This window comes from Pelobates fuscus, chromosome 5 (genome assembly GCF_036172605.1).
Source record: "Pelobates fuscus isolate aPelFus1 chromosome 5, aPelFus1.pri, whole genome shotgun sequence".
Taxonomy (NCBI): Eukaryota; Metazoa; Chordata; class Amphibia; order Anura; family Pelobatidae; genus Pelobates; species Pelobates fuscus.
This window is the reverse complement of record NC_086321.1, coordinates 350,715,379-350,787,467: the sequence shown is the minus strand read 5'-3', so window position 1 is coordinate 350,787,467 and position 72,089 is coordinate 350,715,379. Positions and strand designations below refer to the sequence as shown.

The following is a 72,089-nucleotide window of genomic DNA, read 5'->3' as shown; positions in this document are numbered from 1 at the left end:
AATTCTCATTTTTATTTTGTTGCAATATCTCTGAGCATTGACCTTAGGGTAAATTTGCTGGGACGTCCACTCATGGGAAGATTGTCAACTGTCTTGAATGTTTTACGCTTTTGAAGATTTCTCACTGTAGAATTATGGACTTTAAATTGTTTAGAAATGGCCTTCTAACCCTTTCCAGGTTGATGGGCAGCAACAATTACTACTCTGAGATACTAGCTGATGTCTCTCCTCCTTGGCATTGTGTTAATACCTAAATGCTCCAGACCAGCAAACTGCTAAAACTGCTTTTGTAGAGGTGGTCACACTTGTTGATGGTCGTTTAATCAACGGCCTTTGATTAGCAGCACCTGTCTGTACTTTGCCTCTTAATTTATTTCCCGTTTGAGCGTATGGGGCTGCTAATGGAGAATACAATATTCTTGTCTTAATGCATAACACTTTTTTTCCTTTTTCTTTCAAATTGTATTTTGTTATGCGTCATTTTTAATAATTAGAATAAATGGGATCAGTTTAACAGGCGATCTAGATTACTATAGTGATCAGACGCGTTTTATATTTTAAAATTACATTTTATCTTCCTTTTCTTCTATTATTGGTCTCAATTTTACATTTTTAGTAAAAGCTTTTCAAATGAAAATATACCGGTATACGATAGGGTGTGAATCAAGGCGCTCTTAAAATAAATACCTAGTAATGAATTAATGAATTAAATAGCAGCTATAACACTCGGTGATAACTCTTTAAAATGTCACGGAAATAGAAAAAAAAAAAAATACACCAACTATTAACTTAATGAATATAGATGATAAACTTCACCAAACAAAAATTAAATAAATAAAGTGAGAGTGAAGGGCTGATAGATCAAACAGCACTTACCCCTTACTGCGGTATCATGCATATATAAAAAGGAAAACAGGACAAAACATATAATTATTACTGGAGGGATGGGGCCTTTTCTAGCCTATTCATAAGTTGCCCAGTCTTTAGTTTTCAACATTTAGCAGATATGCTGACACCTGGTGCACGGCTGGTGGGGGCATGTGGAGGTACGATACCTCCATTATAGTATTATGGGGGTCGTAATGACCCCCGTAAGCTCTTTATTTATTGAATTTTATTTCTTTTTTTTAACGTGGTCGCTGGCCGGATGCATTCGATTAATATTCAGTCGCCATGCGGTCGTTGATGTCCAATTCCTATGGTTTTAATTGGTTCGCATTTGCGGATATTATTGTTTTTTCGGAATGCTTTTGAACTAATGATACAGATTCGATCGGCCTGACCGAATTCTGACCACATTTGACTTTAGTAAATAAGCAAATTGACAATGCAGTCAGAATTCAGTTGTTCAAAATACAGCATTTAATAATAACGCTGATAGTAACGCTGTTATTGTCCTTATATATACACGGCTGTATTTAAACAGTGATTACTTTTTGCCTCTAGAGGGCGCAACACATTTAGAGAGATTCGATTGTGAAGCAGCAAGTTGCATTGTCACTATTATATATGGATGTTCCAAAAGATGTTATTTTTTAAAATCATTCATTTAGTCATTTATTTATTTAAAAATATATATATATTTTCAGAGAATGTCTTATTTTTCTCTCTTCCCTAGCCCCCCCAGACCCTCCATATGTCTCTCTCTCCCAACCACCCCCAGACACTCCATGTGTCTCTCTCCCCAAGCCATCCCTAGCTCCTCCATGTGTGTCTCTCTCCCAACCACCTTCAGCTGCTCCATGTGTCTCTCTCCCCTAGCCTCCTCAGCCCCTCCATGTGTCTCTCTCGCCTACCCCCCACCCCCTCCATGTGTCTCTCTCCCCTAGCCTCCTCAGCCCCTCCATGTGTCTCTCTCCCCTAGCCTCCTCAGCCCCTCCATGTGTCTCTCTCCCCTAGCCTCCTCAGCCCCTCCATGTGTCTCTCTCCCCTAGCCATCCCTAGCTCCTCCATGTGTCTCTCTCCCCTAGCCTCCTCAGCCCCTCCATGTGTCTCTCTCCCCTAGCCTCCTCAGCCCCTCCATGTGTCTCTCTCCCCTAGCCTCCTCAGCCCCTCCATGTGTCTCTCTCCCCTAGCCGCCTCAGCCCCTCCATGTGTCTCTCTCTCCCCTAGCCATCCCTTGCTCCTCCATGTGTGTCTCTCTCCCAACCACCTTCAGCTGCTCCATGCGTCTCTCTCCCCTATCCCCTCCAGCTCTCCATGTGTCTCTCTCCCCTAGCCTCCTCAGCCCCTCCATGTGTCTCTCTCGTCTACCCCCCACCCCCTCCATGTGTCTCTCTCCCATAGCCCCTCCAGCTCTCCATGTGTCTTTCTCGCCTACCCCCCACCCCCTCCATGTGTCTCTCTCCCCTAGCTCCCCCCCCATTAGTCCCATTACCTCCCTTTCCTCCTGTACCTGTTTGTGACTGCCGTAATACCCGTCTAACAGGAAGTGCTCTCTCAGTAAGCACTTCCTGTCAGCCACGGCGATCGCCAGGAAGGGAGCATCACAGCATAGTGCTCCTCTCCTGACGGTCACCAGGCATATGCAGGCCGTGGGATGGAGCGGCTGTGCATCGGCACTAAAGTTAAGCCGGCAGGGGTCGGCAGAGTGACTGGGCCCCCTGGAGCGACGGGCCCAGTTGCAGCTGCAACCCCTGCGACCGCAGTAGGTACACCACTGAGTAATAATATTGTGTGTTATGAAAATTTGATGTTCTGCAGTGGTGAAATCTGAATAGATCATCTGATGTGTTTTGTATATGCTTCATCCAGACACCAAAAGTATTTCCTTTATTACACACTGATCGGCCACACCATTAAAACCACCTGCCTAATATTGTGTAGGTCCTCCTTGTGCTGACAAAACAGATCTGATGCGTCGAGGCATGTACTCCACAAGCATAGGCGTGCGCACGGGGTGTGCCGGTTGTGCCTGGGCACACCCTACCTTTGGGCAGACTAACATGTCGGGTCCGAGGACACAGGAGGGGGCCTGGCGGCTTGCCCACAATGCCGCCGGGTGAGAGACCCCTCCTGTCCGTCTGCCCTGACGGAGATACAGCCTCAGTCTGCAGCTCCGCTGGGTGACTGAGGTGTCTCGCGATCTCCAGCCTGTCAGAGCGTTGCCACGGCAATGCTCTGCCTTGAGATCACGAGACTCACCATGTGGTCTGCAGCTCACTCCCGGCGGAGCTGCAGACTGAAGAGAGAGGGCGTCCACTGGACCACCAGGGCAGGTATTTAAACCCCCCTCTGCCCCCTGTCACTCACTGTCCCCCCACCCTGCCTCTGCCCCCCTAACCCCTGTCACTACCCCCTAACCCCTGTCACTACCCCTCTAACCCCTGTCACTACCCCCTAACCGCCTGTCCCTACCCCCCTATCCCCTGTCACTACCCCTCTGATCCCTGTCACTACCCCTCTACCCCCTGTCCCTACCCCTCTACCCCCTGTCCCTACCCCTCTAACCCCTGTCACTACCCCCTAACCCCTGTCACTACCCCCTAACCCCTGTCCCTACCCCTCTAACCCCTGTCACTACCCCCTAACCCCTGTCCCTACCCCTCTAACCCCTGTCACTACCCCTCTACCCCCCTAACCCCTGTCACTACCCCTCTGACCCCTGTCACTACCCTTCTACCCCCCTAACCCCTGTCACTACCCCCCTAAAGCCTGTCACTGCCCCTCTACCTCCCTAACCCATGTCACTGCCTCTCCACCCCCTTAACCCCTGTTACTGCCCATCCACTCCCCCACCCCCTGTCACTGCCCCTCTACCCCAACCCCTGTCACTACCCCTCTATCCCCCTAACCCCTGTCACTACCCCTCTACCACCCCTAACCCCTTTACTACCCCTCTACCTCCTAACCCCTGTCACTAACCGTCTACCCCCGCTACCTCCTGTCACTGCCCCTCCTCCCCCTACCTCCTGTCCCTCTAACCCCCAACCCCTGTCGCTGCCCCACCACCCTGCCTCTGCCCCCTAACCCCTGTCACTACCCCCTAACCCCTGTCACTACCCCTCTAACCCCTGTCACTACCCCCTAACCGCCTGTCCCTACCCCCCTAACCCCTGTCACTACCCCTCTGATCCCTGTCACTACCCCTCTACCCCCTGTCCCTACCCCTCTACCCCCTATCCCTACCCCTCTAACCCCTGTCACTACCCCCCTAACCCCTGTCCCTACCCCTCTAACCCCTGTCCCTACCCCTCTAACCCCTGTCACTACCCCCTAACCCCTGTCCCTACCCCTCTAACCCCTGTCACTACCCCTCTACCCCCCTAACCCCTGTCACTACCCCTCTGACCCCGGTCACTACCCTTCTACCCCCCTAACCCCTGTCACTACCCCCCTAAAGCCTGTCACTGCCCCTCTACCTCCCTAACCCATGTCACTGCCTCTCCACCCCCTTAACCCCTGTTACTGCCCATCCACTCCCCCACCCCCTGTCACTGCCCCTCTACCCCAACCCCTGTCGCTACCCCTCTATCCCCCTAACCCCTGTCACTACCCCTCTACCACCCCTAACCCCTTTACTACCCCTCTACCTCCTAACCCCGGTCACTAACCGTCTACCCCCACTACCTCCTGTCACTGCCCCTCCTCCCCCTACCTCCTGTCCCTCTAACCCCCCAACCCCTGTCGCTGCCCCACCACCCTGCCTCTGCCCCCTCCTAACCCCTGTCGCCCACACAGTGCACCCCTCACAATCATACACACTGTACCCCACACACACTGAATCCCTCACAATTACACAAACTGTACCCCTTACAATTACATACACTGTACCCTTCACAATTACACCACACCGTACCCCTCGCAATCACACACACTGCACCCCTTACACGCTGCACCGCTCACAATCACACACACACTGCACCGCTCACAATCACACACACACTGCACCTACGTATATTTGTATTTGTATATATATATATATGTATATATATGTGTGTGTATGTGTATATAAAAATACATATACACGCGGCGTGTGTGTTTTTGCTTTAGGGTGCACACCCTAATGCAACAGGTTGCGCATGCCTATGTCCGCAAGACATTGTGTCCTGTGGTATCTGGCACCAAAACATTGGCAGCAGATCCTTTTAGTCCTGCAAGTTGCAAGGTTGGGCCTCCATGGATCAGATTTGCTCCTCCAGCACATCCCACAGATTCTCAATTGGATCCTAACACTGCTTCTGCTGGCTATTGCGCAGACTTCGTCAGGCTGCAGACTTACTGAAATACCTCTGAGGAAGTCCGCCCAACAGCGGAGAAAACGCTTAGGGCTGATTATATATTGATTTGGATTTGTTTTTATATTGTTATGCTGCATGCTGGGATTCCTCAAGTAGCTTAATCATCTGGAAAACCGCTTAGGAGACGTTCCCCTTGCTGTGGATCCTGTAACAAGTATATCTTGTAGATGTGCCTTTGACCATTTGAAAATTTGTGAGTGGAATATTATTAAAGTTCTTGTTTTTAATACTGTACAGTTTTGCAATATATTTGTCACTTTATCCCCATATATGTACTACTGAGAATATTGGGAGCTGGAACACAAATGGATCCCTGACACAGTGATTATTTGTCCTGCCTGTTAACTACCTGCGTTTGTGAGTGCAATAATCCACTTTTTATTTTATGGTATTTACATTATATTACACTATATGTGATATTTATATTGTGGATTTTTGTAGTTTATATGATCATAAAGAAAACCTGATTCATCAGACTTCCATTATTCCATGGTCACGGTCTGATGCACATTTCCCCATTGGAGGCACTTTTGGCGTTGGACAGAAGTCATCATGGGCACCCTGACTGGTCTGTGGCTATGCAGCAAACTGTGATATTCTGTTTCCTTTCATTCATGGCCAGCATTAAGATTTTCAGCAATTTGAGCTACACTAACTCCTATAAGTAATTGGACCACACAGGTTAGCCGTACGCTCCCAATGTACATCAATGAGCCTTGCTTGCCCATGACCCTGACGCTGTTTTTTTGTTTGAGCTGTTTTTAAATTCAATCCCCCCAGCCTCCTTACCTTTGGGAATGCTGGGGTGGATTCTCGTTTCCCTGGGGTCCAGTGGGGCTGCTGGGCGGCCGGCCAGCCGGTCGGCCTGTGACTGCAGGCGGCGAGTGAGCACTGATCCTCCTGTTCAGTTCCCTCGCGTGCCGCAGAGTGATGCCGGGAGCCGGAATATGACGCCATATTCCGGCTCCTGGCATCACTCTGCGGCACGCGAGGGAGCTGAGCACAGTGCTCACTAATCAGTGACCCCTCGCCAGCACTGCCGCCCACCTGGATTGTCAGTTAGCTGCCAGGCTAAGAAGACATTTGCCTGGGCATTTGGGGGCTTTTTTTTGCTGCCCCCTGGAAAGTGCCACCCAAGGCAAATGCCTTGTTTGCCTCGCGGCTAATACATCTCTGGTCAATCCCCTTCACAAACTCCGGTGTGGTATACAAGGATAGTAAAGATGATTTTTGTTAATGTTCACAACTTTAAGTTGAAAATGAAAGTTGCTCACCTGGTTTTGGAGCCCATAACTGACTGGCTCCAAGTTTGTACACCTACTTGCCAATGTTAGGAGTGGCAAGGAGCCCCCTTTAGATGTAGATAGATATGGAACAGATGGTCCAAGAGGACTTAGTAGTAAATAAAACTTTTATTATTTTACAAAGAAAATAAAAAGTACTCCACTAGGGAGATAAAAACAAAACAGTTTAAAAAGTATATAAATATACAATTTATCAGTCCTCCTGGTGTCCGAGGCACGTTTCGCCTGCTATGCAGGCTTTTTCAATGCCGACTTACTTTATATTGTATATACAAGTTTATTTTTTTTTTGTAAATCCGTTTTTATTGAAGATGTTGACAGTAGAAACACATTACAGTAGGGTATATCAGGTGGGACACGCAGGTCACCGACATAACAAGATTATGAGCATTACGTTTGTGTGACATGCGTTCTCGTGGTGTTCCCATGGGAGGCTTATGTATCTCTCTCATTGTTTGAGCCTAAGGCCTCTGCATGTAGGTTCCCGTGTGATCTCTGTCCACTTCCGCAGGTGTTATGCAGTTCATCCCTTTTCACTGGGCTTAGTTCATGCAGTTGCCTATGTTTTGGGCCTAAGGTTTCTCCCATGTATATTTGGAGCTGCGTCAACCCCGGTAGGGTGTGGTCCTGTTCTGTCTTGTCGGTTGTGTCTTTCCGTAGGTTCTAATTGGGGTATGGTTGTCGTCTTCATTTTAGGTAAGGTGATGTGTATTGGTGTGTGAGTGGTGTTGAGTGTGATCAGTAGTGTTGTGGCTGCATTTATGGCATTGACCTTTCCATGTTCAGTGTGTTATGGGTTACAGCCATATGTATTGTGTGGCTTGTGGTGTGCCTTTGAGCCTATTGAGTGGCAGATGTCCGAGTTTGTGTATCCTATTTCTCTTGTGAGCGTTGTGATGGTTGAGTGTTGGCAGAGTGTCGTCTGTCTCTGTTCCTGATTAGTGGTTGTGTTGGGCGGGGGGCGGAGGAAGGGGAAAGGAAAGGAAAGGATAGGTAGGAGGGGGGGGTTGTTAGTGGGAGTTCCGTGCTATGGAGGGGCCGGTCGGTCCGCGCATCTACCCCGATTCTGCGGGCATCCTCGTCCTGTGAGTGTTGGGCAATATATATAAACCTCTGCCTGTTAGGGAGGCATGAAGTGCATCCGTGCTCTGTATATCTCCAACTCGTCGAATCCATTCCTTTTTCGTTGGGATGTTGGTTGTCTTCCAGTAGGTATATACAAGTTTATACCAACGATACTGTACCATTATGTTTTCTTTGCAATTTGTATTTTCAGTCACATATGAGAAACGCCCCATGTTGTATGGGTAAGCTTGTTTAGCGCTGCACTATACTCTACTGTGTGTGTGTTAAGGATATTATCATCTAAACCTGGTTCCCACACAGTGTGTTTCCTTTTTTGCACTAATGTTTTTCTGGGTAAAGAGGAGTAACCCAAAGAGTGCTATAGCTGCTAACGCATATATACTTTACCTTTGACTAGTGATGTCCCGAACGGTTCGCTTGCGAATAGTTCCTGGCGAACATCGCTTGTTCGCGTTCACCACGGACGGCGAACATATGCGCTGTTCGGTCCACACCCCAATTCGTCATCATTGAGTAAACTTTGACCCTGTACCTCACAGTCAGCAGACACATTCCAGTCAATCAGCAGCAGGCCCTCCCTCCCAGACCCTCCCACCTCCTGGACAGCATCCATTTTACATTCATTGTGAAGCTGCATTCTTAGTGAGAGGAGGGACAGTGTAGCTGCTGCTGATTTGATAGGGAAATTGATAGCTAGGCTAGTGTATTCAATGTCCACTACAGTCCCAAAGGAATCTGATCTCTGCTGTAAGGACAGCACCCCAAAAAGCCCTTTTTAGGGCTAGAACATCAGTCTGCTTTTTTTCTTCTTCTGTGTAATGTAATTGCAGTTGCCTGCCTGCCAGCCTGTGTGTCAGGCTCACAGCATATACTGTGCCCACTTGCCCAGTGCCACCATTCACTCACTGGTGTCACAATAGCTTGCATTTAAAAAAAAAAAACTCTTTTGACTGTAATATAATAGCAGTCAGTTTCCTTCACTAGTGTGCGTTTCAGGGCCTGCCCAGTGCCACCACTCACTCACTGGTGTCACAATAGCTTGCATTTAAAAAAAAACCAAAAACTTTTTTGACTGTAATATTATAGCAGTCAGTTTCCTTCACGCGCGTGCATTTCAGGGCCTGCCAGGGCACAGTGTCACACCAGTGCAACTCATATCTGGTGTAACAGTAGTGTACATTTAAAAAAAAAAATACAATTTTGACTGTAATATATTGAATAGCAGTTAGTTGTCTGCCAGTGTGTGTGTCAGGCTCACAGCGTATACTGTGCCCACTTGCCCAGTGCCACCACTCATATCGGGTGTCACAATAGCTTGCATTTAACAAAAAAAAAACTTTTTGGACTGTAATATAATAGCAGTCAGTTTCCTTCACGAGTGTGTGTTTCAGGGCCACCACTCACTCACTGGTGTCCCAATAGCTTGCATTTAAAAAAAACTAAACTTTTTGGACTGTAATATAATAGCAGTCAGTTTCTTTCACAAGTGTGCGTTTCAGGGCCTGCCCATTGCCACCACTCACTCACTGGTGTCCCAATAGCTTGCATTTAAAACAAAAAAAACCTTTTTTGACTGTAATATAATAGCAGTCAGTTTCCTTCACGCGTGTGCGTTTCAGGGCCTGCCAGGGCACAGTGTCACACCAGTGCAACTCATATCTGGTGTAACAGTAGTGTACATTTAAAAAAAAAAAAAAAAATTTGACTGTAATAGATTGAATAGCAGTTAGTTGTCTGCAAGCGTGTGTGTCAGGCCTACAGCGTCTACTCTGCCAACTTCTGCCACTGCACAGTGCCACTCATATCTGTTGTCACAGTAGCCTGCACGCATAGTACCACTAATCAAAAAAAAAATGACAGGCAGAGGCAGGCCACCCTGCAGGGGCCGTCGTGGTCATGGTGCTGTGATTCCCTTTGGCCCTAGAATAATGCCCAGTGTTCAGAGGCCACGTACCCTGAAGTTCTGAGGACATAGTTGATTGGCTAACACAGGACACCCAATCTTCTACAGTTTCCGCTCGGAACCTTGACGCACCATCCTCCTCCAGCTTAGCTTCGGGCACCTCTCAAGTTACCACTCGCCCGCCCTGCCGCCACCACCAACACTAGCACCACAGCCGCTTCACTTGGTATGTAAGAGGAGTTATTTACACATCAGTTGGAAGAAATGAGTGATGCGCAAGCATGATTGCCAGAGGATGTAGATAACAGGGATATGTCTCAGTCAGGCAGCATTACACACATGGACGTACGGTGTGATGATGATGTTGTACCCGCTGCTGCTTCCTTTGCTGAGTTGTCAGTTACAAGTGAAGCGGTTGATGATGACGATGCGTCCGTGGATGTCACGTGGATGCCCGCTAGAAGAGAAGAAGAACAGGGGGAAAGTTCAGATGGGGAGACAGAGGAGGAGGAGACAAGTCGTCACAAGGAGCTAGTGGCACAGTCAGACAGCATGCATCGGCACCCGGGGTCAGCCAGACAGCACGCCAATCAACGCATGCTGTGTCCACCACCATACTGCCGTCATTGCAGAGCTCAGCAGTGTGGCATTTTTTGTGTGTCTGCCTCTGACAACAGCGATGCCATTTGCAACCTGTGCCAAAAGAAACTGAGTCGTGGGAAGTCCAACACCCACCTATGTACAACTACTTTGCGAAGGCACATGATCACACATCACAAACGCCTATGGGATCAACACATGAGTACAAGCAGCACACAAACTCAAAGCCGCCATCCTCCTCCTGGTCCAGCAACTTCAGCCACGTTAACCACTGCTGTCCTCCTTGCCCCCTCTCAACCATCCGCCCCTCCGTCTCTCGCCTTGAGCAGTTCCTGCTCATCTTCCCACAGTCAGGTGTCTGTCAAGGACATGTTTGAGCGTAAGAAGCCAATGTCACAAAGTCACCCCCTTGCCCAGCGTCTGACAGCTGGCTTGACTGAACTCTTAGCCTGCCAGCTTTTACCATACAAGCTGGTGGAGTCTGAGGCATTCAAAAAATTTGTAGCTATTGGGACACCGCAGTGGAAGGTACCCGGCCGAAATTTCTTTCCACAAAAGGCAATCCCCAACCTGTACTCGATTGTGCAAAAGGAAATAATGGCATGTCTGGCACACAGTGTTGGGGCAAGGGTTAATCTGACCACTGATACCTGGTCTGCAAAGCATGGTCAGGGCAGGTATATCACCTACACTGTGCATTGGGTAAACCTGCTGACGACTGCCAAGCATGGAATGCGTGGCTCTGCAGAGGAGTTGGTGACACCGCCACGATTGCAGGCAGGCCTGCTGCCACCTCCTCTACTCCTCCTACTCCATAACCTCCTCGGCTGAGTCCTCTTCTGCTGCTGCGTCTTGCTCCACATCAATGGCAGCTCCCCAGGTACTATTCCACATCCCGGATATGGCAGTGTCACGCCGTCTTGGGGTTGACTTGCCTGAAAGCAGAGAGTCACACTGGACCAGCACTCCTGTCCGCCCTGAACGCACAGGTGGATCAGTGTCTTACTCCGCACCAACTGGAGATCGACAAAGTGGTTTATGACAACGGAAGAAATTTGTTGGCGGCATTGCATTTGGGCAAGTTGACACATGGAAGTGCCTGAAATGTTACCGAATTACGGCAAGTCGGAAAGGATGCAGCAGTTCCAAAATCAATTAAAAAGTATGCTTTACACAGCGTATAAGGGTGATCTAACAGGGGAAGAGGTGAAAGTAATCCTCCTCCTCCCACGACCACAGCCCTTCGGGGTCCACCCTCAGAGAACGACTCGACCGACAGGTAGCAGACTACCTCGCCTTAACTGCAGATATCGACACTCTGAGGAGCGATGAACCCCTTGACTACTGGGTGTGCAGGCTTGACCTGTGGCCTGAGCTATCCCAATTTGCGATAGAACTTCTGGCCTGCCCTGCTTCAAGTGTCCTGTCAGAAAGGACCTTCAGTGCAGCAGGAGGTATTGTCACTGAGAAGAGAAGTTGCCTAGGTCAAAAAGGTCTAGATTACCTTTACCTTTATTAAGATGAATGAGGGATGGATCCCGAAGTGACTGACAGTGGGCGATACATTCGACTAAAAGGCCTGATGAGGGGGACGTAACAGGGTGTCGCGGCTGCAGGCCCGCCGCGTGATATTTAAATCCCTAGCTCACCCCAGTACCTTGCCCTGTCGTGGTTTCCTGTTCCTGGTTTCCTGAGAGTGCTTTATCATTGTGAATCTGATTTTCTGGTATCCTGATCTTGGCTTTTCCCTAGTTATTCTGAATTCTATTTTCCCTGACTTGGCTTGTGTAAACGGTATTGTGTATTTTCTGGCTTCCTTGACCTCGGCTTTCCCTTTGACCATTCTCTGTCTCTAGCGTATTAGTCCGGCCATTCTAAGGTCCGGTTTACGCTCTGTCCTTTTATTTTCCTTTTCTTGCCTATGCATATGTTTACATAGTTTCTGCGTGCTGGACCACACTAGTAGTCGTGACATTGGGATTAAACTAATAAGAATAGTACTACTTAACACACCACTCCTATCTGGTGGCACATTAGATTGCACGTGCAGTGCCCCAAATTTGAAGAAGGAGGACCGACCAAGCATCTTTTTCCATCTCCCGGTTCCTAAAATCGATGCCATATACACGTCCCCTGATAGGGGACGTCTCAGGGATTAAACTGATAAGAATAATTCAATATAATTTATAGTGGCTCTCTCACCTCAAATTTACCTTTCCCGGCCATATCTATGGAAGCACTTATTCATCAGTTTAGATCCCCTCAGCTTCTTTTGGACAGGTTAAGCCCTCTTCTCGAATTCCCCAGTCCTTTTCCTGTCCACAATCTTACTATTCAGTCATTTTAAGATTTACTTCTAACTCACTAGGACCTGTTTAGGTTATTTGCCCAGGTGAAGTTCTGGCGTCTCTCTAGAGCTACTGCATACAATACTTCATCTAGGGCGACCTCCTACAGAATCCCTTTAGCGATCGGGGAATGTTTAAGTTTTCTCCTCCATATCTTACCCCAACTGCCCAGGCCCGGCCATCCCCTATTGTGTCTCCTGCTTCCTGCAAGATATGGCAGTAGATCGCACTCTAGAGGACAAAGGTGAGTCTATTTTTTTCCCCCTCATTTATAATTTATAGAAAAGAGTTTGAAGTGATGATGTATTTATAATCATATCACTTCAGTTTATCTCACAGGTCCCCTAGAAGGTCACCAGAAAACAAGATAAATTATGTGCGGCATGCAGAAAATCTGCTTTACCAGAAAAGAGGTTGTTTGGAAAATGTATTCAGTAGGCAGCAGGTACTTCTACCTGATCTCCTGATATGTTGGCTTTTGTAAAGCAGGCAATAGTCAAAGGTCTCGAGGAGGTGTCACAAACTTGTAAAAGAAGATCTACACACAAAAAATGGCCAGAGATTTAATCAGACGAAGCAGACAGAGCCATTAATGGATAATCATTAGAGGAGGAAGAAGGTCAAATACGTAACGTTAGAAGTACGTAGATTCCCTTATACCCATGTAAGGAATACGCTTAATATGGAGGATTCATTAAGGAATCTGCTACTAATATACACTTTGCCATGTTACGTAAAGGAACCTCTGCATTTTTTTCTTCACAATACAATTAAATAACTTATTGCTGAAGTGTCTCAACAAGTGTTAACTTACAAAGCAGAGTTTTTAGAATATATCCTTTATTTAAAATGGAAGATGCAGCAAACTGTATTACAAATCCAAAAGTTAACGGTGCAGTGGTTCACCTAGCCAAAATAAACCACTTTTCAGGTGGATGACGCAATTAATTAAATAGATCCTATGGAAAGGAGAATAGACTATATCCACTGTAAAGCCTATCTAGATTCCGGGGCAGCGGCACTCAAATCAGTGTCCAAAGCCATAAAACAATGGTTGCTCGATTTCGTAAAAGACATCAAGGAAGGTGTTCCATGGATTCCATTCAGAATATACTTTTAGCAACTGAATTCATTACTATATCTTCAGTAGATTTAGTATGGACATCAGCAAGATCCATGGTCCTACCAGTTGCTGCTAGGAGACCTCTATGGCTCAAGGGCTGGGAAACAGATACGACATCTAAAACCATGTGCATTTCCTTTCGTGAGTCATGTTATTCAAACAAAATCTAGACAAATATATCAAAAAGGCATCAGAAGGGTAAAAAACAGCAATGCAATATCTATCAAATAAGACGTTCCTTTTGGGATGCAAAACAATATAAACCAGGAAAATAATTACTCAGATACCAACCAAGTGCAACCAATCAGCTGGCAGAGGGGGAAGATCCAGCACTAATCCTTCCAAGCAGAACAAGAAATTATGACGTACTCAAGACCAAACCTTGAATAGTATGAGCCAGACTAGATTTAGAAGTTTGGGTGTCACAGATTCACGACTCCTGGGTGATTAGAACTATTTTATATATATTTTCTCTCAGACCATGAGTAGGCCCAGATACAAATCAGTACTGCGTTTTCTGCACTTCAATGATAATTCGAAGTGCCACCCCAAAGATCATCCGCAGTATGACAAACTTTATGAAATCCGCCCCCTAATTAACCATTTTAATAAAGAATTTGGCATAATTTATACTCCCCAAAAGAATATATGTATTGACGAGTCCCTAATGAAATACAAGGGTAGACTGGGGTTCAAGCAATACATCCCAGCCAAAAGATCCCGGTATGGCATCAAGCTATACAAGTTATGTGAAAGTAGCAGTGGGTATGTTTATACCTTCAGAGTATATGAAGGTAAAGATAGCCACCGGGATCCCCCAGGTTGCCCTGATGTAGTTGGGACTAGCAGAAAAAAATAGTTTGGGATCTAATGAACCCGCTACTGAACAAGGGGTACCACCTCTACCTTGGTAATTATTACAATAGCATACCCCTCGAAAAAATGCTATATTGTTTTGAGAGTGTGGTCTGCGGCACTACCCGCAAGACACGCACTGGCTTCCCCAAGGCTCTGGCAGAGAAAAAAAAAAAAAAAGGGGGAAACGGCTGCTCTCTGCCAGGACGAACTGCTGGCTCTGAAATACAGAGACAAAAAGGAGGTGTTCATACTGACTACCATGCACAGTGAACACAGACGCAGGGTCGCAGTCCGTGGCAGACAGGAAACAAGGCTGCCTGTCTGCATTAAGCAATACAATAAACACATGGGGGGGGGGGAGTTGACCTGTCTGATCAACTGCTGCAGCCATATCTGATAATGAGAAAGACCAGGGCCTGGTATAAGAAAGTGGGCATTTATTTAATGCAAATGGCTACTCACAATGCATTCATCCTTTTCAAAAAGTCAAATCCTCAGCTGAAATGTACTTTTCTTACATTTCAGTTCCAGCTAATTTCGGTGCTGCTCACTGAGTGCCACAGTGGGGAGCCATCAGCCGGGCCTAGCAGCAGAGATATTCAGACAGGTCACTTCTGCTTTCGGATACCACCAACCCCCCCCCCAAAAAGACCCCCCAGAAAAGGTGCAGGCTGTGTTACCAGAGAGGCATTCGAACGGAGACCAGTTTCTACTGCCCTGATTGTCCCTCTCAGCCTGGCCTTTGTATTGGGAACTAGACAAAGAAAACTGTGTATAAAAGGCACTTATAGAATATTGAAACAGTGGGAACTGTTTTAAATTATTTCATACTCAGGGCCAATAAATTCTCAATACAAATAATATTCTTGTTGTAGTTCTTCTGTTAATTGACCACTGACTATATCTATCTCTATCTCTATCTAACTTTTATTTAGTTAATTTGGGTGGATGATAGTTCCTGGGAAATTGGGGAGTTTAGTGCGTATGCTAGGGGTAAAAATAGAAATAAAAAAAATCCACAACAAAATAAAACATTATTATAACATTGTTTTGTTAAAGTTCTTGTGTAAAAAGTTCAAAATGCTTAGGAAGTACAGTTAGAGAATTCTGACAGCGGATTCAGAGGTGACAGACAGTGCCTTAGAGTTTTACCCAAAATGGGACATGGACCCAGCGTAAAAATTCAAAGTTTGAAACAGACCTGAAATGGCAGAGTCTCAAATTTGCCCCTCCAACATCCACATATACCTGGGAGAGGTACACACGGGGGTATTGCTGTACTCAGACGACATAGCTGAGTGACATATGAAGCGTTATACTGACATAGCACACCTAAGGATTGTAAACTATGCAGTAAAATCTCAAAGTGTGTGTCAAAAAGGCAGAGAAAATGCTTACTACTACTAGACTTGGTACTCACTAGCAAAAAAATGATCCCAACCTAAGGTTCAAAATGGGCCTTTTGAAATACCCCGGGGTGTCTTCTTTAAAAAATGGTAGGCCTTTGTGGGGAAAGTTTGAATAAGCAACCTATTAGACCCGAAAATGAGTCACAAACCTATAAAATTCTGTAAAAACTGAAATGGTCAGGTCTCCTATATGGCAGTGTAGCTTCAGGAAATACGGCCAAAGGCATACATTGGGGGTATCGTTTTACTCACAGGAGATAGCTTAGCAGAATTTGGGTTGTTTGATCATATTGGAACATATCAAATATACAAAATGCCCAGCACAAATGTAACGCATAAGTTAAAAATGTGAAAAATATTTTTTTACCACAAATTTTGACATATAATGGTGGGAAAATGGCGACATGTTAAGGCAGTGATGTCTACTTTATATAAATATACTTTTGTGTAGCAATTTTGTTTTCTGTGACGGCTGTTAAACTTACAAGTCAAACATACCAACTTCTACATTTTTTTTCACATTTAAATTTTATATTATGCACTTTGAAAAACAAGACACCTAAATGAATTTATTTTTAATTACTTTTCCTAAGCTGGACATATTATGCACACACTATTATTGCCAAAACTGTGAAATATATATATATATATATATATTTTCAATAATAAATTAGATTTTATATATGTATAAGTCACATCAAAGTAAAGCCCATGTTGTCCTTTAAAAAATTATATACAATGTGTTGATTCAATAAATGAGAGTGATGCAAATTGCAGTTGAACACACAGAGCAAAAAATGCAAAAATAGCTGGAGTCGTTAAAGGGACAATCCAGACACCCAGACCACTTCTGCTCATTGGAGTGGTCTGGGTGCCAACTCCCACTACTCAACCCTGCAAGTGTAATTATTGCAGTTTTTTTATAAACTGCAATAATTACCTTGCAGGGTTAACTCCACCTCTAGTGGCTGTCTACTAGACAGCCACTAGAGGTCACTTCCTCCTTCATAGCACAGATTATCTGTGCTAGAGCGTCGCTGGACATCCTCACGCTGTGTGAGGACCTCCAGCGTCGCTCATTTCCTCATAGGAAAGCATTGCTTTCCTATGGGTAGCGCTAATGCTAACCATAGCATTGTTTTCCTGGCACTTGAGTTTTCCTTTAAGGGTATGTCCAGCTTCTGAAGTCCCTAAGGGGTTAAGACAGGGATATTTGATGGAAATGTTTGTACACAATTGTGCATCACTACCTCCAATAAAACTTAACACTTTTACATCGTTTTGTTTTTTTAATTCCTAGGAAAGTGACTTAATAGACAGTTCCCCCTTTAACATAGAAGAGAAGTGTCACTTGATTAAAGACTAAACAAATGGAAGTCAAAGAAATATTTTAGGTCATTGTAAGAATGTTTAATATTTACAAAAAAAAATAAAAAATAAATGACAAACCAAATGAGCAGTGCAGCCTGCATTGCTCTACATAAATGTCCCCCATGGAGGGTTAACAGAAAATGCATTTTAATGAATACAACATAATATGACATACCTAAACCACTGTTAAATTACAGAGATACTAATCCACTTCAACTACTGGAAGAAAGAAAACTTTTTTTTTTAAAAAAAAACCTCATCAATATATCAATAATACTTAATCTGTGACCAATTTCAAGGAAACGGAAAAGTTTCAGAGGCACTGTTGCAAATGAATTATGACTGAGTGGCATGTTGCATATTGGTTTAAAAGGAGTTAAATATTTAGAGATCTAAATATTAAAAACCTTTTTTTGGCTGTGTTTAGAAACAAAGTATATAAAGACTTATTCTTCATTCCATAAAAAAGACAAAACAATTTGTTGTTCAGGAGCATAATTTTAAATACAAATTTAGTACACTCCTGTATTAAACACAATCAGAGCATTTTCAGATTACACTTCTATGTGTAATGGAACATTTTTCATATTAAGTTAAATACATTTAAGATATGATCCAAATCATGACCGCTTCATCCAAAAAGAACAAATCACTTGAAATGATATTCAATACATAACCTTCCAAAACAAGGCAACTCCTTTATAATAATAACTTCAGTTAACACATCCCAATCCTTCCATTTTTGGTTTTCTGTATGTGTTGCTCCTTCCATATTCCTTGAGCGCCATTTGATAATGTGCTCCTTTTGACCTTTCGACGTTCAATACAGTATTCAGATTTGATTTTGGGAAATCCGAATTAAGTCGTAAACCAACTAATTTATCAAGAGAAAAGCAAATGTACAAAAAACAAAAAGCCGAGCAACTCAAGGCTCAATTAATTTTTATTGTCCTGTATCCAGAATTAATTGGTCGGGATTGAAGAGAAGGTGGTCACCTCTGGTCCTGGTATTGTATCAACATTGTGTTTTGGGAGTAAGGTCTGTAACAAAGTAGCTAAAATATGAGAAAAAGAAAGATAATGTAAGAAATTAAAATTCAGATGTTTTGCAACAAATACAGCAGAATTCAAAAGGCCAGGCAGGATAGAAAATAAAAGTAAATCAGAGACAGAGACAAAACAATCTGCATTGTCTACGTACCAATCTTATACATCCTCTGTCTCAGTTTCTTTTATATCTTCCTCATCCTCCTCATCTTCAATATCTTTATCCACTGGAGCACCTCCATCCTTGGAGATTTCTTCTACATGTGCAAGCATGTCCGCCATAAGAGCTTCTTCCAGTTTTTTCCTCACTTGCTGCACAAGTTCTTCTTGTTTTCTGAAAGAATCATCATGGTTGTGGTAAGCATAAGCTACAACATCCATAGCATATTTGTGGACACTCACAGCTCCAAAACATTGAATTTGTTATGGTGCCATGGGGTCCTGGATGCAGTCGCACCTTGAGGGGTTTAACAGTTTATCCTGAAAGTTCTCAAGACATCACCCTGCTCCAGATCCCTGTGTCTACTCTCCCATCCCCAACTTCAATGTGGAAGTCTTGGACTGTGCACCGGTGATAGGCTGTTAGCATCAGTCCAAAAAAGACATGCATTTAATAGGTTATGACCTCATTAACACACTGTAATTCCCCTTAGCCTGGTCCACTCATACCAGAAAGACACACATTAATTTTTCAATAAGACCAGAAGCAATCTGTGTATGTACCTACTAAAGTTGTGTTGGTGCCGGAATGTCCCCTTAAATTGATTCGATGTAAAGCCAGTAAGGAACTGTAATCTTTTTAACATTGGGGGCAATTAAAGGGTTACTCTAAGCAGGGGCAGATCTAGAGCCTAATCTCGGGAAAGGGCACTCAGATTATTTAAAGGAACAAACACTACAGCTCTCTGTACTGGTTATGGTGCCAGGAGTGCCATGGTGCCCTCCCAGAGCAAGTAGTCAAGCCATTAAGAACATTTTGTCAATTTACCTGGGGTCTGCCAGGATAGGGCCTATAGTAGTGTGTGTGAGACGACAGTGTGTGAGGGGTGTAGTGTGTGTGTAGTTGGAGGGGGCTGATTAAAACAAATGTGTTTTGTTTTTTTAATTGCCCAGGGAGGGGGATATCGATTGTGAATCCATGGTGGTCCTGTGGAGAATCCGCGGCGGTCCTAGTGGGTAGTGAAGTCTAGCCGGCAGCTCCTATGGCTCGAGTTCACTTTTGCAAGAATGGAGCGTTGCCATGGTAACCGCAGCAACGCTCCGAGCTCGCGAGAGGAAACCCGGCAGAGCTGGGGGGGGCCATTGCCCCCCCCCCCCCCCCCCCCGGATCCGCCATTGACTAAGGATTACGGCCACTACATTGGTTTGAAGTGGTCATGGTGCTTAGAGACTGTTTGCAGCATTTCAATTTGGTACACAGATTAACCCCTTAGCTGCTGTATACAATGTGTCACACTGAGGGGAGGGGATGTATGGGAGGTAATTATTGTACCATTGGCTATTGTACCAATTACTGTAAATCCCTCCCTTGCATGGGAGAAACCTTTATAAGGAATCTGTGTGATTAAAAGTTCAGTTCTGCTCCTGATGCTGTGTGTCGTCCAGTCATTGGGATTGATGTTGGGATATTGTTGGATTGTTTTGCCTGCTGGAATTATTGCCTTATGGATTTCTAATACTTGTTCCTGAGCCTTACTGGGATCTTAAGTGGAGATAACCTGTGGAATAGCAGCTCTCTGCTACAAGAATGTAAGTATGTGCATGCGCAAGAATACTTCAGTGACTCTGGCCCCTAGAATATGAAGTCACCAGAAGGGAAAATAGTCGCACAGTAAAGAAAGAAGCCTCTATCATGCTGCTAGATTTTCCCTTTGGCCACAGAGAATCCTGGGAAGTCCAAGCAAATTAAATTCAGCTACAGGGGAACACAGTCTCCTGAAAACAATGAATGAACAGTGCTGTAATATCTTAAGTGATCCATACCTGATGTCCTCGTCTGTCACCATAAAGGCTTTGCAGAGTGGCTGGGAGGTGTTGAGCCAAACTCCAGGGTTTTTCTCCACAGCTGCAGAGAGCTGGCCAGTAATTGGCATAGTACTTGTGTGTAATGCACTGGCTATTGCAGAGAGTAGAGTCTCATCTGTGCATCCAGGCCCAACACCTACGGAGGAGAGGGTAGATTAACATTGTAGCATAAAAATGAAATGAATAAAAATTGAGCGCAATTTGTTTAGCAAATGTAATAACTAGGTAAAATAGAGGCTGACCAGACGTGCTTTCATTTCCTAAGCCTACCGCAGTAAGGATCTGTAATCTATTAAAAAGACACTATAGTCGCCAGAACAACTACAGCTTATTGCCTTTGTTCTGGTGAGTAGAATCATTACCTTCAGGCTTTTTGCTGTAAACACTGTCTTTTCAGAGAAAATGCAGTGTTTACATTACAACCTATGGATAACTGCACTGGCCACTGCTCAGATGGCTGCTAGACTTTCCTCATAGATATGCATTGATTCAATTCATCTCTCTGAGGAGATGCTGATTGGCCAGGGCTGTGTTTGAAGTGTGCTGGCTCTGCCCTTGATCTGCCTCCTTGTTAGTCTCAGCCAATCCTACGTGAAAGCATTGTGATTGGCTCAGACCACCACTTCTGATGTCAGCAGACAGAGACAGTTAACAGGCAGAGGCAGCAGCTTCAGACTTGAATACAATATTTTACTATATTTAAGGAGGCAAAAGGGGGCTACATGTTTGTGTTCCTGACCCTACAGTGCTCCATTAATCATTTCACCTGTTGTAACAAGGGCCGTAGAGTCCGTATTAAAAAAACAAATAAATAAAAAAAAACTTTCGACTCCTTTTTATTTTATGGTACCTCCGACTCCAGTAACCCAAAATTGCTTCTGACTCCACAGCCCGGGTTGTGACATTGTTAATCTCAACCACCACAAACATGAACACCTAAATCAAGTTATCTTTCTCCATATTAAATACTATGCATTTTTTTTTCCTCTCTCCTTTATATTTTCAAGGAACAAAAAAAAATAATTCACAAATAAAATCAAGATGTATTTTCCCAACATGAAATACAACAGAAAATGAATAAATATCCCTACAATACTACAGTCAATAGACATATTGTCATCAAGGAGTCTCTTTCTCACCAGTATAAATCTGCAGAATCATTCATTATCCCACCCTTTTGATTGCAAAACAAATGCTATTTTTCTAGACAATAAACCTGGTCCTCTTATTTTGTAACGTGTCTGCATAATCTTCAGTATATAATGTCCCTTTGGAGAACTGTTGATAGGCTGAGCCAATCAGCTCATGTTCTAAGCCTATCGATGCTGTCTAAAAATGACTGAATCCGATACTGCTAAGGCAGAAGTGTCAAACTGCTCTAAATCAGTCTGACCATGAACTGGAGGATGGTGTCCACACTCCACTAGTACCATAAACTCAACAGATGTATGTACAGGTTATAGTACTAAGAATGCTCCTTTATAAGGGGAACATTCACCGCTCCGGAAATTGGACCACTGAATAAAAGGATTTTACACTTAAAACACTTGTTAACAGAGCAACACACGAGAAGAGGAAAGGGCTGATGTCTGATACTAGGCCAAGGATGTGAACGACTGGTCACCTTAGGGCACCTCCAGAGCGGACACTTATTCCCTCAGGCAGAGTAGGCACCTGTTTACCTGGACAGCAGGTGCATACTATGCCAAAGTATACTGGGGGAGCAGGCAGGATAGGGTGGCGCAGGAGCACTGATCTTCCAGGTCCTCACACTACTCCCTCGTGCGCCCTCTGGGTGATGCCAGGAGCCAAAATATGACATCACTCTGGCTGTGGCCTCACTAAACAGTGCGAGAGGGAGCAGTGTGAGACCTGTGAGAATGCAGGAGCTCCCCTGGATCCCAAGGAGATCTAAAAGGAAGGGAAGGCTGGATGGGCCTTAAAAAAAAATAAAAATAAATTGTGAGTGTGCGTTCAAGAATGTGTGAGTAGAAGGGTGGCCGAGCTGAGCATGCAGCAGGACGTGTAGGGACCGAGCTCCTCACCCCCTGGCTAACAAATAGCAAATAAATAGCGGCCCAAACGATCCAAAATAATCCAAAATGGTCCGAAACAAAAAATCCCAGGCCCAGGGTGGCTCCCCACGCCGCCACACGGGCACGATGGACAGCTTCATCTGCACACCGAGCACACAGGGCAGCTCCGGACCGCCGGACAAAATGGCGCCCGGATCCCCGAGCCAAGATAGCATGGGGGATTCCCTCCCAGACGACACGCTGACCCAGATCAGGCAGGAGCTGTCCAGGATCTCAACCCAAATGCTTACCAAAGCTGACTCGGGCGGCCTCCTGAAGGAACTCCGGACGGCTATCAGGGAGGAGATCACGGCCTTGCGGACTGATTTGACGGCGGTTGAGGTGAGAGTGGAGGCCCTGGAGACTGAGGCGCAGGCCAGCCGCACGCAACACCGGGCCGCGGAACTGGCGACCACGAGACAAGGGAACATGCTGCTATCCCTCCGACGCCAGGTTGAAGACCTGGAAAACAGGAGTCGGCGGCAGAATATTCGGATCCGGGGACTCCCAGAGCCCGATACAGCTCCTCTGCCTGACACCCTGCGGGCCCTCTTCCAACAGATCCTGGGCCAGGAGTGCCCCAGGGAGATCCAGTTTGACCGCGTGCACAGGGCACTGGGGCCCCAGCGCCCAGACAGCAGGCCTCGCGATGTCCTTTGCTGCCTCCACGCGTACAGTCTTAAGGAGAAACTAATGGCAGCTGCCAGGGACACAGAGAGCATCCAGTTCCGAGGCTCAGAAGTAACCCTCTATCAGGACCTCTCCAGCCTCACATTGGATGCCAGACGTGCCCTCCGACCCCTCACGACCACCCTGCGAGATAGGGGGATCCCTTACCGATGGGGCTTCCCCTTCAGCCTTCAAATCAAGCACGGCAACACGTGGATCCAGGTGCGCTGGCCCGACGATATCCCCAGGGCACTGAGGACCCTCAGACTGCCGAGCATCCGGGTCCGCAATTGGCTCCTGGACACCCCACTGGCACCCAGACAGGACCCGGGCATAGAGGACCACCCGCCCGCGACAAGGAGAGAAGATGCCCAGACACCCAGGATGTGGGGTGGACCGGGCGGAGCGGAGGAGTGACCCTGGAACAGGGAGCATGAGCGGTCCGGTACCGACCGGACCGCGAGGTACTGGGGTGGTCCTGGGAGCTGGGGAGCAGCAGACCCCTAGCGGGATAGTTTAGCATAGGTGGGGTGGGAGGACGAAGCAACCCCATGAACATCAACGGAGCCGCCTCCTCTGCCGGGCAGGACGTCCCTGGCTCCCTGCCCCGCGGTGCCCCATGTAACCGTGACTGTAGTACTCGTTGTGCCCCCCTCCCCCCCCCCCCCCCAGCGGAGGATAACCCTAGAAGTCAGTCCCTCCTGAACCCATTGATCCTAGTCCCCTAGATTGCGATAACTGAACTGCAACAGTGCTAACTGCGAAGCTCACTGGCCCTATCCCAGAAGCATAGGCCTATTGCCAATATTGGGCTGTGCGTGATGCCGCGGCCGCCCATTCAGAGGAGCATTTCACACGAACAAGAGGCCTCTCAAGGTCCATATTGTGAGGATAGCACACAGCGCGTTTGAGCAGATAATGGATGGGCAGCTCATGCAACCACTGGCCTGAGCACACAACCCCCAAGAAAGCTGGTAACGCTCATTGTGGACACATAACACACATCCCACATGGCGCTTTGTTATACTTAGACAGCAGTCGCATATAAGCAAGTAAGGCCACGAACGGGAGCCAACCACAAATCACTGAGTGGCACTCTACACACACCAGCGACCCCCCCACCCCCCGAGTTAGAATAGGGACCGGAAGCGGTAGCCCCTGCCCGGGGTTTTGGGTGGGCTGTGAGGGCACTTGGAGTGCGGACGGGGAGTGGGACTCGGGGAAGTGAACTGTACGCTCTGTGCCTGGACAGCACCCGGGGAGACTCGGGATGGGGGTCAATTTGGTCTGGGGCTGCGGGGGGGGAGGGGCTGCGGGGGGGATCAAGCTTGGGGGGCTGGTGGGGGGGGGGATCTGTCCCGGGGCCACCAGCGGAGACCGACTAGCGGTCGCCCCAGACCTTTAAGTCCCCTGGGTTGTGGGAGACTGGACCGAGAGAGACCCGCCGGAGCAGCCCGCCCGACACTGCCCCACACCATGATAGCATCAGAACGGGAACCTGACCAGTATATTCTCAAACCAGACCGCAACTTAGTAATGGCTGGCCCAGACAGACGCTGAGGGCCAGGGGGGAGGTCACGATGGAACCACATATATACAGGACAGGTAGTTCTTATCTGGGGACACACCCATCCTTCACACCTGCCCACATTGCAGGCCGCACGCACACCCACAGACGGACTGTAAATCACACTAGGACTGGGGAACGGAAGGGTTGTTAACTTAAGACACGGAACGCCCAGACCGGATCCGCCACCTAGACAGTCAAGTCGACCTTTGTACATAGTTTCATTGTTGTGTTTGTTTACCTCTTTTGACCCACTCACCCCGCGATCACAGACGCAACCACCCCACCGCGACACCGCGACTTGAGGATACCGACTATACGCGAGCCTACCACACCAGACAGACACACCCGGACTCCCCCCCCCCCTCCCGACCCCTTCTCCTCCCCCTCCCTGCGTCGCCGTCCCTGCCCTCATGCCCTCCCCGGGGGCTGGGGGGTTCGCCCCGGCGCCCCTGCGCCTCTGGTCCAACAATGTTAGGGGTCTGAATACACCGGAACGGAGGTCGCACCTACTGAGAACAATGTGGGCAGACAGGGCGTCGGTGGCATTCCTCCAGGAAACCCACTTCCAGGGGGGTAGCGCCCCGGCACTTCGGGATTGGAGGTACCCCTTGGGATACTTCGCCAACCACGGAGACTCCAAGAAAGCAGGAGTGGCCATCCTCTTCGCTAGCACTGTGCCATTTCACTGCATAGAAGAAAAGGCGGACCCGAATGGGCGCTACTTGTTCCTTAAAGGCACAATAGCGGACCGGCGCTTCACCTTCGCCTCTGTATACGCCCCCAATGCCAGACAACACCGCTTCCTCGCTAATACCTTACGGTTATTGGAAAGCTTTCGGGAGGGGCTCCTGATCCTCGCAGGCGACATTAACGTCCCAATGGACCCCCGAATGGACACCTCGAGGGGCACTAGCTCATTGTCGGGAACCTGCCTCCGGGCCACTCAGACGGCACTTCGAACAGCAGGGCTGGCGGATGGATGGCGGGTCCTTCACCCGGAGGTGAGGGATTATTCCTACTACTCCCCAGTACACTGTGGACACAGTAGGCTTGATTACATCTTTATCTCACAGGAGTACCTTCACTTGCTACACTCGTGTGAGATCCTCCCTGCTAACTGGTCCGATCACTCACCAGTCCTGGCCGTCATGGCGTCCCCCCTCCATAAGCCCACGCGCCGGCACTGGAAACTGAACGACCAACTGCTGACCGACACGATAGCCCTTGCGGACGCTAAAACAGTGCTTCGCCAATACTTCGATGAAAACGACCCCATGGAGACATCGCACCTGACCCGCTGGGAAGCACATAAGTGCGTAATCAGGGGACACTTTATCAAGGTCGGCACAGCGCGAAAGAAGGAACTACACAGGCTCCTAACGGATCTCCATACGCGGGTCGCCCAGCTAGACCAAGAGCACAAAACCACAAACTCAGAAGAAGCATACCAAGCGCTATTGGAAGCCCGACGGGCCCTACAACGCCAACTGTCAAAGCAACTGGCACACTCGTTGAGGAGGTCCAACCGCCACTTCTATGAGTTCTCCAATAAGTGTGGCCGCCTGCTCGCCAGAATGCTTCAACAGAAACGCCGCCAGAGCCACATTACCAAAATCAAGACGCGCAGTGGTCCCCTCACGCAAGTCCCCGACAAAATAATAGGAGAATTCCGGGAATATTACACCAAACTCTACAACATTACACCTGACAGAACAGACATTGAGACACACAGGAGACAAACGCAGATACAAGCATACCTAGATCAGCACGTTACTCGGACTCTCACACAAGAACAAAGCGAGGAACTTGAATCCCCCATTACGATCGAGGAGCTACAGGGGGCCCTAAAAAACACTCCGCTCAACAAGGCCCCGGGACCAGACGGGCTACCCCCACGCTACCTTAAGGCCTTCGGAGAGATACTGCTGCCAGAGCTGCTGCCGGGCCTGAACTCGCTTCTGGAGGATGGACGGTTTCAGGGGGACACCCTTCTGGCAACCATAACGGTCATACCCAAGGAGGGCAAGGACCCGGCCGCATGCTCCAGTTACAGGCCGATATCGCTGCTAAACTCGGACCTTAAGCTATTCACAAAGATCCTAGCGACCCGCATAGGCCGACTGGTCTCCACTCTAATCCACCCGGATCAAACGGGCTTCATCCCGGGGAGAGAGGCCAAGGACAACACGGTCCGGGCACTTAACATCATGCACTCACAACAGCACTCCGACCGGGGTAGCCTTCTCCTTTCCACCGACGCCGAGAAGGCTTTTGATAGGGTGGACTGGCAGTTCCTACAAACCACGCTACGGAGGATGGGTTTCGGTCCCAACATACTGCGATGGATCGCGGCGCTTTACGAGACCCCGAGGGCCCAGCTCCGGATCAACGGGGTTCTCTCCCCGACATTTGAGATAACAAACGGGACCCGGCAGGGGTGTCCCCTGTCCCCCCTCCTGTTTGCCCTCTCTCTGGAACCATTTCTGGAGGTGGTCAGACGGGATGGGGGTATTACGGGGATCACCCAGGGCGACCGAGAACACAAAGTGGCAGCCTACGCGGATGACCTCCTCTTCTTTATAAGAACACCACTGGTCTCGTTACCTAACCTACTCTCGGCTTTCGACGCGTATGGAGCACTCTCAAACTTGAAACTTAACGCGACAAAGTCGGAAGCTCTCCCCATATCCCTGACTCACGGGCAGGTGGAACAACTGGAGGCACGCTTTCCCTTTCGGTGGTGCCCGCAACGACTAAAATACCTCGGAATCTGGCTGACGAGGGACCTGGACCGGCTCTACCAGGAGAACTTTCTCCCCATCCTCCGCACACTCCAAACGGACCTGATGCGTTGGGGGAAGCTATGTGTATCATGGTTTGGACGGATAAATACAGTGAAGATGAACTTGCTACCACGCCTGCTGTATCTGTTCCAGACCATTCCAATAGCTCTCCCACAAGCCTTCTTCAAGTCCCTGGGCTCTGCGATACTGAAATTTGTGTGGTCGTCGGGCCCACCGAGAGTGAGGAGGGCTCAACTTACCCTCCCGAAACATCGTGGAGGCACGGGACTGCCATCTATACAGGGATACTACCAAGCCTCCCATCTCTCCCGCATCATCGACTGGCATGTGACGGACACGGACAAACAATGGGTCCACCTGGAGCGGACGTGGGCGGGGGGACGGATCCCACTGGTGGTGTGGACACGAACCCCGATGCGAGATCAGGAACTCAGGAACCACCCCTTTATTGGGGCGACACTGAGGATATGGTCGACCATCCGCTACAAGCTGCAGTTCACGACCTACCCCGCGCCCATGACACCGGTAATACACAACCCGGAACTGGCTGACGGCCTGCGAATGCGGGACATAGAAGGTTTTGGAGGGAGGGGGGCCCAACACCTCCGGGCGTGGTGTACCAGGACAGAAATGAAAACATGTGCCGCCATGACAACACATACCAGGCCCACGGGCCTACACCAATTCCGATACCACCAGGTTAAACATTACTACGCCACTCTCCAAGGGAAACAGTTACTACAGAGACCCCACACAATTCGAGGCATTCTGCTCCAATGGAGAACATTTGACTCGTGGAATATCGACACTCTATGCAATGCTCGGGTCAGCTGACCAAGGGACGCCGGCACATTTCCACTCTAAGTGGGAGCAGGCTACGGGGGTCGCCCTGACGGACCAGCAATGGGGGAAGATACATATCCTAGCGCACCAAGGGATACTGAGCACCAAAATGCAGGAACTTAACTATAAAGTCCTGACCTGCTGGTACAGGACCCCATCCAAACTGAGATCCATGGGGCTGACATCAGATGGCACATGCTGGCGATGCAACGCCGCCGAGGGAACAGACCTACACGTGTGGTGGGCATGCCCCCGGATCACAGGCTACTGGCAACAGATCCATGACAAACTCGTGGAAATCCTAGACGAAGACATACCCATGGAACCCATGCCTATGTTGCTCAACCACACGCAGATGCCGATACCACGCTACAAAAAATCTCTAATTAGGCACTTCCTCAATGCGGCCAAGAGCCTGGTCCCAGCCAGATGGAAGTCGGCGGATGTCCCCACGATATCACAATGGATAGATAAGGTGGACGAAACATACACGATGGAGACCCTCACGGCTGAGCTACGGGGGACTCAGGAGCGCTGCACCCAACTGTGGACCCCTTGGATCATCTACATGGCGGACCGGGGGCGGGACGCGCCGGGGCGGGCCCGCCAGGGACCTGGGGGAGGAGCTGGGGATGCATAGGGGGGAACGTGAGACACAGGGACGCAGACCCCCCCCTTCCCTTTTTTTTTTTTTTTCCCTTCCTTCTTCTTCTTCTTCTTCTTCTTCTTCTCCCTTCTCCCCCCCCTTCCCCTCCACCCCCTACCCTTGCCTCGCGCCCAAGACTCGACTGACCCCCCCCGACCAACAGGACTCGACTGACACCCCCCCCAACCAATAGGACTCGGAATGTACGTTAAGGGCCCCCACCCACACAAGACTAGCCTCCCGAGGCCCGAGCGCAGCCACGAGGGGGACCGATAGGCCCGCGCGAGTAGCATAGCGACACCAGACTCCATAGGCGGACATAAGCGGGTGGGAGACAGAGCGGGGAGAGACACACTCGCTGCACACAACCAGACAAGCGATAGGACATAGCCGGGCTCTAAAACTAGACGGACATCGGACGAGACCAGTGGGCCCCACCATAGTACTGATAGGATCTCTCAGGGGGGTGACCCGTACAGGGACCCCTTACCCCCGGCCAAGACATAAGCGACGCAGGCAGCCCAAAGGTGGCTCTCTCCACCCAGGACGGCTCAGGGACGCTACGACACCCATCCCCAAGACACAGATGGTGGGAGACACTGCCCGTACATCAGGCCGACGAGGCCGCGACCCTAGGGAAACTGACGCTCCACAGGGCAATTCCACCTACCACCCTCCCCCTAGGGGAACGGGCATGACCCACACCTCGAACCGAGGAACCACAACCCAACCGCACATCGAAATGCACCCCCCGGTCTGCCACCCCCCCAAGACCACGGGGTGGGTGTGGGGGCCGTGGGGTGGGCATTGGGAATAGTGACATCCTTAGTTGACCTCCAGGGGCCGACTCCACCAACCCACACGGACTCAATCACCTGCGGAGCCCCAACAATAGGCCAGTAACTCAACGGAGGGAATGACACGGGGGAAGGGTATACTAGATGGGGTCTTTAGCAAACCATTGTTATGTCAAAAAAAATGTTTGTACTGTTACCTAAACATAAAACTAAATAAAGAATGTAAAAAAAAAAAAAAGAATGTGTGAGTAGGTCAGTGACAGTGTGTATGCCTGTCTGTTAGTGTGTATGAACAGTTGGTGTTTGCACAAACACTAAACACAAGTACACCACAGCTTTCCAATAGCAACAGTACATACAAACATACAACTGAATTCAAATGCAAACAATACTCACATACAGAACATATATTGAAATACACAAAACACGCTTAAAAGCATGTTTTGTTTTTTTTCTATTGCGTTAAGGGTTTATTCACAAAAATTGTAATGCACTTAGTATACTATAGTCTTTAAATGTGTTGAATCAGTCTTACAACCAAAGGGATAGGGGGTAGGGAGTGGTACATGGAACAAATTATTGTTCTGTCCCGGGCGACCATAACTCTGGTTACACCACTATATGTAACAATTTAAACCAACTGGTCACCCATGTGTTTCTTAACATGTTTTTTTTTTTAGCTTTGTCAAGCTTCTGTGTTGGCCAGCAGATATCTACAGTTGCCATCACTAACTGGTGAATGTTAAAAGGACACTGTAGGCACCCAGACCATTTTTCCTCTCTCATTAGTTCATTTTCCCGCAACCCCAGGCGTCTCTTTGACACCTTTAATTCTCTTCTTCGCCCTGCTGTGGCCACCCCCAAAACTAACCTTACTTCTGATAACTTTGCATGTTACTTCACTGACAAGATTGAACAGCTAAGGAAATTCTCCCCTCCCTGCCTTTCTGTTTCTCAATCACACATAGATCATGCCTTTCCTACCCTTCAGACATTCTCCCCAGCTACTGACTAAGAGGTGGCTGCTCTTCTTTGCTCCTTTCGCCCCACCACTTGCCCGCTCGATCCTGTCCCATCTCACCTTATCAGATCTCTCTCCACTTGTCTCGTGCCTTCTCTAACACACATCTTCAACTGCTCGCTCTCTTCTGGCATCGTCCCTGCTGACCTTAAACATGCCACTGTAGTACCTATACTAAAAAAACCATCCCTCGACCCATCCACCCTCTCTAACTACCGTCCCATATCCCTGCTCCCTTTTTCCTCAAAGCTTCTGGAAAGACTTGTCTTTACCCGTGTGTCTCATTTCCCCAATTCCAACTCTCTCCTTGACCCCCTTCAATCTGGCTTCCGCCCTCTCCACTCTACAGAGACTGCCCTTATCAAAGTCACTAACGACCTAATCGCAGCTAAATCCAAAGGCCACTACTCCATACTAATTCTTCTTGACCTCTCAGCGGCCTTTGACACCGTTGATCATGCTCTCCTTCTTCAAACTCTTCAATCGCTAGTCTCTGTGACTCTGTCCTCTCGTGGTTTTCCTCTTATCTCTCCCAACGCTCATTCAGTGTCTCCTTTTCTAATGATACCTCCTCCCCTCGCCCTGTCTCGGTTGGAGTCCCCCAAGGCTCCGTCCTTGGTCCCCTTCTATTTTCTCTTTATACTGCCTCTCTTGGCAAACTTATTACCTCTTTTGGATTCCACTACCACCTGTACGCTGATGACACCCAGCTATATCTCTCCTCCCCGGACCTCTCCCCTGCCGTCCTGCAACGTGTCACTGCTTGCCTTTCTTCCATCTCTGACTGGATGTCCTCCCGCTTTCTGAAACTCAATCTCTCTAAAACTGAGCTCCTTGTCTTTCCTCCTCCTAATACTGATCCTCCTCTTTCGCTATCCCTTCAAGTTTGTGGTACCAACATCAGTCCATCCTTGCAAGCGCGCTGTCTTGGCGTCATACTTGACTCTGGTCTCACCTTTGAGCCTCACATCCAGCATGTTGCCAAATCCTGTAGATTCCATCTTAAAAACATAGCCCGCATCCGCCCCTTTCTTGCACCAGATACTACCAAGGAGCTTGTCCGTGCTCTAGTAATTTCCCGCATGGATTACTGTAACCCTCTCCTGATTGGTCTTCCCAAAAGCCGTACTGCACCCCTACAGTCCGTAATGAACGCTGCTGCTAGACTGATTTTCCTCTCTAGTCGTTTCTCTCACACCTCACCCCTCTGCCAGTCCTTACATTGGCTTCCTGTATGCTATAGGAGTCAATTCAAGGTACTAACTCACACCTATAAAGCACTGAACAACTCTAGCCCCTCTTATATCTCCTCACAGATCCATAGGTATGTCCCTTTTCGGTCTCTCCGCTCTGCCCGTGACCACCTCCTGTCCGTTGTCCACACTCGTACGGCCAACTCGCGCTTGCAGGACTTCTCGCGGGCGGCTCCCTTCCTATGGAATAGCCTGCCTACCGCCATCAGACTCTCCCCTAGTCTTGCATCTTTTAAGAAGTGCCTTAAAACCCATCTCTTTAGGAAAGCTTATGGCCTCCAAGACTAACCAATACCTCACATACCTGTCTCTTGCCCTCTCCTAAAGGGCAGTCCACCTTATTTGATTGCAAATTCCTGTCCTAATGTGTTTTACACCCCACCTCCTATAGAATGTAAGCTCGATTGAGCAGGGTCCTCTTCAACCTATTGTTCCTGTAAGTTTATTTGTAATTGTCCTATTTATAGTTAAATCCCCTCTCATAATATTGTAAAGCGCTACGGAATCTGTTGGCGCTATATAAATTGCAATAATAATAATAATAATAATAATAATAATAATAATAATAATAATAATAATAAGTTCATTGAAGTGGTCTGGCTGCTAGGACCCTTTTGCACTTGGTGCTGCAATGTAAAACATTGCAGTTCTATAGAAATTGCAATGTTTACACTGCAGCTCTAAGTCTGTCCTCTGTGGCTGTCTCCCAGACAGTCACTGCATGTGCTTCCGGAATCCAAACAGACTTTTGGTCTGTTATCTGATGCTGGATGTCCTCACGTTAGATTTTCCCACTAGGAAACCATTGAATAATGCTTTCCTATGTGGAGGTCTAATGCACGCACAGCCATTGCCGCGCATTAGATCACCCCCGCCGTCTGAAGTCGACAGGGAGGAGCGTGGGCAGAGCCTGATCCAGTGCTGGATTCAAGTAAGTGGGCAAAGGGGAGCCCAGAGGTAAAAGGGGGGACTATTAACCCTATAGTGCCAGGATCCCTTTAAACAAGCTCTCAGTGACTCATTTCTGTAGCTTCTTATTATTGCCAGTAGCCTCCCTACAGCAACATTTCTGGAAGACTATCAGAGTTATTCAAATTACCCAGATTATTTTGTACATAAAAAGGAGTAGAAAACAAATAGCTGTAGTTGTGACTATGGCTGAGTTAGAGAAGGTTTACAGATCAGCTATTCTTGTCACTTGATCTAATTTGAAAATTCTGAGTTTAGTGAATAACCCTGCAAGGCTCACGTTGAATTTACCCCTTAATTTCTGCCACTTCACAATCTGTAATGCCTACGACATACCAATTATTGCACTTTTCCACATGGCAACTTTAAAGGGACACTATAGTCACCAAAATAATAGCTTAAAGGAGCACTTTAGGGTCAGGAACACAAAAATGAATTCCTGACCCTATAGGGTTAAAACCACCATCTAGCCACCCTGGCTCCCTCATGCCTCCATAAAAATTAAAAAAAAAACAAAAAAAAAAAACACTTACTTGTATCCAAACCTGAGGCTGCATATTTTGGCCCGGTTTCCTTTAGACCTGCCACTGCCTGCTGACATCAGAAGTGGTAGCCTGATCCAATCACAATGCTTCCCCATAGGATTGGCTAAGACTGACAAGGAGGCAGATCAAGAGCAGAGCCAGCACACTTCAAACACAGCCTTGGCCAATCAGCATCTCCTCATAGAGATGAATTACATCTCTATGAGGAAAGTTCAGTGCCTGCATGCAGAGGGAGGAGATACTGAATGTTTGGATGCATTTTAGGCAGCCATGACCCAGGAAGGATCTCTAACAGCCATCTAAGGAGTGGCCAGTGAAGTTATCACTAGGCTGTAATGTAAACACTGCATTTTCTCTGAAAAGAGACAATGTTTACAGCAAAAAGCCTGAAGGTAATGATTCTACTCACCAGAACAAATTGGTACAGAACAAGCTGTAGATTTTCTGGTGACTATGGTGTCCCTTTAATAAAGCAGTTTTGATGTATAGATCATGCCTCTGAAGTTTCACTGCTCAATTCTCTGCCATGTAGGAGTTAAATCACTTTCGTTTCTGTTTATGCAGCCCTGGTCACACCTACCTGCAAGTAATATGCAAAGTCTCCCGGTAAAGTGTGATCTAATGTTTATACTTCCTTTATTGCACAGTCTGTTTAATTTAGAATTCCATATTTTCTGCGTTGTTAATAGCTTGCTTTACCTTGCAGTTCAGAGTGTGACAGATGCCTCCTACATGGATTGCACCGTGTAAACATTTTCTGGTTAATTTTAAAAAGGTTTCTGCCTTGCATCATTCGGTATACGAACTAAGCGAACACTTAAAAACTACCCAGTTCGTATACAGAACAAACTGTTGAACCAACCGACCACCCAGGACCATCATGTGCAGCTAGTTAACCCTCTTGACCTTCCTAACACCTTCTCTAACCGCAATCCCTGAACATTCTAAGTGGTCGGCTGGGTGGCCGCCATTCGTATGGAAGAACATGAGGTGGCGGCCATCTTGTTTTGACGAACACATCCAGCGGGGTTTGGTCATCCAGCGCATGGAACTATCATCAGACAACTCGACAGCCCGAACACCACTGAGACTTCCATCCTCACCTCCACAAGAGACCGACATTCTCACAGGAACCTGGGTATACCACCCTAGCAGTCCACAAGATGGAGACGCTTGATAAACCCCACTTCGTCAGCCTGATGAACTACTAGATCGCATAGCCAGGGGACGGTATCGGACCACCATCAATTTATGAAAAGGTTGTTGGCAGATTCCCCTAGCCAAGGAAGCTATCCCCAAGTCGGCCATTGTCACCCCGTTTGGCTTTGTACCAATTTAGAATCATGCCATTCGAGATGAAGAACACCGGCCACCTTCCAGCATATGGTAGATAGACTCCTTGATGGCTTCCAGGATTTTGCCTGTGCACACACGGGAAGACCCTACCCTCCACAAATATAGGGCCATTGCTGACACCGAATAAGAAGGGCTAGAGGGCGAAAGGTTTATCTGGGAGAATAGGTTGTATAGATTAACTGAGATCCACGGTAAAGGGTCAGCCCCACCCCAGAAGCGACAACTGGTAATTCCTAGGAAATACCGGAGGGAGCTGGTTTTCACAATTTTAACTTTGGATCGAGCATGACATCCCCCTAGCAGGACATTGCACTCCTCACCGGATAACTCAGAATTTCTTTTGGTCGGGTGTTTCGAGAGATATGAGACGGTACTGCAAAACGTGCGATACCTGTCAACAAGTAGGTAAGTGCGGGGACCATCCCAAACCCGACTGATATCCATGCCGGTTATCGAAGAACCCTTCAGCCGAATAGCAGTCGACCTAGTGGGGCCCTTACAAAAACCTAGTCCATCCAGTAAAAAATACATACTTACCTTGGTGGACTATGCTACTCGGTACCCAGAAGCAGTCGCTCTCACTAATATCCAGGTAGACACTGTTGCTGAGGCATTGGTCAAGATATTTGCTAGGGAATGTTTCCCAAGGAAATCTTCTCTGATCAAGGCACGCAATTTACTGCAGAGCTCACCCACCAACTGTGGAACATGTGCATCATCAAACCCATCCAAAGTTCTCCCTACCACCCCCAAACTAACGGTCTTTGGGAGCACTTCAAAGGTACGCTCAAACAGATGTTGAAAACCTTCGCTGACGAACACAGAGACTTTGAGAGATTTATACCGCACCTTCTATTACAGAGAGGTGCCGCAGGACTCTACAGGGTTTTCCCCTTTCGAATTGCTCTATGGGAGAAGGGTAGGCGGTCCCCTTGATCTCATAAGAGAACACTGGGAAGGGGAAACAGAACGAGGGATCCCACATTGTACCGTATCTTTTGTCATTCCGGGACCGCATGGATTAATTGGCCAGGATGGTAAGGGAGAACCTCCAATTGGCCCAGGGAAGACAAAAAGCTTGGTACGATAGCGCACAGTCAGCACACCTTCCAGGTGGGCGAAAAAGTACTAGTGTTAAAACCAGTTAAGAAGAATAAGCTGCAAGCAGCCGGGCAGGGACCCTATAAAGTAGTGGAACAACCTTACAACACTACATATGTAGTCGCAAGCTGTACAGATGAGAGAATACGGAGGTCTTTCCACATAAATATGCTGAAAGAATATCAGGAAAGACAGGAAGAGGTCGTTGCTATATGCACCCCAGATCCCGAGAACCTTCCCCTACCCAACCTATTAGGGAAGGAGCCCCAACCTGATCTGGTGAACTCCGTTAAAATAGGAGAAAAAGGTTAAAGGGACACTCCAGGCACCCAGACCACTTCTGCTCATCGGAGTAGTGTGGGTGCCAACTCCCACTACTCTTAACCCTGCAAGTGTAATTATTGCAGTTTATATAAACTGCAATAATTACCTTGCAGGGTTAACTCCACCTCTAGTGGCTGTCTACTAGACAGCCACTAGAGGTCACTTCCTGACACATAGCACAGATTATCTGTGCTAGAGCGTCGCTGGACGTCCTCACGCTGTGTGAGGACCTCCAGCGTCGTTCATTTCCTCATAGGAAAGCATTGAAAATCTTTTTCAATGCTTTCCTATGAGAGCGCTAATGCCCATGCGCGGCATTGCCGCGCATTAGGTCTCCACGCCGGTGGGCGGGATCAGTCTCGCCCACCGGCCGACGGAGACAATAGGAGGAGCGGCGCGGAGGAGGAGACCGCGACGAGGGACATCGTCGCTGCCTCAGGTAAGTGACTGAAGGGGTTTTCACCCCTTCAGTAACCGGGGATTGGGGGGTGGGAAGGAGAGGGTACCTCCAGTGCCAGGAAAACGGATTGTTTTCCTGGCACTGGAGTTTTCCTTTAACGACCCTAGAGACTGAAGAAGCCCAGCGCTTACTAATAGACAAGAGACCGACATTCTCACAGGAACCTGGGTATACCACCCTAGCAGTCCACAAGGTGGAGACGCTTGATAAACCCCACTTCGCCAGCCTGATGAACTACTAGATCACATAGCCAGGGGACGGTATCGGACCACCATCAATTTATGAAAAGGTTATTCCCAGATTCCCCTGGCCAAGGAGGCTACCCCCAAGTCGGCCTTCGTCACCCCGTTCGGCTTTGTACCAATTTAGAATCATGCCATTCGGGATGAAGAACGCCGGCCACCTTCCAGCATATGGTATGGTGGATAGACTCCTTGATGGCTTCCAGGATTTTGCCTGTGCATACCTGGATGACATTGCGATCTATAGTGAGTCCTTGGAGGGGTAGTGCTGGACAAATTCAGGCAGGAGGCCTGACTCTTAAGCCAGACAAGTGCCACATCGGTATGGCAGAGATCCAATACTTGGAACACCGGGTAGGGTGTGGGAAACAACAGCCAGAACCCGATAAGATAGAAGAAATTGCTAACTGTCCCACACCCCGCACCAAGACCCACGTATTGGCCTTCTTAAGAACAGCTGGGTACTACAGACGCTTCGTACCAGACTACAGTACTATAGCCAAACCCGACTGACCTGACCCAAAAAAAAAGTCTACCTAGGCAGGACCTGTGGTCTCCCGCATGTGAAGCCGCTTTTCAGTCACTCAAACAAGCGCTGGTAAATGCTCCTGTCTTGGCTGCCCCAGTCCCTAAAAAACATTTTATTGTGCATGCAGACGCTTCCATGTTCGGACTTAGGGCAGTTTTGAGCCAAGTGGGAGAAGATGGAGGAGAGCACCCTGTTGCGTGTCTCGCGTAAGAATGTTTGGCGTTGGTTTGGGCGCTAAAGAAATTGACTCCCTATTTATATGGACAAGAATTTACTTTGATCACTGACTACAACCCGTTGGTCTGGCTTAACCGGGTCGCAGGGGACAATGGCAGATTACTATGCTGGAGCTTGGCCCTGCAAAATACAATTACACCATCCAATACAGACCCGGGAAGTAGAATAGCAATGCCGACGGGTTGTCCCGGCAAAGGAACTTACCAACTGACCCAACACAGGACAAAAGGGTCAAAATGGGTCTGCCGGAGTGTTCCACAAGGAGGGAGTACTGTGACGGGTGCCTCCTTCATGAATAGCACCATGTAAACTTTTTAACCCCTGATCTGGGTGATTTTTAAATATGTTGCTCCCCCAGATCGGGGCTATCAGGGGATATAATGTGTGTGGGGGATTATATGTGAGTTTTTGGAGTACTTTCCGGTTCCCTGCAAATTGTGTTCTTTTTTACCTAGAGATAATTGAGTTAATACAGTATCTGGCTCAGTTCTCTCTCAGGCAGTAGGAAGGGATTGTTTGATTGTAATAGGAGTGTCATACATTTAAACATCATTGTTATTGGTCTAGGTCTTTATCTTGTAAGTTCCCGACAAGGTCCATGTGGGAGTACCCTCATCATAGAGGCTTGTAGGGACCAGCTATACCTGCTATAATCACTCAGCTCTTTTAAGAGCTATACTATCCTGGGAAATCAAAAAGCCTCAATCTGGACAGGGGGAAAAGAACGGCTCAGGCGGCGAAACCCCTCATCCTCTCGGGTTAGCCGCCCCACAGTTTTACAAAGCAGTAGATAAAAACTTCAATAATCAAATTAACATCTGACTGAAAATGAAATGCAGGCTTCATCAGTCAAAGCCAGAGGAGGTGTGGCTAGGGCTTCACGGACAGAAACCAAAAAGTGATTTAACTCGTAAATGTCAAAGAATTGAGCAGTGAGACTGCAGGGGCATGATTTATACACCAAAATGGTTTCATTAAGATAACATTGTTTTTGGTGACTATCATGTTCCTTTAAGTAGCAAGGTGATAGCTAATGTAATTGCAATATGTGCTGCAAAATATAGACCATAAAAAGGACTTGTCCTGTAACTAATGTCATTAAACCATTCTGATCACAACAAGCAACACCAGTTTTCTACTCACACATAAAATCTGAATTTGTAGTTCCCATCATAGATCATAAATTCTATGGACACCAATAAACCTGTCAGTAAAAACATGCACAAGTATAACATTTATCCCCATTACAGTTTACGCTTTACCATTTTGAAGTTACCTTGTAATCCTTTTGGCAGTTCCATAGTTTTCACCAATTCTTCGGCTATGTCATAAGCATTTAGTCCGCTAAGTTTCTTTTCCCAAAAGAGCTGGGGAGAAGAAACATGAATAATATAAAAAAAAAAAAAAAAAAAGTTAGAATAATTTGTTAAAAACTGTTCTTTTTTGCATTTTACAACTACAAACAGCTCAAAAGAGTAAAAGGCACATTAATCATACATGTCTCACCTGACGTGGTTGGTCAACTGCCTTTTGAGGGTCACTTTTAACCTTGTTAGTGGGATGGTTGGTCACCTTGGTTACAGGCTGCTTAAAGATGGATGCAGTTTGTCTGACAGGAAGTGCTGTGTTTAGATCGGGTTTCCCCTACAAAGAAATTGTGTCAGTTTGCTTCCAAGATTTATATTAAACCCATCAGAACCCATTTGCTCTTGTATAATATGAACCGCAGATCTAATACCTTAGCTTGGTTTAGCCCATCATACCGCATGCGTTGGCGGTTCTTGTTGATTTTGCTCATCAGCATCTTCCCAGTGCGAAAGTCAAAAGTGCTGAGGTCCATAGAGTTTCCAAGATAACGGGCCAGCTGTGGCTTGCTGCGGAATTTCTTGCCGCTCGGGCTGAAACCAGAGGGGAAAAAAAAATACTTCAGAAACAGGACATTTGAACTCTCCCTTTGAACAGGTGATCACCCATTGGTGCATACAGCTATCCCATCTATGTCAGTGTCATTCATGGACATATTCATGTGACTATTTCTAGCTACTGCCACCAACTCCATCCTCACTCCCTTATGCCGCCAACATATTTGCTCTTGCTCCCCTCTTCGCGGCGACGCTCACCCCTCTACATGCCGCAGACAGCGACAACGCACAGCACTCTACTCATTTCCACAAGCAAAACCTCTCCACCTCTGGCTGCCACTATCACCAGCTCCATACGCACTCTACCCACCTCCTCCAACCTAATTTACCCACTACCACCATCTGTGCTTTCACTCACCCTTCCAGCTGCCATACCCCTTTGTCCTGACAAACTAATTTGTGCTCGAGCCTTTCCCCATCAACCAATATTTTTTTATTTTTTTTTTACCACTACTTGACCAAAAAACAAGAAGCTTAGGATCCTTTAATCACAACCATCTTTTGCTTTTCATTTATTTATATTATTTTTATTACTAATAAAAAAAAATAATAAAAATAAAATATAAAGTTGTCTCTTAAAGTGCATACACTCGACTCCAAGAGTTACAGTTCTCTAAACATTGTTTTATTTTTTTTCTTTACCATACCTAATTCTGCTGGCCATCTGCATTTTTTGTTTTTCCCATTCTGAACAACTAAATGTAATCCAAAAAAAAAAAACACAAACAAAAAAAATCAACAAAAATAAAAAGTTTAGCAATCTCTAGATGCATGGTATTTGAATTCTCCCCTCCCCATGCTCTCTCAGCCTGTCTCCCCCTCCCTCCCTGCACTGCCCTGTTAATCCCTGCCTGCAGCCCTGATCAATAACTAATAATCAGTAATCAATCCCTAATGACCTGCACTCCATCCCTCCCTCTCCTCCCTGTCCGGCTGTCTCCATGCTCCCTGCTTGCTGGCTGTTTGTGGCATGTCTTTGTCTGCCCACCATGATGACCAACCTCTCTCCATCTCGCCCCATTCTTGTGTGGAGCCTATGCCCCCCTGGCCCCCCCACCTCCTTAATCTGCATGGCATTGCCGGGCTTTCCTGCCTCCAGAGCCCCCATCCCCCCAGCCCACCTATAGTAATAGACATCGCTCTTGCCGGCGGACAGGCCCGACCTCCGGGTCACCTCCTCCTTCTTCCACCCCTGCGGCAGGGCCGAGCACTCCCACCGTTTCCTCTCCATACCGCGCTCGGTAATGATATCGTCGTTGGCTTCGCGTATCCCTCCGCCGCTCGGATGCGGCCCTGATTGGATCCATTCGCCATAACTCTGCGCGCGCTGATTGGTGGAGGACATGGCGGAGACGAGGCGAGGCGGGCTGAGCTCCACTGTGACGTCACGGTGTGGTTGGGGTAGAGAAACCATCATCACACACGCGCGGAGTTCTAAACGCGAGAGTGGGAGGGTCGCACGGGAATCCTGCGGAGAGAGCCCACAGTCTCGCGAGAGTTCGGAAACAATAAAAAAAAAAATAAGCGTCTGTCGCCAGTATAATCACTAGAGTAGTCAGCGGGGTTTAGAACTCTAATTGTGGGAAACTGAGAAAAAAAAGGGCGGCCATTTTAACTGTGGGCAAGGGCACATTCATAACACAGTTGGAATCATAGACATATAATACATTATATGTATGGCATTATATGTCTATGGGTGGAATGGTTTCCATGTGACTATGGAGAGGCGGTTTATTGTTTTTCATTTTAACCCCAGCACTCTAAGTACCATAACCACTACAGCTTTTTGTATTTTACACACCGCCCAAGTGTCCCTGTAGTATGAGGGACAGTCCCTATTTTTAACCCAAATCACTCTGTCCTTCTTTGCTATAATGTCCCTTTTGTTTTTCAGGAGCTCCGTTTGGCTGCTGTCTCTGAAGTATAATTATTATTATTATAATAGAGCTTCACAGTAATGTGTCTTTAACCCCTTAAAGACACACGACATGTGTGACATGTCATGATTCCCTTTTATTCCAGAAGTTTGGTCCTTAAGGGGTTAAACCACGATAAATGTGTTTAGAACTCGGTCTGTGTAAATAAGATACATTGTTATTGTCCTAATCTACAGTGTAGTTGTGTAAATTGTTATTAGTAAGTCAACTGAAACAGTACACAGCAAGTCTATCGAGTCACAACCAGCCAAGGTAGCAGCGTAAAGATCGCAGACATCACCTCGGATCCCAGCAACATCTTCTGACAAGCAGCGCTGTTCCCCCGAAGTGAGGCTCGAGGTGGAACACAATGTGGTACGCACACCGTCCTCACCAGCAATCAGAATCTGGATGTCAATATCGCAAGTAGCATCTACATCCATCCTTGCCTGAGAACAAGGTTATTTTGTATTATACGCCTTTAATATTGGTATTGTATCTATGGACTCATTTTTTATTCTATTTTTAAATATTTTGGAATAAATTTGATTTTTTTACACTCTCAGTTGTTTCTCAGCGATAATTTTATACTGCATACAGCAACCAGTGTACGGTACTGGTTTTGCTTGATTTAGCAAGTATTATACTTGCGTGATAATAGTCAGTGTTATTTGGAGTATATTTATAATCTTTCACTCTACTTGGAAGTATAACAATTGGCAAAAGGTGGTATTTACCCTGGGATGCTCCATTTTCCAGAGTCAAGGACACCCATGCCATACAGTTATTTTTAACTCGAGATCTCCATTAATATGTTTTAATCATATTTATCCACTTCATAATATTTTTATTATTTTTAATACTACTCCATTTAATTAGCTCCTGGATACCTGCTACTATCTTATAGTACTAAGCACTCTATTTAATGTTGCTTGTCCAGATGTCTGACAGAGCAGAATAATATCTTGAGGGGCAGCAGTAGGTGTCCGAGGAGACTTAGCAGTAAGTATTGCAGTTAGCATGTAAATCTTCCATGTTAAATTTAGTGTATCACGCGCCTATATTGGGGTATTGTGACATATTGGTGGGCTTTACATATTGTGGCCATATTATTATTATGGGCATTTATATAGCACCAACTTATTCTGCAGAGTTTTAGAGTATTATAGAAGGGGGTAATTTAACAATACGTGAGACAAATACAAAATGTTACAGAAACAATAGGTTGATGACCCTGCTCAAACAAGCTTACAGTCTAGAGATGGTGTAACTGAATCCCCATATTTGTTTGCTAAGATGATTTTATGTAGCCTTCTAAAATGTAAAACTCTATTCTTTTTGTGTGTGCGCTGCTCCTCAACCTGTAATTTGCGTATATTTTGGTATTTACGTCAGCATTCACTAACTAGAAATGCATGTTCTGAATATCAAAGTATATTATAAAACTATAGTGTTTTGCTGTGTCCTGTAACTTTACGAATGCCTAAACTACTCACGGGGTTACCATAGTTACCTGGCAATTCCCATGACCTCTGACATGTGGAGCACTTGGAATACTCCGATCTGGAGAACACCATGTGCTCTTTTTTTTTCCCTCCTGGTTCTCCTGATCGGGATGTTCAACGTGCTCCACACATCCAGCAGAGCAGGAGTGGATCCCCTGACTTCGAGGCTATAGCACAGTTCTGCAGCATTGATCTGGAGGGGACCATTTAGAGATTGACCAGTAGATCACTACTGCTGTTATTTTATACACATTCTGCATGCAAGTAAGCACCAACTGTGAGACACTCTCCAGAATCACAAGGTCTGGTTTAGCATTGCTCTTTATAGGTGTCCTAGTTTTCCTGTATGGGCTTAGTGTGACATAAAACAATGAGTCAAATCCACACACTAGGCATAACCTCAACTGAGCTGGAAGAGCTATGACTATGCCTGGCAGGAGGAAGGCAGAGATCGATATTGCTTGGCCACTTTCTGCTGTTCGGTTTAGAGGAGAATATGAGGGAATACTTTAGGAGGGGGGAAGAGGAATATAGCTTCGGGACGAAAACTAAAATGGGATGCAAGGAAGTATGGGTGGTAGATACAAGTGAGATGGGACACAGAACACATGGGAGAGTGAGGATGAGTGAGAAACAGTTGAGAGCATGGGTGGTTGGCTGCATCAGTAAGGAAGGGATTGGTGAGAGAGTAAAGTGGAAAGCTGGGACAAAGAATTAATTGGGCAGTTTGAAGTGTTTGTGACATGTGGGGGGGATATACATATGATGAGCTGTTGGGAACAAACATGTTGAGATGGGGACAGACAGACTAGGGGGTGGTGGGGACCAATATACACATGAAGGATATGGTGGAGACGTATGCAGTGCAGATGGGAGCTATATAACCTGTGGCAGCAAGGGATGGTAGAAAGACACTAGTGCGAAGGAGGTGCATTCAGAATCGCACAACAGGCAATATTAAAATTCATCCCAGACCGATTCCCTTTTAGCCACTATTGTTCTGTTGCTTAGTGTCAGTGTCCACTTATTTAGAAAAAAATATCTCTCTCCTCATATAAATATTCAATGCAGGTGGTGGGGGAATATAGTTAACTCCAGGCCTCCCTCTCATTTAATGTAATTCACTTTACAGTTTCATAATTTTTTTCTGGGAAAAGCACTTTAATCCGTGAGGTGATAAGGGCAGGCTCTGACCCAAGGTCCAAGCTTCCAATTATCTCAATATCCCTAAAAATGAAGGCAGGCCTGTAGGCTTATTGACTAGGTGTGTCTTTTTAAGCATTGCATGTTTGAAAGCAATTGCGGGCCAGATTAATGGTCAGTACTGATTATTTCAGTCCCAAAGACATCCGTGTTTAAAGACCGTGGAACACAATGATGAATACTGCAATCTCCAAGTCAAAACTGACATGCCATTCTCTGGGAACATGTTGCATGTGACAATGTCAAAACATAATTTAGCTTAAAATTACCATATTGTCTTAATTATTTATCAAAAAAAAAAGTCAAGGACAGGCATACAATGGGGAAATCCATGTGGTAGCCTGGGGGTGAAAACTGCATTTTTTCTTCAATCTTTTCAATGTTGCCTACCCTGTGACAGAGGAAAGTACCTTATGCATTACGGCTGCTGCATGGAATAAGAAAGATATCAAAAGAAGTGTATCTGGCATTAACAGGAATATCTGAAAGACTATGCAAATCTATACAGTGGATATGGTATGATTAAATGGTTATTCAAACTATCATGACAGGTGAAGTATAAAGCCTGGAACTCTGAAAAGAACTGCCGAACGTAAACTCTGTGCAGAAATAGTCTGTCGTCAGCACGCACAGCAACAAATGGTTCTACTCTTCAAGACAATGGTGAGAGTGTGTACCTGCAAGTGGAAGCCACTATTTACCCTCCCCCTTTCTCCTTTGAGCCCTTCCAGCTCTGTCCACCTCTGTATTGTGTGCCTATTTAAATAAAAATTAGTTGTTTCCACTCATCTGTCAATCATTTATCAGCACAGTCCTTTATGCCCAGAAGTGACAGGAGATAGGGAAAACTTCCCAAGATCGTCTGCTCTGTGTTACAGTTATAGCACGTGTGCAGTCTGCTCCCCTGGGAAGCAGACACCATCACTCCCTCTGACTCAGGGAAGTATTTCCAAGCATGGCCTATTGTGTCAGAGGGAGGCAGGTGTTAAATTAGCATGAAACCCACCCACACAACCATGCTGGTGGTATTGCTGTGGAGGAGACATTATCTTAACTCCTAAAGCAATTAATTGGAAAGTATCAACATGTTAAATATATTGATTGCTTTAGAAGATGTTGTTATTTGCATCAGTAGGCTCACAATAAATAATTTATTAAAAACTCCCAACTGCATTATATCACACGTCTACTTTAGGGCCTCAATGGCTCAAATAAGGATCAGGCTAGATGGATTGTTGAGGATATTTCATCTGTTAGTAGAGAACCATTTGAATCCTTGTTTGTGCACTGCTGAAATATTCTTGGCTGTTTGTGTTGTATACATCATACTGTGAAGATAAAACATGTCAAATTATACAATTCAACTCCGTGGAGAAAATTACAATTACTTTATTAATCAACTTTTCAGCATGATCGTTTTAGAATGTACACATAAAATAATGTAATAAGATTGTTCACAAAGTATGTATTCAGTTATCTTGGAAGTTTTTAATGGCAACATCCTAATTGAAATTGTATAACTGACTTTTAAATAAGCAGCTTCTTCCAGAGAGCAAGGATTCAGAACATGTGCAAGAGCTCAAAATGAGGCTTGTTAGTAGCCAGCTTGACTGCTGTCACAGAAGAATCCACACAAAGCTGGAACAGAGAGAAAATAGTTTTAATAATCATTGTTGCGCTTGTTAACATTTTAGATAAACCCTCCAAAAAAAGTCTCTTTAAGCACCATTTTAATGGTCCATAACAGCAAAGATTACCTTGCTTCATTTCCCCATATCAGTGTGGCTTAGAAGTGCAGTGATTTGCAAACACTGATGCAAATATAAGCCTGCCTCTAGGGAAAAGATATCCCCAAGTAGAAAGTTTGACCTCCTCCTATGCAGTCTCAGACCCACACAACTTGCCCATGCCAAATCTAAAACCTTATCCTCTTCCCCTGATGGGAGAAGGGTGTCTCAAATGCAGGTTACCAGCTAGGCATGTGTCTGCACACCGCCCAGTCATGTCCCAAACAACTCTTATGCTCATTGGATTGAGCATAAAATGCTATCTAACTATAATGCTAGAAGTTTATCAAGCAAATATTTAGATTATATATTAAAAAAAAAAAAAAAAAAACCTTGGGTCTGACATGGGTTAGCAGAAAAGACTTCCCACAGACAACGCTTCTAACACTATATAGGGATTAGAGGGACAGAGTGAGGTGACTCCATTCAGACACTGGCAATAAGGTTTGCCCTGCTTAAGGACGTGTCCCCAAGCAGGACAAATCACTAAAGACTAGAAGCTGAGGAAGGCCCAGAGGTGGATGTTACATGAAGAGTAATGCCCACAAAGCTCAAAGTTGGCTACGCTGGAACAGAGGAAAGGGGAGCAAATCCCTATATTTTAATTTGAACACATCATGTATCTCTGAGATATATGGAAGTGTAAAGAAGCAATACAGGGCTACTATAGGTGAGGTGGAACCGTGGCTTATCCACTTATCCATAAAGGACTTTTAGATAATGACATAAGATAAGATCAGAATGAAATACTCCTGATTATCAGTCTTTTCCTGATCAAGGGAAGTGTCTACAGGTCAGCCAAATGGCTGTGCAGCAGCCTTCCATGCCCCCCCACCCCCAATGTCATGTGACTTGTCAACTTTCCTGTTACTCTGTCAGCTGGCACAGAGTAACAGGACAGTCTGGATTGAGCAGTTTGACATCCCCGCTTAGATACCCAAGGCAGTGTGTATCCATTTCTTGTTGTCGAGATTTCATGAAAATCTTAAATGTAACGGTGTTCATTTGAAACATCTATCATGTTTGTAATAAAATGTAATCTACAAATTTGAACCAAACAGAACGGAAGGAGAGGCATGCATTACAAAATCTCAATGACACTAAAAGGATGCAACCCATCATATACTATAAACAAATTCAGAGCATTTTAACAAATGTAAAACTTAAGCTGAAACTGGGGGAAAAAAAAAAAAAAAAAAACTTACCTACTCTGTTAAATATTTTTATAACCCATGTGTTTAGATTCACTTGTCTTTAAACTTTCCATTCACATATGGTACATAGTCAAGAAAAAGCCTCCAGTCCGTGGCCCAAATCAGCCCCACTCCTGCTACTGTCCCCCATGTGGCTGCGATGGGAGCCCTGAGAGAGATAAATCAGAAGTAAACTATAAATGAAAGTTAGACACACTGATAACACAAACTAGTAAAACACATCGATAACAAAAACAAGCTAGAATATTAGGGTCTTTGTGAGCCCTTTAGTCTAAAGAATCTGAACAATAATAAAACATTTTCAACTATAAAAAGATATTTTGAGTACTGGAAGTTTATTTTCATTTTAAATTTGACAGAGAAAGTCATTTGATGTAAACCGGTATAGCAAGCTGGAATCGCCACACTTTTCAAAGTAGTATAAAGCAATGTTTTACTTGGGAATGTAACACAAAAAACTGTATATGAACACAAGTGCACCGTGTAATTAACGGAAAAATATACGGTCAATATTATGAACTAAAAACTGCTGTATTGGAAAAGTTCCTCCATGTTAGCACTTGCAATTCAGCTATTCTGGCATAAGATTAAAGGGACTCTCCAGTGCCAGGAAAGCAATCAGTTTTCCTGGCACTGCAGGTCCCCTCTCCCTCCCACCTCCGGTTGCTGAAGGGGTGAAAACCCCTTCAGTCACTTACCAAAGGCAGCGACAATGTCCCTCCCCCTTCATCACGTCAGCCAGCGGGGAGACTGATCACGCCCGCCACCTGGGGAGACCTAACGCGCATGCTCGGCAATGCCGTGCACGCGCATTAGACCTCTCCATAGGAAAGCATTGAAAATGCTTTCGTATGGGGATTTTAGCGACGCTGGAGGTCCTCACACAGCGTGAGGACGTCCAGCGACGCTATAGCACAGAAAACCTGTGCTATAGACCAGGAAGTGCCCTCTAGTGGCTGTCTAGTAGACAGCCACTAGGGGAGGACTTAACCCTGCAAAGTAATTATTGCAGTTTATGAAAACTACAATAATTACAGTTGCAGGGTTAAGGGTAGTGGGAGTTGGCACCCAGACCACTCCAATGGGCAGAAGTGGTCTGGGTACCTGGAGTGTCCTTTTAAAAATTCAGACAATTCTCGCTTTAGTGAGTAACCCAGTACTTGTACAAACTATGGAGATTCCCGCTTTTAGATAACTATTTTTAAAATGGAAATAAAGGAGAGTTGAAGGGACACTCTGTACACAATAACAATGTAAACAGAATGAAGTTGTTATAGTGCCATGAGGTCGGTGGCACTGGCTTACTTTAAGGTGTTAAACAGTCAAAGGACAGTTTAACCTTAAGTATGGCATTGGTCAGCTGTGTTTCGAACCTTTTTACAAATATCTGTTCCGAACCTTTGTTGAAGTCCATAGCTTCAAACACGAAGCCTCGGACAGAGGAGCCAATAACCAATTGCTACAATTTATCAAAACGGATTTGCCGTTTTGTGGATGAGGAGACACTCCATCTGAGGGCATCAACTGACCAGAGCCTGACTGAAGACGTTGGGGTTAAACCGTTCATTAACTGTGTAACCTCTGAGGAGAATAACCTGAAGTGTCCTCCTGGCACTAGATCATCATTCTGATGAAGCCATTATGGTGTCCGAAATGTTGCGGTTGTGAAAAAAAATGTGCTTACCTGAAAAATCCCTCATTTACACACACACACATATATATATATATATATATATTGATACACAACATGCAGCTGGGGGGGAAACTTTTTTTTTTTTTAAATAAAAGGCTCTCTTAAAAGCCGAGGTACTGGGTGCGTTTGCAATTATTGCTAAAAACAATGGATTGTGAATAATTGTAAATAAAACAGTTTTGAATTAAAAGGTGCCGAAGTGTATTTCTAATATCAAATTCTACAACGTGTGCAGTATTCACATGCCACTATCCAAAAGGAACCGTTCAGCATAATAATTATATATATATATTAAAAGACTACAGAGCACACTACTAAGGTATAAGGTAAACTTGGGTTTTTAATCACATTAGTTGCATGTTTTAACCCCTGTACTCTGAGTAACAGTGCTGCATGGATAAAGATATCAAGCTTGCAACACAGACCTAATATATATATTATTAATAAGTTGATATTCAGTGTAAGTGATCAGTAACAGAGAGATATACAACTGCAGTGGGTGAGATTTCTTAACATAATCAAGAAGGAAAACAAATATACAAAATAAATTTAAAATTGTTTAAATGATTCTCCCACTTACCAGCTTTTGGCGAGCTGTTGGTACCGGGTACCGAGGATCCGGCCGATCATGGCTGCAGCTCCGTCCTCAATATGACCTGCACGCCCTGTGTGTGTGTGCAACACAAGTAACCTCAGTGGGAGGCAAATGGCTGCGTGAGGACCCCGAGCGTGGCTGTCCGCGGAGATGCCTGTTTTACGTCATCCAACAACAAACATGGCGTCCCTATTGAGGAGGAACATCCATAGACATAGAAACGTATTATATGTCTATGGGAACATCGTGTCCTGGCAGCTTCTGGAAACCGAATCAGGCAATGCTCAGGCCAGCCCAGGCTGAGGCAAGATGCTCCCTCCTCTCTGTAACTCCTATTAAAGGGACATTACAGGCACCCAGACTACTTCATCTCATTAAAGTGGGCTGGGTGCAGTGTCCCTGTCCCCTTAAAGCAGGGTCCTCAAACTAAGATTTCAGAAACAGGATGTGCATGGGGGGACCTGGGGATCAATGCTGGAGACAACATTGGGGGTAACCCATTCGGGAAAGATTTAACCAATTGAGGTAGGAGTGCACCAAGGGGCCTCCTGGCACCATAACAACTTAGATGAAGTTGTTATGGTGCCTAAGCTGCGCCTTTAACCCCGTGATGTAAAACATTGCATTTTCAGAGTAATGCAATGTTTACATTACAATGCAGGGTTAACTAGTGGCTGTCTACCAGAAAGCCACTAGAGGTGCTTCCTGCGTCTTCCGCGTTTTCAAAATCATTGAGTCAACGCTTAACTATGGGGAAGTTATAATGCATTAACACATTAGGGTCCCCCATTGGTGTGACGTTGCTGGCGAAGGAAATCAATGCAGCATCAAGGACCTCGGCGCTGGAGAGATGCAAGTGGAAGAAAAGGGATTTTAACATGCCGGACTTGGGGGGACATAAAGAAATATGCAGAGGGACACTATAGCGTTAACAATACAGTTTTGGATTCCTAACTCTAAAGTGTTCCATTAACCAGGGCTAGGTCCAAGAGTAAATTTATGACTAGTGTTGCAGAGGAGATGGTTTACAACAGTAATGTCTAATTTTAGCGTATTTTGTTTTATTCCTGAAGCACTCACTCACTACACACAGAATGCACAAACACATTAAGGATTATGTCAAAAAAGTGGATTTTCGAACGCCAAAAACTTTTGTTGCATTTTCTGTTTGTGACACTATTTTTTCCTTCGTCTGCGGCCAATTTTTTGTAACTTTAAATAGTGCGGCTGTCTTTGTGTTTATAAAAGAGGCTCAAGATTGCGGTTTTGTTTTTCTCCTTAGACAATTTGTTCTGCCACTGTCAGAGTGGCGGTTTTCTGTGACGGGTAACCAACGTTTCCAATCTCCCTTTCTGTTTAAGGACTAAAAAACAATCCTGCAGATTGTAAAAGTGTTTTTTGTTTTTTTTTCCTCTACTAATAGTCAAGAAACATTTAAAGCATCATAACCACTACAGCATATCTGCTCCCCTCCTCCACTATGTATTATGGAGAGCAGGAAGCTCTCAAGCTGAGCTAACACAAAATGATCAGGCTTAGCTCTGGAGAGCTAACAGAAGCTCCTACTTAGGGGATTCCGTCTCGACATAGGAAGTAGTGGGGGCAGGGAGTGCTTATGGTACTTGAATTGTTCTTTTAAAGTGGCTCGGTCACTTTAAACGTGCCTTACTCCTATTGTTTCCCCTGTACCTGTTGTTTGTTTTTTGTTTTTTTCTAGAATGGACAAATTTTGGCAAAATGGTGGAGCTTAAGTGAACTTCCACTTCCTCTGTCAAGCTAACAAAGAGTGAAGATTGCCTTTGTCAAGATTGCCACGTGTAGGGAAAATACATAAAACAAAGTACACTGAACTAAATTATAAACACAACACTTGGTTTTGCCCTCATTTTTCATGAACTGAACTCAAAGATCTAAGACTTTTTCTATGTACACAAAAGGCCTATTTCTCTCAAATATTGTTCACAAATCTAAATCTGTGTTAGTGAGCACTTCTCCAGGAATTGTGTACAGATTCTTGCAACATGGGGCCGTGCATTATAATGCTGCAACATGAGGTGATGGTCGTGGATGAATGGCACAACGATGGCCTCAGGTTCTCGCCACAGTATCTCTGTGCATTCAAAATGCCATCAATAAAATGCACCTGTGTTCGTTGTCCATAACATACGCCTGCCCATACCATAACCCCACCACCACCATGGGCCATTCTATCCTCAACGTTGACATCAGCAAACCGCTCACCCACACAACGCCAAACACGCTGTCTGCCATCTGCCATCTACCATGAGAACACCTCTCCAAAGTGCCAGATGCCATAGAATGTGAGCATTTGGTCACTCAAGTCGGTTACGACGACGAACTGCAGTTAGGTTGAGACCCCGATGAGGATGACGAGCATGCAGATGAGCTTCACTGAGATGGTTTCTGACAGTTTGTGCAGAAATTCTTTGGTTATGCAAACCGATTGTTGCAGTAGGTGTCCGGGTGGCTGGTCTAAGACGATCTTGAAGGTGAAGATGCTGTATGTGGAGGTCCTGGGCTGGTGTAGTTACACGTGGTCTGTGGTTGTGAGGCCGGTTGGATGTACTGCCAAATTCTCTGAAACGCCTTTGGAGACGCCTTATGGTAGAGAAATGAACATTCAATTCACGGGCAACAGCTCGGATGGACATTCCTGCAGTCAGCATGCCAATTGCACACCGTCTCAAAACCTGCGACATCTGTGGCATTATGCTGTGTGATAAAACCGCACATTTTAGAGTGGCCTTTTATTGTGGCCAGCCTCAGGCACTGTGGCACACCTTTGCAATAATCATGCTGTCTAATCACCATCTTGATATGCCACACCTGTGAAGTGGATGGATTATCTCGGCAAAGGAGAAGTGCTCACTAACACAGATTTAGACAGATTTGTGAACAATAATTGAGAGAAATGGGCCTTTTGTGTACATAGAATAAGTCTTAGATCTTTGAGTTCAGCTCATGAAAACGGGGGGCAAAAACAAAAGTGTTGTGTTTATAATTTTATTCAGTGCAGTTGTTATGGTGTCTGGAGTCTGTTTATAAAGTGTTTCGAGCTTATTCCCTTGGCTGCTGGAGGTGTAACTCCTCCTTCAGCAGCATAAAAGGGACAATATTAGCCTGCCTGGAACAAGAGCGCGGATGCTGGCTAATGTCAATACTGTGAATTTTGTTTGCAGAGTGTGCTCTTCATTGGCTGAGACTGGTCAGCTGATGCTCTCACCCAACGATTGGTCACTGGAACAGCTCCTGCAAAAGCCTGAAGCGTGTCACTCAGGAAGAGAGAGAGCTTTGGAGCCCAGCGTTGACCCAGTTAGGACGGAAAACCTTTAATAAATGGCTTACTCCATTACCGGGGAACTGGGCCAGAGATCTCTTGGTATAACAACTACCACCACTTACAAAGGGCACAGCTCTGCTAAAATATATAATTTTTTTTTTTTTCATTTTACGAAAAGTGCAGATTTCCATCAGTCCTGTTACTTCCTGGTTTAGTTAGTTCAGTGGAGCTAAACTCAAGAGGCAGCAATTGTTCAGAGCACTTACCTTACAAAGACTTCACATTGAGCTGCATTGGGTATTAAAGGCTTCCAACAAGTTGTTGTACCTGCTCACTAGTGCCCTTCTTTCCCTGGGTCATGGAGGAAACATCCTTTTCCATTGCTTTCCCTCTGGCAATAAGAACGGTTAAATTCTTCATTCACAACTGCTAGGTCTGTGTTGAAAAAGGCATGGATTTTTTTTTATCAAACCCAGTTGCTTAGTTCTCTTCCCCATGGTATCATGGTGTTCAGAGACCAAAATGGGGCCGATCCATTAGGTGAAGAAGGGAAAATGTGAGTGACCGCTCTCCTCAATAGCTAAACCACACCCTCTCGAGCTCTCATATACACTCAGATATACCAACAATATGGAGCTCCTAGAAAAGAGACATTAGGATAGAAATTAGGTAAATTAGGATTGAAATGAGGGACAGAGAGATCTAGACCCAAACTAGTGGGTCCTCCTAAATATGGATACTTGGTAAATATGCCTCCATGCAGTTTCTTACAGATGTACCTATATTTCCTTTAGTAGTTCACAATGATCATCTATAATGAAAGATTTGATAGGAATGTAATGTAAACTCCAGTGCGCCTATATTGCTTCTTTGACAAGTCACCAAACCATTGCTGGCAGTTCGTTTATTACTTATGGTTTGGGAACCAAACAAACTCACGAATTGCCCTTTTTATACCTCCTGTACTCGGACCACCTCTTTGCTTGTTAACCCCTATTGACCTCTCCTGACACCTCCATCATCTGTTCACACCTAGTAAATTCAAGTGTTCTGCTGGGTGGCCGGTATTCGCATGGAAAAACACGTGGGAAATGAGTTGGCGGCCATCTTGTCGCACGAAAGCAAGCAGCAGTGTTCGGACATCGAGTGCATGGAACTAAAAATCGGACAGATTAACTCACGAACACCGCTGAACTTATACCATCACCTGCTTCTTTTCCAAACATCTCAGGAGAGCGCTGTGCAGTAGGATTGTTCACACGAACTAGGCAAACAATCGCTACCTATGAGCCAGGAGACCTGTTTGGCATTTATTTCTTTTTGGGACCCTTAAAAGTGCCGACTGCTACCACTTTTCTTATGGAACTATTTTGGGCAGGCACCACGTGTGTGGTGTGTGTGTTTTGGGGTGTTTTGTATTTTTTTACATTGCACATCTGTGCCTGGGAGATAATTAGTTTAACCCCTTAAGGACACATGACATGTGGAGAGCCCCTGCTGGGGGTCTGTGTATAAATTGTATGTACCATGTCGCAATAAACCAGTTCACTCCTGTGACAAACTTCCCTTTTCCTGTGAGTTTGCCACAAGTTTTTGGAGGGGCTTGTTTGCCAGCTTCTTGCCCCAGGACTATGGCCCATGTGTTAGACATGGCTCCAGCACTGTGGACAGGCTTTGTTCATGTCTTTTCCCATTTGCAGTTCGGTATATGGGGCTACCGAATGGATTCTACTTATGGTGTTCGTTTACCGAACAAACAACCGAACAGTCGGACCACACACACAAGTGGAGAGTGCAGCCCATTTACCCCCCAGGCTGGGAGTTAACCACAGCCAAATTGATGAACGGCTGGATGGTCGCCGTTCGTATAGTCGAACACATGGTGGCGGCAGCCATCTTGTTTAATCGAACGTGGTCAGCTGTGTTTTGCTGTTGTGTTCATGGAACTGAAATCGGACACTCGACGGCACAAACACGGCTGGGACTTCCAACTCCATCTATGTTCGGCTAAATATGTACGAACCTTGACTTTGTGCATGAATGGTCCTGTTCGACTATTTGAAGTGCACTTTTTTCATTGGCAATAGACCGGCCGCACAGCCTAATTCTCTGGAACTATTTTGGGCATGAAGTCATGCTTGCGGCCTGTCAAAAAGAGACTTCCATGAAACTTTTGAACCCCTGCTCTGATCTGGGTGATTTTTGGACATGTCGTTCACCAAGATCAGGGCTATCCGGGGATATGTTATGTTTTGGGGTACTTTCAGAATTTTGTGAAAATTTGGTTTTTCTCCCTGGAGATAATGGAGTTACTTATAAGACTTTACTCAATTATCTCCCAAGCAGAGGGGAGGGATTGTGTGCTGTACATGGTCGTGTCACAGACTGTATGTTTGTTCGGATTGGTTTGTGTCCTTTGTGTTCCTGTGCCCCATCAGATCCAGTGGGTGTTTCTCGGGCCTGAAAAGTTGGATAAAAATCCAACCTGTACCATTAAACTCTCAGATCATCTTGCACCTTCATGAAGTTTCGGCTCATGTTTGGGGGATTGGAGAACTACACTCTGGGGTTTGCTATAATCACTATACTCTCCTGAGTATAATCACAAAGCTCTTGTAAGAGCTGTTCCTGCTTGACTCTCTGGAGCGAGAGAGGTTCACCGACTGGAACCTGGAGCCTTGTTGTAGTTCCAAGGTGGGTAGGAGATGGCGAGACCCCAACCAAGCTGCGGCGTTTCATGGGGTTTGCAGTGGTTATGGTGCTCCAGCGCAGTGCTTATGGTACTCGTCAGTACTAGGAAGCAGCGATTGACGGAGGTACCCGGTCGGGGTGCAGGTTGTCCGTCACAAATCCCATCATTAAGTCTCGGCTAATGTCTGTGGGGGAAAGCTTAATCACTTAGCATGCTATAATCACTCAGCAGCTATAATAACTGAATCCAGCGCACCAGAGTTCCAGTGAGAGGGAAAAGGACATCCTTGGCGGCGAGGCCTGTGTCCAGGTGGCAGTAGTGGATGCAGCATCCGAAGATAGTACCTGCACAATGGATGGAGAGCAGCTACGATCAGCTAAAAAGGTACACATTGAAAGACTTGCTGGAAAGCTGTGGACGACGCACCAACAACCGACCGACGAGGGCTTTAGTTGCTGAACTCACGGAGCTGGACGCAACCAACCCTACCTTCGACCCAATTTCACCGAACGCAGAAGAGCCCAAACAGATGAGGGACGTGCGGTTTTGGCTGGCTTTGTTCGGGCCAAATCCCCCTGCCGAATTAATACTGTAAGTATTGGCGGACGCCGATGCAGAGGCCAGGGCTAAGCGGGAACACCAGATACGCTTAGCCAAAATCCAGCATTCAGGAAGTCCTGTAGCAGAGGGCCTAACTCCTCAGCCAGAACATTAAAAGGTACCCTTTGCAGCATTCAAAGCCTTCCAAGAGACAGAGGATGAGATTGATGGGTACCTCGCAGACTTTGAGTGACAATGCGCTCTACATAAGGTACCAGAGGATGACTGGGTCACGATCCTCGCAGGAAAATTGTCAGGATGAGCTGCTGAAGCTTTTTGAGCCATACCAGACAGGGAGATCTGTACTACGAAAGAGTGAAGGAAGCCCTGCTAACTAGGTACGCTGTCAACCCTGAAGCCTACCGCAGAAAGTTCAGGGAATTGCGGAAAAATTGTAGAGACTCATATGCAGAGTGGACTTACCGCCTCCACAGAGTTGCCTCACACTGGGTAACTGGGAGTCACGCGATATCCGGAGAGAATGTACTTCAACTTTTTTTACTGGAACATTTCTACAACACACTCCATTCAGACCTCAGAGACTGGCGGCCCCTCAACTTACTAGAGACTGCACGATTAGCGGATGAATACACCGACACCAGGAGAATGGAGCAGGCCCCTGCAAGACATACCCCTCGAGCATAAGTCGTTGTTCCTGGTCCCTCCACCCAGTCACGGAATCGCTACCGGGGACCCCCCTGGCATCTTGTACCGCCAACCAGGGCCGCCATCAGGGCATGACAACCATAACAGTTGTCATGGGCCCAGCGGTCCTGGGGGGCCCGGACTGCTCTGGCATAACGGTTGTCATGGGCCCAGCGGTCCTGGGGGGGCCGGACTGCTCTGTATATAGCGAATTTCACTATATATCTATGCACTGAGGGCCCCCCTACCGGTAAATTGCAGAGGGGGGGCCAGCAGCACACTCTGTCCTCCTTACAGCTCCTCTCTTTCTAACTCTCCTGCGGCCGCCAGAGCGTTGCCACGGGTTACCATGGCAACGCTCCGAACAGCACGCAGGTCGGTCTCGCGAGAGTTCGTCAGAGAGGAGCTGGAAAGGAAGACAATGTGCTGCTGGGCCCCCTCTTCAGTGTAACACGGCTGGCTCCCTCCACCATGCCACTGGACCAACAGGGAATGCGATCTCCCCCCTCCCTGGCAAGGTAAGAACCAGGGAGGGGGGAATAAAATGTAAATTTTAATTATACACAAATATTTTTTTTAAAAAATACTCCCCTCCCCCCTACTTTACACAAACACTGCATCCTTACAAGCACACTCACACTACATTCACTAAACACACTCTGCACTACACACACACACACACACACACACACACTACATTCACTAAACACTCTGCACTACACACACACACACACTACATTCACTAAACACACTCTGCACTACACACACACTCCATTCACTAAACACACACACACACTCCATTCACTAAACACACTCTGCACTACACACACACACACTACATTCACTAAACACACTCTGCACTGCACACACACACTACATTCACTAAACACACTCTGCACTACACACACACTACATTCACTAAACACACTCTGCACTACACACACACACACACACTACATTCACTAAACACACTCTGCACTACACACACACACTACATTCACTAAACACACTCTGCACTACACACACACACACACTACATTCACTAAACACACTCTGCACAACACACACTACATTCACTAAACACACTCTGCACTACACACACACACACACACACTACATTCACTAAACACACTCTGCACTACACACACTCACACACACTACATTCACTAAACAGACTCTGCACTACACACACTCACACACTACATTCACTAAACACACTCTGCACTACACACACTCACACACTACATTCACTAAACACACTCTGCACTACACACACTCACACACTACATTCACTAAACACACTCTGCACTACACACACTCACACACTACATTCACTAAACACACTCTGCACTACAACACTCACACACTACATTCACTAAACACACTCTGCACTACACACACTCACACACTACATTCACTAAACACACTCTGCACTACACACACTCACACACTACATTCACTAAACACACTCTGCACTACACACATTCACTAAACACACACACACACACTACATTCACTAAACACACTCTGCACTACACACACACACACTCCATTCACTAAACACACACACACACACACACTACATTCACTAAACACACTCTGCACTACACACACACACTACATTCACTAAACACACTCTGCACTACACACACACACACTACATTCACTAAACACACTCTGCACTACACACACACTACATTCACTAAACACACTCTGCACTACACACACACACACTCAGGGCCGGTGCAAGGAATTTTGTCTACACAGGCGAAGGAGTATTTTGCCGCCCCCCCATACATACAACCACTATCATATCCTCACGCAACAAACATGTCCGCGCAAACACACAGACACCAAACGCCTACACCAGGCTCTGCACAGACACGCCGCGGCAGACTTCTTGACCACTCAATCTTATACACGTGCAGGGGCTCCTGCTACTGAAGGCTTGGGGTGACCGACTTAAGCCACTGACCCACTCTACCTGAAAGCAATAAGTTTATACAAAGATGTTTAATCGACTAACACCCATGACATAAAAATATGCATAGTATAGCGTTCAACCAAGCCTGATACACAAATATAAAAATGTGCGACTTTTCATGCCACTGACTAACTATTGCAAATCTGGAAACACGCTGTTGTGGCGGATGTCGATACCCTGTAACCACCTGCACATCAAAAATAAAGAATTCAACACACAAGTTACCAGAGAGCATTATCACTGTGCTTTACCGTTAACGTCACATGAGTCACCAGAGAGCATTATCACTATAACAAAGCAAATATAGATATAAATGCTGTGAAAGTACTCACTATACCATGTTATGTTTGTAATACCTGTCAAAGAAATGCTTGCAACAGCTGTTGGAGCTGTGCAAGCCCAATGTTATTTTATGCACAACCAAAATAAAAATAAAGCATTTAAAAAAATAATAATAATAAAGAATTAAAAAAAATTAAATATAAAAAAAAATTAAATATAAAAAAATTTCAATCTTACCCCCTTCAAGTGCTGGCATACAGTTCTAAAGTGATGGGGATCTGAGGAGACTGCAGGCACTCTGGGGAGCAGTCTTGCAGAAGAGGCAGCTCTTCCAAAGTAAGTCTGCTGCCGCCTGGCTGCAGGACTTTGACAATATGGAGTCAGGGGAAGGGGGGAGGGGGCGGAAGTCAGGCCACCTACTCGGCTCACCATATTAAACTAAACACCGCCTGGGCCTATCTGCCTGTCTCCCCTCCCCTTTCCTTCCCCTACCTTCCTGTTACAGTTTTCTCTGGCTGGCTTGGCTCCAAACGCGGGCGGGCTCCACTCTGTCATGGGCGCCGCCATATTGGAGCCAGCAGAGGGAGCCGGCCCTGATGCATCCGACGGTGGACCGCAGGGGACTCTGGGGGAGGTGTAAGTCGCGCCCTCCTCCTGACATCATCAGGAGTGGGCGGCGCGGCAGAAACTTCACCTCCGGTCCGGAAGTAAGGGAAGCAGGCAGCCTCAGCAGGGCAAGGTAGGCTGCGGTATTATACAAATCCGAATCCCTAGCCGATGGCTGGGGATTCGGATTTTTGCGCCCCCCCTGCTCGGGCGCCCTAAGGCGGCCGCCTGGGCCGCCTTATGGACGCGCCGGCCCTGCACACACTACATTCACTAAACACACTCTGCACTACACACATACACACTACATTCACTAAACACACTCTGCATTACACACACTCACACTACATTCACTAAACACACTCTGCACTACACACACTCACACACTACATTCACTAAACACACTCTGCACTACACACACTCACACACTACATTCACTAAACACACTCTGCACTACACACATTCACTAAACACACTCTGCACTACACACACTCACATTACATTCGCTAAACACACTATGCACTACACACACTACATTCACTAAACATACTACACACACACACACTACATTAACTATACACACGTTGCACTCACTACAAACACACTAATTTACTCAACACACTTTGCACTCACTACAAACACAGCATTCACTATACACACTCTGCATACACATACACATTTTGCATTCGCCACAATCACACTACATTCACCATACACATTTTGCATTCACTACAATCACACTACACGAACTATACACATTTTGCACTCACTACAATCTCTATACATACTTTGCATTCGCTGCAAACACACTACATTCACTATACACATATTGCATTCACACTACATGAACTATACACACTTTGCACTCACTACAAACACACTACATGCACTATGCACACTACATCCACTACAAAAATACACACTGCATTCACTGTACACACACCTACATTTACATACACACACACTCTGCATCGAATGCATGCATACAAACATTATATACATTACACAAAACGTACAATCTGCATCCACTATACACACTGCATCCATGACACACATACCACATCCACTATACACACTGCATCCATGACACTCATTCTACATCCACTATATACACACACACACACACTTCATCCTTGTGGACGGACTCGGGGCTGGCCCAGGGGGCCCAGATCTTGAGCTGTTTCAGGGGCCCTAAAATTTCTGATGCCGGCCCTGCCGCCAACTAAGACAGGGCCACGCTGCTTTAGATGCCAGCAAATAGGTCATGTAAGGAGCAACTGTCCGCTTGAGCCTCCAACACCATCCGAAGGGCCGTACCAATCCTCTACTGCCCAGAGCCTCCGGTCACTGCCTGGAAGCTGAAAATACATCATCCTGGAATGGGCCCCAACCTAAACCAGAGGAGTCCACTTTGTTTGAGATCACGAGCACACGCGACAATTGGTGGCTGTAAGGGTAGCCGGGGGAACCATATACCGACTACCAACTGCCCGCATTCACATGGACTGGAGAGCTGGATCTGGCACCATGAACATGGGAATCATGAAAGACTTACACGCCGAGGTGCTACTTGGAAATTATCTGAGACCGCTCACAGACTTTATCCCAGATAAATCGCAGAGACCCAGAATAGAGGGAGCGCCCCATCTCAAAAGCGCCATCTTGTAGTTCAGAGGAAATACAGACAGGAACTTCTACGCATCGGGCATGATGTACCCTTGGCAGGGAATACGCTGGACCTCTCATAGAGTAACCCAGAACTTCTTCTGGCCTGGGGTCTCTCGGGACGACTGGCGATACTGCCAAACTTGTGACAATTGCCGAGTAGGAAAGAACGGTGACCACCCCAAAGCATGGCCGATCATTGATGAAGTATATACTAACCGTAGTCGACTACGCCACACAGTGGCGTACTAAGGGGGGGGGGGCGAGAGGGTGGTCCACCCCAGGTGGCTTTTTGCTACCCCTGTGTCTTATGTAAAGGAACCGGGTGCTTAGAGGAGCATCCACGTTCGTGTCACATCCAGCAGCATCAGGTTCTCTGTTCTCACGACCCTCGAGAGCATTGCAGTGGGTTGCTATGGCAATGCACGCAATGCATGTCGGAGCGTAGCCATGGCAACCTGCGGCAGCGCTCTCGTGGATCGTGAGTATAGAGGACCTGATGCTGAAGGTGAAACGACCGTGGAGACATCTCAGCATTTCACCAACGCTACACACCACCATATTCAAAAAATCACACTACACATTAATGCACACCTGCATTTAAATGCCAACACTTCATGCAAACACACCCCTTCACTTACACATATTTCATATTTAACAAACAAACACTGCTCAGTGCTAAATACATTAAGAAAAAAAACAATACAACCACTGCTCAGTGCTATACACATTTAAAAAAAATTGTGGGTGTTTTTTACATTTTAAAGTTGAGAGGAGGGGGTGCCAAATATCCACCCCGGGTGCCAAATGCTTCAGGTACGCCCCTGACGCCACGCGCTATTCTGAAGCAATCACCTTGTCCAATATTCCGCTGGAGAATGTAGCGGATGTCCTGGTCCGGATATTCTCCCGAGTGGGTTTTCCCGGGGAGATCATGTCAGATCAGGGCACCCAGTTCACAGCAGATCAGGGCCGGCGCGTCCATAAGGCGGCACAGGCGGCCTTAGGGCGCACCGGCTCCGGGGGCGCAAGATTCCAGTGACCGGCAGGTGACCGGCAGGAGGGAAGGGAGGGAAGCTCTCCCTCCTGCCAGGTCACCTCCTGGATCCCCGGCGGGCGGCAGTGTTCTAATGAGAGACGGCGAGGGAGCTCTAACCTGTCTGCTCTGCTCCCTCGCGCAATGTTTGCTGATGCCGCGGGACCCGGAATATGACGTCATATTCCGGCTCCCGCGGCATCAGTAGACAGCCCGCGAGGGAGCAGAGCAGACAGGTTAGAGCTCCCTTGCCGCCTCTCATTAGAACACTGCCGCCCGCCGCACTGAAGCCCCACTGGACCCCAGGGACGGATCCACGCCAGCTCTCCAGGTAGGAAGGCTGGGTGGATATTATTAATAATTTGTGTGTCTGAAAGTGTATGTGTGAGTGTGTGTGTCTGTGTTTGTCTGTGAGTGTGTATGTGTGTATGTGTTTGTCTGTGAGTGTCTGTGTGTCTGTGTATGTGTTTGTGAGTGTGTGTGTCTGTGTATGTGTGTGTGTCTGTGAGTGTGTGTGTCTGTGAGTGTCTGTGCTTGTCTCTGAGTGTGTGTGTCTGTGTATGTGTTTGTCTGTGAGTGTGTGTCTATGAGTGTCTGTGTTTGTCTGTGAGTGTGTGTCTGTGTATGTGTTTGTCTGTGAGTGTGTGTGTCTGTGAGTGTGTGTCTGTAAGTGTGTGTGTTTATGCATTTGTGAGTGTGTCTGTGTCTGTGAATGATTGTATCAAATCAGTGAGAGTATGTTTGTAATTGAGTGTGTGTCTGTCAATGAATGAGTGTGTGTCAGATCAGTGAGTCAGTGTGTGTCAGATCAGTGAGTCAGTGTCTGTCAGTGACGTCTGTGTGTTTGTCATTGAGTGTGTGTGGCTGTTAGTGTGTATACACCACTGAGTGTAGCGTGGCGGAGCGGAGCGCAGTACAGGAGCTTCTGTTTCCTTTACCCGGCCAGACTGACAGGAAGTTCTCAATGAGAGAGCACTTCCTGTCAGTCCAGCCAGGTACAGAAAACTGAAGCTCCTGTAGAGGATCTGCTCCGCAACGCTACAAGACAAGTAGGAGGCACACCAGGAAGGGGAGAAACACCAAGGGACAGGGAAAAGAGGGGGAGGGGAGAGGAACACTAAGGGACAGGGAAGAGGGAGGGGCTGGTTAGGAGGCACATAGGTGAAAATTTTAATTTTGGGGGGGGGGGCATCTTCGCCTATGTACCCAAAAATCCTTGCACCGGCCCTGCAGCAGATTTTACTCATCAGCTGTGGAAGGTATGTAGGATAAAACCCCTTCACCCTACCATCCCCAGACCAACGATCTCTGCGAGCAGTTTAATGGCACACTGAAGCAGATGTTGCGAATGTTCGCCAACTCTTGCCGAGACTGGGAGAGATTCCTGCCGCACCTTGGGTTTGCCTATCAGAAGGTACCGCAGGAATCCACAGGGTTCTCCCCATTCGAACTGCTTAATGGGAGAAGGGTACGAGGGCCCCTTGATTTTAGTAGGTAGCACTGGGAAGGGAAAACAGCAGGACGGGACACCGATAGTACCTGACGTGCTGGAACTCTGGGACCGCATGGAACAGTTGGCTAAAATGGTAAATGAGAACCACCAAAAGGTTCAGGGGTGACAAAAGACGTGGTACAATCGAGGTACCCGGCAGTGTAGTTTTCGGGTTGGACAAAAGGTCCTGGTGTTAAAACCAGTCTAACATGACAAATTACAGGCAGCATGGCAGGGTCCCTACAAGGTGGTGGAACAACGCTGCAACATCACCTATGTAGTAGCCAGCTGCGCAGATGAGCGAATAAGATGCTCCTTCCACATTAATATGCTGGAAAGGCAGGAAGATATAGCTGCAGTATGTGCCCCAGCTACTGAGGATCTGGACAACCTTTCATTACCTGACTTACTAGAGGGAGACTCTCCAGCCGACCATATTGCCTAAGTTCATTTATGGGACCGACTGACCAGTCAAGAAATAGTCCAGGCCCGCCAACTGCTAGAAAACAAGCAACAGACCTGTGAGGAACCATGATACACCACCCTGGCAGTACACAAGGTAGAAACTCCAGGTCAGGCCATTATGAGACAAACTCCCCTTTCCCCCCCCTTGTCACGTCTAAACATTTGTTATGAAGGAACACAACTGCAGATTTCTTATAGTTTGAATATTTATTATAAAAAAAGTAAAAGGTATTGACTTTAATTCCAATTTACAGGTACTGTAGCTTTAAGTAATAAACGATAACTGAAGTCCACAATTATATGCACTGTAGCTTTAAGTAGTAAACGATAACTGAAGTCCACAATTATATGCACTGTAGCTTTAAGTAGTAAACGATAACTGAAGTCCACAATTATATGCACTGTAGCTTTAAGTAATAAACGATGACTGAAGTAGAAAGAGTTCTTTAGTAGTAGTAATTAATTAGGTGATAAGAAGTTACATTAGCTGTTCCATAGACTTTAATTGAAGTAAGATAGATGCAGCTAACTGAGACAAAGTATGAGTTGAAGTTAGCTGTAACGGGTTTGTTTTAACGAAGGACTTTGGAGACAGGAAATAACAGCTTTGTGATGCAACGCTTATCACAGAGGTTTTACTTAGCTTCCGGCACATAGAACACTGGTTCCCGAGATCTCCTCAGAGGCGGTTTATCCTGAATGGTGAGAGTTCAGCTTTAGTCGTGGATGAGGAAAGGCGAAGGGAACTTGAAGTCTTCCAGTCCGGTCTGGTAACAGAGGGCTTTCACAACGATGTTGCAGCCGGTTCGTGAGTACGGAACGTAGTTCAATAATCTAGCGTCGATCAGCTGGTGCGGTCAGATTAAATAGGCAGACCGTGTCATGAAGAGGTGTGGCTAAGCTCCGTGGAACCAGGAAGTAAGAGGATATCGTAATTAAGGCATGACACCCCTCCACATTCCTGAAAGAAATACAGGAGATGCTCCATCTAGGGGAAATTGAGGCTTTAGACAGTCCATGGGCGTTGCCGGTCACCCTCGTACTGAAACAGGATGGAACTACCCACTTCTGCATGCACTATGGGCGACTAAACGATTGGACTGTTACTGACGCTTACCATATGCCCCAGGTGGTTGAACTACTGGATCGCATAGCCAGGGGACATTATCTGACTATGATAGAGCTATGCAAGGGTTATTGGCAGATTATTATTGGCTATCCCAAGTCGGACCCCATTCGGCCTGTACCAATTTAGGGTTTTGCTGTTTGGGATGAAGAACTCTATGTGTTGGAGTATTACACTGTGACAGGGCAGTCCTAAATCAAGTTGGAGAAGACGGCGTAGAGCGCCCTGTCGTGTAGCTCAGCATGAAACGGTTACCTAGAGAAGTAACCTATGCGGCAGTGGAGAAAGAATGTTTAGCCCTAGTGTGAAATCTCAATAAACTTACCCCTTACCTGTATGGACGAGATTTCACCCTTAAAACCGACCACAACCCGCTGGTATGGCTTAACTGGGTGGCCGGAGACAATGCCCAACTACTGCGGTGGAGTCTAGCGCTACAACCATATGACTTCACCTCGCGGTGAGCAAAATGGGAGTGCCGATGGGTAGTCTCGCCAGACAGAGCTCACCACTTAAACACCAAGTCCAGATATGCCCAAGTTGACCCAAAAAGGGTCAAACAGTGTCTGCCGGAGCACCATGCAAGGGAGGAGCAGTGTGACAAGACACCCAGTCACCAAACAATTTCTGGCAGTTCATTTATTACTTATGGTTCGGGAACCGAACAAACTCACAAATTGCCCTCTTTATACCCCCCGTACTCGAACCACCTCTTGGCTTGTTAATCCCTATTGACCTCTCCTGACACCTCCATTATCTGTTCGACCCTAGTTATTTCAAATGTTCTGCTGTGTGACCGCCGTTCGCATGGTCGAACACATGGGAAATGAATTGGCGGCCATCTTGTTGCACGAAAGCAGTCAGCGTTGTTCAGACAGAGTGCATGGAACTAAAATCGGACAGACTTACTCGTGAACACCGCTGAACTTATACCATTGCCTGCTTCTTTTCTAAACATCTTAGGAGAGCGCTGTTCTGTAACATTGTTCGGTATTTATTTCGTTTTGGGACTCTCGAAATGGACTGACAGCCACCACTTTTCTCTTGGTACTATTTTGGGCATACACCATGTGTGCGGATGGTCAAAACTTTACCCTGGTGCCGATTCGGCTTTATTCGTTGGATCTGAGTGCTATTTAGACACTTTGGTCGCTCAGATCCAGGCTATCCGGGGGTATAGGACTTGTGTGGAGACCCCCAGCAGGGGGGTCTGTGTATAAATTGCGTGTATCATGTCCCATTAACCCGTTGCGTGTATCATGTCCCATTAACGCCAATGGCTTTGAGCCCCAGAATCTGAAATATGGACCCCTGCCGCAATCCACTTCTGGGCGAGTGCCCTGAAAGCTGCCCTAAACTGACAGGCAGTCCCCCTGCTGGTGAAATAGGATTTTTTTTTTTAATAAAGCAGTGAAAAAAATTAATAAATAAATATATATATATATATATATATATATATATAAAACCCATAATAAGTGTATTTTTATATTGATAGTAATATATATCAATATCAAAATACCCGTATTATGGAGTTACACACACATATATGTATAAATATATATTTAATATACATACATGATATACATACAATACATACAGTAATTGTATATGTTTTATATATTTTAATTAAATTAAATAATAAATGTTAAAAAAATTATATATATGCACATTCATTCTAAAAGTATTTTGATTATATATATATATACATATATATAGTTATCAAAATACACTTAGAATGATATATATTTGTGGTCGGTTAATATCGTATAGTGAAATACCTTGTGATTGGAATTAAGTCGGTGTGGTGTGCCGGAACCGACGTAGAGGGTAGGCCTGAAAAAGAGGGCCCCCCTGAATGAATTGTATAAGAGGGAGAGGTGGGTGGGGTGAACAGCGTGCGTACGGCAGGTAGGAAGGGGGGGAGTAGCGTTTATATGGAACGCTTAACTCCTCCCACAAATACAGGCCTTACGGCCTTAAACTTGTGGTCGGTTAATATCGTATAGTGAAATACCTTGTGATTGGAATTAAGTCGGTTTGGTGTGCCGGAACCGACGTAGAGGGTAGGCCTGAAAAAGAGGGCAAAAGGAAATGCCAGAAAAACACACTTATAGCACTATATAAAATCCGTTGTCTTACAACTCATGCGTTGGGAATGTTCCTGTATAATATAGCTGATTCCTAGTGCCTCTAATTGTTTGTTCCGGCGTACTGCTACTGGATGTCGTGCTTATAGAATGGATGTGAAAGATAGGAGCCGGTGGTCCTACTTACTCTAATGACAGAAGTGTGAATGTAGAATCGTATTTAGAAGTAGTTAGGGAATGATTAGTAGGTCAAGTGTCTTCATTGTCTGGTTCGAATGTTGACGTGACGCGGTGTAGTGTTTGTACCTTCTTAAATTTTCCTTGGGGAGACATGACTTACCAGTCTGATTAGTTGTGATCGTGGAGTTGTAGGGTTCCCGAACCCTTGTATGGTTGCAGGCACATAGATTTAAGACCTGGTTGTGTGGCGCGAATGCTGTTTAGGGAGTCTGATACTGCCCGGTATTCCCATCTGTGTACGTACGTTACTGTAGAGCGATAAACCAATTATCTTTTGATATCTTGTGTAAAAAAACGGGGTATGGTTTGAAAGGCTTGTCAGAAACGTGTATGTCAGTTCGGAATAGTGCGACCGTGTGCGTATGAAGGTTTGAATAAAAGGTGGCAAAAATGTAGAAAAGACTATAGGGTGATCAGTATGCCTGTGGAAGTCATGCTCCACTGATTCTTGGAAGAATGTCACGATTCTGTTATATGTATCTTAGAGCAAACGAATAATGTTCTAGATGATAGCTTGTGTCGAGCCCCAACAGCCGAGTGACCGGAAGGGGATGCTAAAATGCGGTTTATGCTTGAGAGATGTGAGTTGGGTGAGGTACGAGACTGAGCGACTCTTGGTTAGTCGGCCCTAATAGATACGAAAATGCTGCAATCCCTCGTCCGACGTTGCCTTTGTAGGACATCCTGAAAAAGAACATGAGAACAACAATGAACTCAAATAACAACAACACGGTTAAGTAAAATAGAACTGGCTAACTAGTGCCGAAGCGAAAAGCTCACTACCCCGTGACAAGTGAGGCCCTGCTAGTAGCCAAGCGGCTGGCGAGAGGCTCTACCTATGATTTGGGCGTGGGGCTCGAGCCACTAGCGTGGTGGCGGGGAGGTGGCCTCTCGGTGACAGTAAAGATCCAAAAAACGTGTAGCCGTGTCAGGTGAGGCCCTAACTATAAACCCGATAGGTGGGTGAATGCGAGGCACTAACTATGATTTGGGCCGAGGGGCGAAAATCTCCGTGTTGAGATTGGGGAGTTGGCCTCGCGGGACCAGCTACGTTGTACAGCTGAGGCCAGCTCCTAACCCTAGATAGCCAGTTCTCTGACCCTAGACGGGGGCTTGATAAGGGGGTAACGTAACGTGTTTGGTAACCCAAGTTGTGGTTAATGATAGGTACCCGGAGATTCCCAGACAGACAGAGGAAACGAAGGGAGAGGAAGGAGGAAAAAAAAAAAGAAGAGGAAAGGAACTGAAGTCGAGGGAAGGAAAATAATGTGCCGTACAGTGAAGTACTATGGAGATATAGCTGATAGATCAGTATTGATAGACCCTGAGGGTGCTGAAGATTCTCGTGATGGTTACTAAATAAACCTGACAGGAGATGAAAGAAGGCGTTGTGCCAAGAAAACGTTGTAGCAGCTGACGGAGAGAGGAGGGTGAAATTAGCAAGGTAGTAAGTAACAAAACGATTGTTACGGGTAGCGAGTACGAATGAAGAGTTGTCGAGTGTAGCCGTGGCCTGATGAGGCAAGGCAGGAATCAAGCCCCCGTACCCCAAAACCCAATCGTGTAACAACGTGGCCTAGTAGAGGCAGTTGTTTGGAAACAAAACAAAATTAAACCTGATAAACAGGTGACAATCGTTTGACTAAAGGCCAATTGCGTAACAATTGTAGGAAATGTAAACAAAAACACATTTATACCTGTTAGAAACAGGCGACAATAGTGAACCAGTAATTGTCTACTGATAGCAGATGACAACAATAGTAATTGTGAAACTAATGTAACATTTGAATGTTTCCTTCAATTACACATATGAAAAACATTTACCTTAAAGTCTTGCCTGCACAGTATAACTTACAGAGTAGTCCCCCCAACGAGGGTATTACATAAATTACTACCCTAGCCAAAGCTGGGAGTGATAGGACAGGCAGTCCAATAACAGTGAAAGAATGGTTATCCACATGGTGAAGCGGCTGAATAATAGATAACCTTAGTTATAACATTAATATTTGCAAACTTACGTAATCGTAATTGAGACAGGCAATTGATCAGTCTGAGTCAACCGTGATTTAAACACTAACGGAATTACCTACAGCGTAAGACCACAATAAATAAAAGAAACATTTTAAGACCTGTTTAAACCATGTTATTAATGTATCACACCGGTGTTTGGTTGCAGCCAAAACAGTGAAACAGTTACAGAAAATTGCAAAATCGCTAAGGAAAACGCTGAAATCCCAATTATACCGACTGAATAAAGGTCGCAATGTAATAGGTGCAAATGTGAGAAGAAAAAAAAAACTATGGAAGTGGTACCTGCAACAAACATAGTTTCGCATAAATATACAGACATAATTGATAATAATTACCAAAAACAAATAGTCTGCTGAAATGTAACCTGAATGCCGGTCTCATACGAATCGTGTTGTCTATGAGTGTCAAGCGTTCATGAGTTAGACCGTTTGTGAGCTTGAGCGTATAAAATATAGGTCGTGACTTGCACAGGCGTTGTATGGCGGGAATAGCCCGAACGAGGCTATTCCCACTGATTACCTGAACGTTCGTTTGTATGTCGGTTCGATACCCCATCGTGTAACAACGTGGCCTTGTCGAGGCAGTTGTTTGAAATGTGGACGAAACTTAATTGTACCTGATAGAAATAGGCGACAATAGCGAACTAGTGATTGTCTAATGAAGACAAATGACAGCATGCAACATTAATAGTAATTAGCGGGGAATGTCAAATGGCGGTAACGCCTGAACCTGAGGTAATTTGATGCATGTATAACAAGAGTGGCACAAGCGTCGGTGTAATCTGGGAGATAAAATAAACCAACCTATATAGCGTGTAACTGTAGATTAACTTGACCCAATAAAACAGTACATGCATAGTGTCAGGCATTGAGTAGTATTACATGGGATGCACCAATTGTAGATACCCATAATAAGCCTGAAAACAGGACGGCAGGGAAGCTACATATTATACAGAATAAAACAGCAAATACCATAAAACCACTAGACAGCAAATACCATGAAACCATCAGGTGGAGATACCAGCCGATTAAACTAGGTCTTGCACATGAAAAACATGATGGAAAGTAGGAGTGAAAATTTTAGTAATCAATATGTCGTGCATTCTCAACTGAATGCTGCAATTGGTTAACAGCTTGCTCACTATAAACCGTCTTCAATGGTTGATAGATAAGACAATTTAAATTCAGCAGTGAACTTAATATATAAGTTAAATACATAGCATAGAAAGTGCATGAATTTACTAGATTGACACGTATGTAATATAACCAGATAGTGAAATCGTTAAAGCTGGAAGGTGACGGAATAATAATTAAACTTACAGTACTTTTGAGGGGTACAGGATAATATAAATAACAATGCATACTCTTAAGCCCCGGTGATTCAACTTGCAATATACATCCCTGCACACAATGATTGAAGTTTTAGCATCCCTCTGGACCTGTGGAGGGATAAGTACCACCTACCAGTGAACTAGCGTATGAGCGGGTTGGTGGATGGGAGGAACTGTGTAGTTGCACCTTTTTTTTTTTTTTTTTTTTCTGTAGCTTGCTAAATATTTACACCAACAAAAGAACCCATGGCAATGCATTGCTGGAGAAATGCTCATTTATCACGTCGATATACTGCCACTGTGTGTGCAGAACGTTACTACAGCCATTAAATTGCATCATCAGTAAAGGAATCTCTGGAGTGTATTGTGCTGACAGGCAGGGGGGTTAATAGTATTTGCCTCCCGTACTGGAGTTGCATATGAAGCCGTTTCAGCAGTAAAATAAATTATACATGAGACCTCGTTTGGTCAAAGTTTAATGAATCTACCGGTATAAATTAATAAAACAGAAAGCGTAAGAATTAAGCGACCTGTACGTTTGTGCGGGAAAAAATGCGAAATAAAATGTGTTGAACGGCGGGAAATAGCCCGAACGCGGCTATTCCCAGCGATTACCTGGTGTTCGCTTGTTTGCATCCTGTGCGTACGAAAGGAGCCGACTGGCGGGAAATCTGCGAGGATGACATGAGCGGACCGGAAGAGCAGCAGGGAAGAGACCCGGGAGTTCGGCTGTCATGAGGCGAGGACCGCAAGTGCTGTTGAGGACCCGGAAGTTGTGCTGACGAAAGGGAGGCGGCAGGTCAGGTGAACAGCGTGCGTACGGCAGGTAGGAAGGGGGGGAGTAGCGTTTATATGGAACGCTTAACTCCTCCCACAAATACAGGCCTTACGGCCTTAAACATATCATTCTAAGTGTA

At 46.1% G+C, this 72,089-nt stretch overlaps 2 protein-coding genes across 3 annotated transcripts; both read right to left on the bottom strand.

Annotated features, from left to right (window-relative positions):
- Positions 1-17,712: 17,712 nt before the first annotated feature.
- Positions 17,713-41,086, bottom strand: MBD3 (methyl-CpG binding domain protein 3). The gene is made up of 7 exons (XM_063453290.1): positions 40,799-41,086; positions 39,494-39,653; positions 39,262-39,399; positions 39,032-39,122; positions 20,273-20,450; positions 18,444-18,623; positions 17,713-18,297 (listed from the first exon to the last, which is right to left on the bottom strand). Exons 1-6 carry the CDS (start codon positions 41,020-41,022, stop codon positions 18,449-18,451), a joined length of 966 nt encoding a protein of 321 aa, XP_063309360.1. The 5' UTR covers positions 41,023-41,086; the 3' UTR covers positions 17,713-18,297; positions 18,444-18,448.
- Positions 41,087-45,765: 4,679 nt separating this feature from the next.
- On the bottom strand, positions 45,766-49,688 carry LOC134610343 (cytochrome b-c1 complex subunit 10). 2 transcript variants are annotated; one of them, XM_063453293.1, is made up of 3 exons: positions 49,576-49,688; positions 47,294-47,450; positions 45,766-45,939 (listed from the first exon to the last, which is right to left on the bottom strand). In XM_063453293.1, the coding sequence occupies exons 1-2, from the start codon at positions 49,623-49,625 to the stop codon at positions 47,333-47,335; spliced, it is 168 nt and encodes a 55-aa protein (XP_063309363.1). In that variant the 5' UTR covers positions 49,626-49,688; the 3' UTR covers positions 45,766-45,939; positions 47,294-47,332. The 2 variants fall into 2 exon arrangements, with proteins under 2 accessions (XP_063309363.1, XP_063309362.1); XM_063453292.1 differs by having other exon boundaries at positions 47,298-47,450.
- Positions 49,689-72,089: the final 22,401 nt, after the last annotated feature.

What these genes read in the sequence shown, in the direction of transcription:
- LOC134610343 (XM_063453293.1), bottom strand. Translation starts at nt 49,625, where the DNA reads ATGATCGGCCGGATCCTCGGTACCCGGTACCAACAGCTCGCCAAAAGC. An exon ending in CAACAGCTCGCCAAAAGCTG is followed by an intron (nt 47,451 to 49,575) that starts GTAAGTGGGAGA and finishes TATCTCTCTCAG; the next exon opens with GGCTCCCATCGCAGCCACAT.
- MBD3 (XM_063453290.1), bottom strand. Translation starts at nt 41,022, where the DNA reads ATGTCCTCCACCAATCAGCGCGCGCAGAGTTATGGCGAATGGATCCAA. An exon ending in AGCGATGTCTATTACTATAG is followed by an intron (nt 39,654 to 40,798) that starts GTGGGCTGGGGG and finishes CTCTGGTTTCAG; the next exon opens with CCCGAGCGGCAAGAAATTCC. An exon ending in GTGACAGACGAGGACATCAG is followed by an intron (nt 18,624 to 20,272) that starts GTATGGATCACT and finishes TGATTCTTTCAG; the next exon opens with AAAACAAGAAGAACTTGTGC.